General features: G+C 32.2%; 1 protein-coding gene across 3 annotated transcripts; it reads right to left on the reverse strand.

The window, feature by feature from the left end:
• Positions 1–18,148: 18,148 nt before the first annotated feature.
• Positions 18,149–33,722, reverse strand: LOC124352715 (CLIP domain-containing serine protease 14D-like). 3 transcript variants are annotated; one of them, XM_046802343.1, is made up of 8 exons: positions 33,608–33,722; positions 30,480–30,628; positions 25,471–25,566; positions 24,473–24,620; positions 23,967–24,130; positions 21,160–21,261; positions 20,200–20,345; positions 18,149–18,416 (listed from the first exon to the last, which is right to left on the reverse strand). In XM_046802343.1, exons 2-8 carry the CDS (start codon positions 30,547–30,549, stop codon positions 18,243–18,245), a joined length of 900 nt encoding a protein of 299 aa, XP_046658299.1. In that variant the 5' UTR covers positions 30,550–30,628; positions 33,608–33,722; the 3' UTR covers positions 18,149–18,242. The 3 variants fall into 3 exon arrangements, with proteins under 3 accessions (XP_046658299.1, XP_046658298.1, XP_046658300.1); XM_046802342.1 differs by having other exon boundaries at positions 33,569–33,664; XM_046802344.1 differs by having other exon boundaries at positions 33,498–33,611.
• Between the last annotated feature and the right edge of the window lie 19,208 nt (positions 33,723–52,930).

The following is a 52,930-nucleotide window of genomic DNA, read 5'->3' on the forward strand; positions in this document are numbered from 1 at the left end:
TTTTATCCTTCCTTACAAGTGGCCCGCATACCCAGCCACTGATGGTGGTTTGGAAGTCACCTTTAAGCCGTTGGTCCGTAGGTTAAATGTTAGAGGACATCATAACCGCAACTTCGCCTGGTAATATAAGATTTTCTTTACAATACTTTTCTTATGTACAACCAAGTTTAACATTAGATGGAATATCTCTTCGTAGACTAAAACATGATCAAATACAGCACTGGTATTACCTAGCCTGTCAACGACACCTTAATATTTAGTTGTAATCCTGAAAGTTCGATATAGTACACAACATGCATTTGAAATCAAAATTTGTACAACACCAATGTAACAGATAGTGGGATGTGACTCATTAAGAATAGCACAATAGCACTATGTGCTATATTTTTAGTTCATGAATCAGGTACTTGTCCATTCAGAGCTTGCATTTAAATCATGTAGGGTATTCGTAATTTCAAGGAAATTAGATCATCAGTGACAAGGATACAATTAGACCGTATACGAACCGCTGATACACCAATCCAGCAGGAATATCCATGCTGGAATCAGCCCTTTTGGCATTACTTAGTGTCTTTACAATTTCATAGTTTTAGTGGCCCAAGAATAGTGCTAGAACAGCACTAGTAATGCCATATGAACAAGTTGATAATAATTCAGAAAATGAAATACACCGATCTTGTGATTTAACGACTATTCTGTGACCTAACTCTAAAAACATTAATAAGGGTGAGGAGTTGGTAAACAATTTGTGAATTTCATATAACACACCCGTCTCTCCAATTCAGTGTAGCAAATAAAAACGTTATATATTGAGGAAATTATACAGAGCTACATCGGCATTAAATCGCACAGCGACACATTTACTTGAGTGTGTTATCTTACGGTGTGGTAACCTTTTAATTCATTACTCTACCTGACCAAAAATGATCTTCTAATTGTTATTTTATTATAAATGAGGAGTAGTTATAACCTGCACATTATTAATATTTATATGATCTTAAATACGTAAAATACAAATGATTGTTATATAATTCAATTGTTATAGGTGCTAGAACCGTGTTTAATACTTTTAATACTAATAGTACAAAAAATTCAAATAATCTTCTGGACAATAAATATTTGAAACAATTTTATTTCTTTTGGTACATCTAACATTCAGAAATTGCTCTAGATCATAATAAAAATATGATATTTTGTTGGTGGTCAGGAAATGAGCATAAGAGGATAGCTTTTGATTTTTTACTTTTATGTGATTTAAATTTAATTCAAAAGATACAAAATCCATAATCAACATTTACATCTGTCAGTTCTAAATGATCGTTGATACGGATTAGGATACCTTCTCCTTCTCATTAGACCAGAAATGCGCTGTCGAATATAAACCCTGTATCGAATAAAGGACACTTTTCTTACTAGCAATATTAAATGAAATTGACTATTAGATAAAGGTATGATTTCAGGTCAATACTATTACATCTATAAATTCTAGACTATTATTCAAACTCAATAGTAATGTATCTCTAACTTTTAACCAAGTTTTAGTCTTAAAAGTTTTGTTAGATTTTCAGTCGTAAAATTTTTAATCTTTATCCAATCTGAAACAATTTTAAATTTAGTGTAAATATGTATTTCAAGTTCTTCTAAATCTATTTTCTTATATGTAAGAAAAATTGTTTTTTGGGTAGGTTATCTGTAAGTGATTTGTCCTTGAGAAGGGCATGTTAGTGGGTATCCTTTTCATATACTTTTATGCTATCTTAATCAAGTATCCTCTCTTAACCGTCCTAATAGCTCGTGAATCTTAATCTCTCTTCATCATAATCTTGTTGCCATTGGAATATATGTACTTGTAAGAACGTAAACTTTGTCTTTCACTTCTTTAGCTTTAATCATATGGTCATAAAAGTATGGCGTAAGATAGTCATTGAAGTAAATGCCCTTTCTGGATTGTCTTCCTAACTTATTGGTGACTAAATGCACTCTATAACTTAAATTGTTAATTGTCTACTTTAGTTCGCTTACCAAAAGTGACCATGGTATTACTTCTTGACGAAATTTTCCGCTTCTCCTTTTTTAACATATTCTTAAGAAATTTCTTCAAGGCTTAACAAGTGGGCTCGTCGCCTTCTATTTCAACATCTTGTTCTAGGCTTCTCGCCCTTTTTTTAAAAGTGGAGGGTTTTCAGAGTAAATATTCTTAGTCGTACATTTTTTTAGAGTTTTAACTTTCCGGGCAGATTTTTGAAGACGAGCACATTGATAGTGTAACCCGGCCTTACACTGTCCACATTCTACAAAGTCTCCATCCCCTGGTATTGATTGGTTTTGAACAGATTCGGCAAACAAAGATCATTAGCTTAAAAGTATCCGAGTTTCGATATTACAACAATTCAACTAGTAAAACGCGTTTGACCAAAGAATATCTACATCCAGGATTACCAGGCTAGATTCTAGCCTCAAAGTGAGCTAAACTTTCCATTATCAATTTAAACTTGTGTTTGACTTGTTTTAATTTAATGTTGAGTTTAGCTCCATTTCACCTTCCGCTTAGTGTAACGTCTGAGATCTGATGCTCTCATAGACTAGACACCTGGAATCTGGAATCAACGTCCGTCTGACCAGATAAAAAAGTCGTTGGTGAAGGTCAAAAGGATCGCTTTGCATCGTTGCGACATCAGGAAAATCTAGACAACCAAAAATTATTCTAGATGAAGAGGATTTCTCATGGTCTCATCAGGTGGACAGTTAGGTGCACTGAAAGGTTTTAGACATGATCACAAAAACGGAAGAGTAACAGTTTTATATAACGTAACATATCACGTAGCTATGGTGAGAAATTTGGATTCAATACGACTGTTGGGTTCAGCTTTATTATACCTTCTGCTTAGTGCAGAGCATGAAACCTTATTTTGTAGTCTCCGTGCATTGAAACAATATTGGTATTGAGTAAATACATTCACCATAGGCACGTTATGAGTAGCACTATAATATATTGAGGTTCTCTGAACAAGAAAAATTATTTTATCGGGATTCATAGACAGAATCCTCCATTCATGTGAACGAATATTCTGAAATAATTATTATCTAGACAATAATACCTTTAATTTTCACACACTAATATAACAGGAATATTAGCTGACCAATTTTCAGTTAAAAAAAACCGGAAATAAATATGCCTGAAACAAATCACCAGTATATTTTTCCTTGCACAATAAAAGTATATACCATAAAAACCAAAGGCAGAAAATAAAATAACATCGTTAAGGTTGCCACAGGTGACTTGTTGTCACAGGAGAGTCATTATTCAGAGTACTGTTAAACTGTTTTATTGCGGCCTAGTTTATAGTTTCTGTCTTCTCTTTATCACCTCTATCCTTTAGAATGAATAAATATTAAATTTATTAACCTTAAATAATAGAATAATACAGAAATTTCTTGCCAAATTTTGAACCTAAAATTCAAATTCTTGAGTACTTCCAGTAATGACGCATTGTTATATTGGAGGGTTACTTTCAACCTTCAATGTTAATTCACAGATCAAAAAGTTTAATTCAAATTTTTCAGCCCTTATCTCCATAAATTAATACCATTATCATAAACGTAAATGTAGAGCACTGTGTATCAAAACGTGGATATGTTATTTAAAAGTTTGTGTACTCTATTTCTGGTTCTTTAGTTATTTGCAATAAAGGGTTTTTATTGGAGAGTAAGATATAAACAGTGACAAAACTTGAATGACAAAAAGTCTAGCGAAGAAATCCTTATTCCCTTGCCAAGATGTTCTCGATTATCTCCAGTAAGAGAATCCTCATGAACAACAAATATCTCCTAAGTTTCCTTATATCTGTCAAAGTTGTTGGTTGAACTTTCTCTGAACTCCATTCTGTATCTCTGCTTCGAGCCAGATTACCATTGCAACTCTTTCTTTAAATTGTGACTCTCAAATAAGAACACGAACACAAGATTATCGAGATAATATAGACAATTAAAATTACAATTCAGAAAATTGTTTTATTTCGATGCTATGCGATGGAATAAAAAAATCGAATCAAATCAAAAAAAACATCTTTATTTCCATTATGGTACAAAAAATTTTGAAATCATAAGGAGCACAATTTTACATTTATAATATAAAATTACTTTAGTAATTAACACCAAAACATAAAACTGCAAACAAATAAAATAATTTTATATAAAAGCCAGGAGAGCAAGATAACCTAGAATTCTAGCATCAGTTGTAAAACCTCCCCTACTACACTGCAAAGGCATGGCTGTTATGATCGGCTTTCAGGGAACTCGATACCCCATAAATACTGCCACTAAGATGTGTGTTATCTGAAGTGCTGAAATTTATTATGAAAAAAATCCATTACAAAACAAAGTGCCACTTGGAATTTATTTTATCTAATAGCTTCAAATGTACTCCAAGGCTCTGCAACAACAAAGCATCAATAGATTTTATGACTCTTTTAGCAATTCTGCAATTCTAAAATGTAATGTATCAGCAAAATTGTACTTCAAAGTGAATACTATACAACTTTGAATTAAATTAGATCCAGACATAAAGTATATTAAGTTTTAAGAAAACTTCTTAATAAATATTTCTTTTTTAATATGAAATCTTTAATGTCGATTACAAATTTGTAAAAAATCATTATCAGCTTCTATATTTTATTGGAGTAATAAATAAATATATATATATATATATATATATATAAGAAAATTTATAATAAATTTTTTTCTTTTTATTAGTTTTCAAGAATAATTATTAAACTAGTTTTGTAAATAATTAAAATATATCTTTTGTTTCTAATTAAGTTGCCAAACGTGTTACTATTAACTTAATTTTGTCAAATATAACCTATTAAGATCGATGGTGTAAAATGTATTTAATGTCTTAAACTAATGCTACATAGATGGCCCCTGTAAATGTAAATGCCCTTATAACCGACAAAGGCTGAGATAACTCTCAACTGACCACAAGAGCTGTTTACCGCTCCCCTAGACACATTAGCGGCCCTAAACCACCGCCTGTTGGCACATTAGTGGTCGTTATGCAAATGGAGAGGCCGCTCCTTAGATAAACAGTCAATATCTTATCATTAAACTGTCTAGTGTAAAGCGTTATAATTTTGTACGTTTTGACGTTTTGAAATGCTTTGGATAACATTTTAAAATTTTGAGAAAGCTATATAGAATTATGTAAAATTCATAGACAATGTATGAGGGTTCATAGAAGTAGATGTAATATTTATTATTTCAAAATGTATAGTAATATAATAATTTGCATAGCAAGATAGTATTGATGTAATCTATTTAAGTTCTAGTTTATGAATCAAATATAGTTATGGCAAAACCAATTTATTGTTTTATTGATTAACATTTGTTACTGTTAACAACATGGCATATTTAAATAAAACCGCACTCTCAGGACAGAATGTTTCCCAAATAAAATTTCAATACTGTTTTCTCTGTAAAAATATAATAAAATTAGTGGACCAGTTGTAAAACTACACAAATCTAACAACACAATGGTTATGGAATGAATATAGCTCTTTTAATATTTTAAAATTTATACGAGAAGTGCATATTACTTAATGTTCTTAATACAGCCAAAGTGCTAATAGTTATAAGAATCCCTTAAAAGTAGTTTTTTATATATATGTTTGTTGTGTATGAGTTCATACAGTGTATGTAGAACTACATCTTCTTTCTTCTGACAGTGAATAAGAAATTGTTCTTTTATAAGATGTTTTTGAAGTTAAATATTGGTTAAGGAATAGCGCACAATCTCGATATGTGTTATCTGTAAAAGCTATAAGGGTAGAGACTAACGAACCTTTGAAGGTTTCTCTTAACAAAGGCGCTAGAGTGTGTTCCATGTTAGAAACCATTCAATTACCCACAGTTCTGAGAAATAACTCTTACAAACGACTCTTCTGTTGTCATTTGCATTCAGGCTTTTGAGATTATTCACTACATTTGCATTTAATCTGTATTACTTTTCTGAAATAATAAGACATTTAAACACCCTTATTAATGCTAGTTTCTAGTGAATAAACAAATAACAAAGAAATCGGTTTCTTAGAATGAGTCTCGCACCATCTGATTAGTTCCAAAAAACAAGTTAGAAATACCAGATATAACTTTTTTTATTTCGTGTATCAGGATTAAAGTTATTTAAAGTAAATAATATTAAAAAAATTAATTTTGTCACAAATGTTTAGTGTAATAAGTACGTTGTTTTCTATACGAGTAGATAAATTGTTTATACTCATATATTAGTTTTTATTTATTTATATTTATGAAACCAACTAATTGTATGATATCGATCCGATCAATCTATTAGTGGGTATTTTCTTTCATTCCCGATACATACAGCGTATATTATAAAAGATTTGTTTTAATGGGTCCATCGGTTCTATTATAGAAATCGTTTACTTAGGATGAGTCTCTCACCACCTGACCTGTTCCAAAAAACAACTTAGAAATACCAGATATATTTTTTTTATTTCGTGTATCAGAATTAAAGTTATTTGAAGTCAATAATATATAAAAAAATAATTTTGTCACAGATGTTCAGTGTAAGAAGTACGTTGTTTTCTATACGAGTAGATAAATGGTTTATACTCATGTGTTACTTTTTGTTTATTTATATTTATACAACCCAAATATCACTAATTGTATGATATCGATAAATCCATTGCTTGATTTTTTTTTGTTTTATTCACGATTTATAAAGAGTATATTATAAAAGATTTGTTTTTCAGAGTAATTGTAAATTTTTCACATTTTGTCTGTTTTTTATAAATAATTGTAATACTGATTTAAACCATTTGGTATAAACAATTGTGTGGACATAAAATGTATTAACTATCTATCTCTATTAAAATATAACCTTAGTTATTCTTTTTATTTATAATATTCAATTCAAAATAATCGCAATTAACCCCTAGAGTGCAAACGTCCGGAGGGAGCGTAGCGACTGCTAATCATCCCTTCTATTAGCAGATGTGACAGTGAAAGGATTATTAATGTTGTTTAGTCACTATTTAAATTAAAATTTGATTATTTTTCGAAAATGAGCAAATGAAAGAAATGAAAATGAAATGAAATGAGCAAGTAAAGAATTTAAAAGAAATTTAAAATTATATTAATATTTAGCGACATTTCTCCATATCTAGGGAGAAATGGAGAATACTACGTTATTTTGCAGTATTAAAATGGCCTAAAATAATTTATAAAAATCACATAGTTCTACAGATATTCAAAAAACCTGTTAAGAGGTATAAAAATAGAACAGTGAAAAGTATAACAAAATTTTAAAACGTTAGAAATGTTTTTAAATTTTAAGTATGAATTTTATTGTTAGTACATTAATATAAATTAAACTGAAACTTTCACAAAGGTGTATGCTATCCAATATCCACTATATAATATACACTACAATATGATTACCTGTTGTACCACTACAATGGACCTAATGTGATGTTGCGGTCACTGATGATCGGTTCAGGTGACCATTGTTAACATGAGATAATCACATTAGTGCAATTTACATTCCCGTTATCATACACCGGTACACATCTAACCTAAGTATTTAGTCCAGTCATCGAATGTTGAAATGAGGGGTGTATAAGGAAAGTCAATAAGTGTAAGCAACCAACTGTAGGAACTTGTTTCGGGTACCTGGTAGTTACCCTTACTAAAAGTCCTCAATCCTAGGAGTGGCTGAAGATAATGGAGGGAAATTCAAATATCTAATTTTTTTATTTATCGCCTTTATCTCAGTAGAAGTTGGTTAAGCAATACCTTTGCACGTATTACAACTGATAAAAAGCAGGATAAAATGTCCAAAATTTCTCGTTCGTAAAGAGAATTTTATGTTATCGTTAATAACAAGTAAGCACTCTTAAATTGGTAATATTTTTTAAACCAATTATGGCAACACATTTTTTGCCTAAATTCTGTCTCCAGTGACTTAAGGCAGCATCCACAATTAAATTTTTAATTTGGGTTTTGAAGAAAATAGAAAAATTGTATCTCCTGAGCTATATTTTTACAATGTTATATGAATGTAATCGTAAATTAGAGAGATTTAAAGATTTTTACTGGAATGAAGGATTTATGTAGGAGCCTGCACTAAATAAAACATTATTTTCTGTAAACTTTTAAGTGCAGTAACATCACTTTGGTTCATTCTCACCAGTTTTCCATCATTCCTCGTTCGTGGAATATGTGTTGTGTAATATTTCTTGCTTCCGTGCAACGACATTGCTTGGATATATTCTCATCAGTCTTCCATCAATCCAAGTACATAGGACTTGTATTGTGTTATGCTATTGCACAGAAACAAATAGTTCTCTGTTGTATAACTACAAACGTGTTCAAAGGTTTATTCTTGTTAAAAGTGGATTTTTCACGAGTTACCGTTATATTCTAGTTGATTAATTAAGTGAATTCTTATTAATGTGCCAAATTACACAAATTTATCACAGAGTTAACTATAAAGATTAAATTATTCCGTCGTTCAATCAGGAAAAAAATAAGTATTCTACATAAAATTGTCTTTCATCTATTAGCCTTCCTTTTTACTGTATTACTTTAATAAATCTGCAATCTAGTCTAGTGTAACAATGTGAAATTCCTTATAACAATAAAAAATCCAAATAAGGTATAGGCTAGGAAAACTATTTAACATAATTCGGAAAGAAACTGTGTACTCACTCGTGGAAATATTTACACCCACGCAACTGACTGACTTAGATTCGCACAGAAACAGAAAAATTGGACGGACGAAAATCGTGAAGTGCTGGTTTAAAAACCCCCTTCTCCCACCATAATAATGATGGCATTTTTGATCAAGCTAATTCGTCCAGCATTATCCAAAAAAAAATAGCCAGCTTTCCTAATCTGAACCAACCAAAACCCAGTAATAGTAGTTGGACAAAAGAAACGGTACAACAAAGGCTCAACCAATGTACCCCTAAACGCTACAATTTTTTTCCATTAGGAAATTTTTCAAAATAATAGAAGCTAATTTTTAAAATTTTCATATACTACCTACCTTGTTATGAACGTTTAATATTATTATAAAATTACAATAAAGAGAAATGCACTTTTATTGTTTGACAAAAGTGTAGACGGTGAAAAACTTAACCATCCTTAACAGGTTTTTAGTTTATATGTTAAACTTAATTATACAAATTAATTATAGGGCTAAGTGTAATTAAAAAGTAAAGAATGTCTTATTTTACCAGGCGAAGTTAGGGCTAAGAAGCCCTCTCTAACACTTAACCTGGGGACCAACGGCTTAAAGGTGACTTCCGAACCACCACCAATGGCCGGGCAGGCGGGCCGCTTGCAAGGACAGGATCGCTCAGTGGTCACCTGTCCAAGCAGCAGCCACGCTCGGCGTTGCTTGATCTGGTTATCTTGCGATAACCGCCGTACCCACTACACTGCGCAAAAAAAAAAAAATTAGAAGAAATTGAAATTAGAGATTATTTCAAGTTCTATTCCTCAATACAAGTACAAAGCACCAATAAATCAGAGACATTTTCACGTGATAACCTAGACATAATCTATTAATATATTTTTTAGGAGAATAGTATATACATCTTATTTATATTACCCTGCAATATAAAATTTAATGAATTAATAATCCTATTTACAATAGAGAAGGATTTGAATTTAGTGTAGAGATTGAGCTTGCCACATCAAATGTTTCACCTACGGAAGTGAAGTCAGGGAATATTACTTCAGAAATACATTTTTTTCTAGTGTAGCCTAAACTAAACGTGAACCAAAGTATTTAATTTGGTTTTATTTGTATTCACCAAATTTTACGTATTTCACGAGTATACCCTAAATAAAAGCATGTAAGTATATAAGTTATAAGGAGTATATATCCACAAATTAAGCTAATATGAACATGTCAAGCAGGTTTATCTGACATTAAGTTATGTACGGTTTCCCAGAGGGCCTCTAGGTTAATTATAGCTAATATAGGCCTAATCATAGTCTATTTCAGATAATTGTGACTATCTTAGTCTTGGTAAATGTAACACTCAATATATTTAATTAATTACAATTGTCGATTAGTTTAATAAACTTTTATATGATATGACCTTCCTTTCGATCCACACTATCAAAATTTAGCGTTTTCCTTGAATGATAAATTGCGTTATCTCCATGATTAAGGTATTAGAAAATGAACGTTGTATAATTATCAATAATTTACATACTTTGAGAGAACAAAAATTTAAATCTTTCTTAGTAGAGCTGAAATAAATGAAGCTTTTGAAGAGTAGTTAATACAGCGAATATCGGCTACAGATAGCCTCTTGAAATGATTATGGTAACAAGCTGTTCTTGCCCAGGAAATGTCCGTCACGAATAAATACGACTTCTTTAAGATATGGAGGAGAAAACACTACAGGGTGCTTTCTTCTTAACGCATGAAACATTAAGACATTTAAAATGCAATAATTTAACCTCAAGTATAAAATTTGGTTAAACTCAATTTATGCGTTCTATAAAATATAAAAATAAATTGTAAAAAATATATTAACTTAAACGTAAACATCCTACAAAAAGTAATATTTAAACAGGATTAATCATTATTTACTACCTCTATTAGTGGTGGCTTAAGATAGCTATGCATAATTCATCACTAAACGTTAAATACTTAAAAAAATTAAAGTAAAAGTATATTTTAATTTAAATAACAGTATTCTAACTACTTGTTTTAGTAAACTATTTCAGTCTTCTGCATAGTACATAAATATAAAATTTGAAGTGTGAAAGTTTATATGTTGTATATACAGTTTTATGTATGCAATTCTACAACATGAACTAAAACATCGCTCATTCCATAATAATATACACTCCTTCAACGACCACACATTATATATTTTCAATTATTTTATATGGTGTTTAAGACCCTGGAGGCTGTAGTAGTATAACATAATATATAATGATTTCTTAAGAATTTTAAAATCAATTTATTATATTATTGGCTATGTTTATAATTACTTCAATAACTTTTTCAATTTAATTTACTACTCACAAATTCTACAGTGAGTATTCATATGAAAGTTTCAGGTATCAGGTATTGCGTTTTTTGAGCTGCACTGGGAATAGTTTAATGCATAGTTACACGGGAAACATATTTTATACTACCCGTTAGTTATCTGCATACAGGTAGAATATGGTTGCATGGAATACTGGAAACTCTTTGACACAGAATACATTGAGTTCTTTCGGGAACTACATCTTGTTTATAAAATTCATAACTTAAACTCCAAATGGAATGGATGCGAAAACCGTTTAATGAAATTAGGTTATTAGTAGCGCATTTTATGAATGGAATGTAATAGCTACTACAAAATAGAAATCAAGTATTTTCTTGTTATTAGAATCTCAGCACTAATATTCACTCTACATGATAAGAATGACTATTAGATATATTTAAAGTGTTACTTTCATCTCAAAGAGTCGTAGATAAAAATAAATGATAAGATTTTAAGTTTGAAGTACACAGTATAACCTGTAACAGGATGTATTTGCCCTTCTAAGCCTTCAAAGACTTATAACCCTGGTGACCTTGTGAACAGGTTATTACATAGAAATTATTACATAATTCTTTCAACCTTGTACCGAACCCATCTGCATGACACGTTATAAGGTGTCTATACGAGTCTAGTTATAATCAATTGCAAATTATTGTATATCTTTTTATTCCCTCGTTTTATTAAACCGGTAATCGGATGGAAAATCTTAAGTAGTTATAAAAGGATTTAATGTGTTTTCGTCATTTAATACGAGAAACATCACAAAACTCGACATGTGCATGTTTGATCAAAAATCGGATGCTATAATACTAAAATTCTTGCAGTTAATATAATAATATGCAATATCTACATTATGATAGCTACCATCCTATAAGAGCTAAGAATCCATGGTTACAATAGGGGTAGAATAATTGACAATGAATTTCTGTTGCATTGTGATTTGATAGTCGGAGACCAATCAAGGTGACGATATAGTATTATTTTAGTGGTGAATCCGTTCTTTTTTCAAAAATCGTTCTGCGTAGGATTTTGTGTAAGTAGATATTTTATATTTGAGTTAAGATTTTCTTATGGAACATTTATTGTCAACTAATGATAACTTCATTTTACAGGGAATATTGTATTATAATGATACAAATTAATTAAGAAGGAATTTGAGCGTACTGCTTTTGGAAGGAACTCAAAATTGCAAGATAGTACAAGTTATAGTAAGATTTGTACAAATAAACTGTTCAACTTAAATGTTTCAATTAACATTTTTTCTATAGAAATGTAATATTCAGAAGTCATAATAAATTTAATATATCGAGACTTTAAATTTGTTGGCAATAATTTTTGGAGGAAAATGGTTTCATTATTTTTTTTCACTTTTAATCTGTGCCAGCTTAACAGGATTTGATTCAAGATTTAATTCAGTTTTATTGAGCTTCGCCTGTAATTGAAAATAGGTACATTTTATTTTAAATTAAATTAGAACAGCATTTTGTTTGAATTTTACGAGAATAATTCGTTTTAGATAGATTTTATTACGAGTCAAGAAGTTTAACTTTAATTTAACTTATTTTATTTAAACGAAAAACGTTTCTTTACAAAATTGTTACAAGACAAGAGATCCTGTAAGTGATTGGTGATTAAATCTAAATATTTGAGATATTATAAAGATTATCTTATTGAACGTTTTTATTGTGAAGTTTTAATGAACGGTCGTTTTATAAACTTTTTTTAAGTAATTGGAGAATGTATTGTGCTGTTTATCTTCACTAATGACGATTACGGAATCACTTTTAAACTGAAAACAAAAGTGAAAATAAACTAATCAAAAACATCATTTAAAGATATTTGTGGGTTCTATGAATTGAACCGAGCTTGAACTGCTTGTTTATATTGCAACTGTATTATCTGGTGAACAAAGAATTTTAAATTTTGAAAGTAAGGTGTACTGGAGAATGTAATATTTTACATTGTGAGTGTTTATTTCTGGTAGTAGAATCCAGATGTTGTTTGATATACTTTCACTTATTTTAAAACGAAGTAAAAATATTTTGAAGAAAGTTTCAAATTGAATTCCTGATATAATTTATATAATTAAACAAAAATTGCATTAAAAGTAGAACTGCTGCAGAATGGGAATGTTGCGTGAATTATTGCTAAGAAGTGTTGAAAAATCAAATGAGAACAAAATTTTGATTAAAAAAAAAACCTTTGGTACAAGTGTTGAGTCCTAAGGTAAATGCAAATGTAGTCAATTTTAGGAGTAAAATTTGACTGTAAGAATGAATTAATTAGTAGCCTGTTGAAAACTGTTAGTTGTTATTTGATGGTTAATATTGATAAAATTTTTAAAGAATATTATTTTAAATTTATTTAAGATAAAAACATGCTATTTACAACAAGGAATGGGTTTGAAATAATTTTTAGACTTTATCGTGAAAAAAGTTTTGTATGCAATTTTAGTACATATATAAACAAGGGCAAACAAGGAATATAACGAAGTTTAAAAAAAAAAAACTGAATTAGTGAAAAAAACCACACACACACACACACACACACACACACACACACACGCGCGCGCGCGCGCGCGTGTGTGTGTGTGTGTGTGTGTGTGTGTGTGTGTGTGTGTGTGTGTGTGTGTGTGTGAACGAGTGTGAACGAAGTATTTAAAGTAAAGTAACGCATTTCCATGTCTAGGATTTCAAAGATGTTACAAAATACAATATACAAATTTATTTATTGTTTGTTAGATAAGTTTTAAAATAATTTAAAATTAAAACTAAATTATTTTTAAATTGTTTAGCCTTATTCAGCCAATAAATGTAAAGGAAGTCTATTGTCGAATTTTGATTTCACCTGGGGACATGGTTCATGCAAAACTAATGCTGGAGATAAATACTCAGCACTCTGCGTTTACAGACCACTGCAACACTACCATGCGTTGATATCAATGGCGCTAAAGAATTACTGATATAATTCCTTTTTTGGCAGATCAACTTTCATTCATAAATTCTAAGACTTCTCAAAAAATATACATTTAATCGGCTTTGCTTTTAAATCAAGCTCTTTCATTCTTTACAACACTTCTCTAAAATTCCTGATATATTATTTCGGTCGTTTCCTGTCACTATGATGTCATCTTGTAGAACTTGTACCTGGGATAAACCGTTTAACAGCTTTTCCATTACCCCTGGGAAATAACTGGACTTGATGAAGTGCAGAAACGTAACCGTGTGTACCTGTATTATCCGTTGTGGGTGACCGTTACTAGATATTTCCTATGTTCTTCGCAACTTTCATCTGGAGGTAAGCAACTCGTAAATCTACGATGCAAAATTCTATACCCCTAAAATTTTATTTGTGAGTTCTTCAAAGGTTGGAATAAGAGAACTCACTGATACTAAATTTAGATTCAATATAACGCGGAAATCTCCACATACCCTCACAGAACACTCATTAATCTGTTAAGCGTTGTTGGAATGTCGCAGGGTACAGGCGTTTCCGTGGGGTTCACTTCTTCTATGGCTTCTTCCTTAACAAGACGTGATAGTTCATTTTCAATTATAATTTTCATAGGGAAAGGAACTCTGCGGGCTGGGAAATGCTTAGGTATTGCATCACCCTTTACATTGATTTTTGCTTGGTATCCTTTAATTCTTCCTAAGCTATCTTAAAATACATCATTGAATTCCTTAACAATCTCTTGAACTCTAGGTTTATTATTTTCTTGTCTTGCAGTTCCCGGAAATTCTGCGTTACTAACTAATAACCACATCTGGGGGCGGTTCCATATTGAAAGCTAACATCCACAGTAACCCAAATAGAGTTTTGTCATTTCCCTTAACTACAACTACTTTTAATCTGCGAGTCTTATTACCTACGGTGACTGTAAAATTACATTCATCCAGTATATCTAATACATTGTTTCATATGCTACGTACATAGAACTAGATTTATCTACGGCACGTTACCCAATTTTCTCCCATCGAAGCTAGTGCACCAGAGTCGAGTTCCATGTTTACCGCTACACGATTTAGCTTCAAATGAATATGAGCTTTAGGGATTTGACCTTTTTTCTGTAACCTTATTTATCATCAGGTGTCGAACTTCTACTTCGCTGTCATCTCCTTCCTAGTTCTCATTTATTCGAATTACTTTTTAAACTTGCAAACCTGAGGAAAATGTCACATTTTATAACAGTTGAAACATTTTTTGTTTGGCAAAACATTTCCCATATTCATATTGCATTCCACATCTGTTACATACACTGTTCTTGTTTTATCGTTTTTTGAACAGTAAGTTCTTATTAACTTTACATACCTCCATCACTTTACTTGCCATTTCACGATGTGCTAATTCCATTGTATTTGCTAATTCTAGTCTTCAGATTTCAATGGCTTACCATCTTTTTTTATCTCCTGAGGCCAGCGCTGTCGTATTTCCATTTAAAATTTAGGAAAGTTTATTCCTCCTTCATATCTGTCTCTGATTCTTTCATCAGGTTTACTCCCATATTTGCAATATTGTGAGAGTTCTTTTAATCATACAAAAAAATGTAAAAAGCTTTCCCCATTTTCCCTAATACCCTTTTCAAATTATAACTTTGCTGAAAAAATGGTTTTTAGGGTTATGTACTGACATAAACCCACCAGTACACTCATCTCAGGAAGCGTGATATATTTTCAACGGAAGTAGAAAATTTGAGACTTTTCTCAACGGTCCAGGTCGCACATAAACTAGTAAGAACTGCCTTATAACTTCTTCTGCTCTGTGACAATCCTCCCTACACCTTTTATCTTACACAGCAACAGAAAGTGGGCTTCATAATATTCTTAGTTTGTTGATTCATAAAGCCTTCACATGTAGACTTTTCTTCCACTTTTGTTTGAAATTAGTCATATGTCTCACTGTCATCTCTGTATTTATCATGCTTTATACTTATCGTCGCCACTAAAGAATTACTAAAATAACTTCATTTTTAACAACAAACATTTTATTCGTCAACTTGGACAACAAACAAACAAACTCAAAATGTACAAATTCGCTATTATGAGAACCTGGACAACTAGAACTCTTAAAACAAGATATTGAATAGCATAGGATGTAGTGGTCGGGGTTTTGTTAAAATTATCAAAATTATATCAATGTGGGTATTCATTGCAAGATCTTACTCAAAAATTTCATCGTTGGGGATTAGATATTTTATAGCGTAACATTTTAAGGACTTACACATTATATTTGAGAAGGGTTTCAAAAGCATAGTTATAATAAGATCCCATTGAAGGATTCTTATAAGCAGGTAGCCCATGAAACAAAGTGAACAGAAAGCCATCTTGAAATGAGTATCTGTACTTTATATCGTGGACAATGCTCGAAATAATTATTTATCGATATTATGTAGATTTTGACATGACCAGATCTGTAGATTGCACAAAAAACACGAACAAATCTCTTATTTGCCAGCAAGTATGTATTGTATATAAATACATACCACCATGTTCCCCCGGCATGAGGAAGATCCGGATTCGAGTCCAGGAGGAAACTTAACTATCACAAAATTTGGATCTAGCCACTTATAAAGATTTAGTGAAACTCAAAAGTTCCTTTAAAGGTATTTGCTTTTGTGGTCACATCTTAGTTAGATCATTTAAACATAAGAGTGAATAAACAACTGAATAAAATTTAATTGTGAAGTTAAAGTAATAGCTCTATTATGCAAGGGTAGAGCGATTATCTTTTATTCATAAACTAGTATGTGTTATTAAAAACCTTAACAAGTTTTAACTAAATCAATTGTTTTCCCATAAAACCGTAATTGAATAAATATGTGCAGGTAATTTAATTGCAATAATTAAAAAATAAAAAGCAGCAATAAGTAACGAACCCCTAGTTGGTTGTCTAGCACATCTAATGAACATAAAGAAGTTAGTTCATCTTTAAAGACTAACCGCTACAGGTCAGGTCTAAAAACATTCCTATCCGCTTGGTTATTTTGATTCATGTTAGAGTATAATATAATGCCACTGATGTTCGTTTTACCTTTCAGATGAACTATATGAACTATGTAACCTATTATTATTATTATATTAAATGGATAAAATCGAAAAGTAAAGTAGTATTATTTTTATAAACGTTACAACACTTTTATGTAGCCTCCAAAATTGTAAATACACTGTTGTTATTGAAAATAGAGCTATTTTTAGACACACTTGTGCAGTAAATAAGTTACATATATAATACTATAAGGCTTGCAATATAAATAACCAACTTTAAATAAAGAATTTGTAATAATATTAAAACGCGATCTATAAGATTTTGTTAGGTTAAATAACACAGTATCATTATGAGTCCATTACATGTGTGGATTTTAAATTTAGCTCCACTTCATCTTCCTCTTAGATCTTCTCTTAGTTCACCTTCCTAAAATCAGCATTCATGTTGAATCAACTCTTGCCATCATAGCTACGTTATCCATTACATGTATATTACTTTTTGGAGACGTGCGAGTAATTAATTTAAAACGTAAATGGATTTTGAAATGAAAGCTTAAAATGATGTAATATGATGGTTCTCTATCATAATACGCCTCTCTTCCTTTTTTATCCCTACAATTAATTAGGAAGCCCTTACAATATTTGTTAGGTGTATGGAATTCCTCCCATGACATGTGTAAGTGAATTCGAGTTTTGAAAATATCTAAGAGGCATATCTGTGTTTCAAATTTTAAAGTATAGTACACAAAACAAATCTAATGGAGATTTGTATATTTGGGAAGAACAAATACAAATTTAGAAGGTTTTACGAACAAATTGATAATAATAAATAAAATTTACAACCGTTATTTTTATTTTGAACTTCAGGTTTTTTCAACCAAATACTTTTGGTTTTGAAAAATATGAAATAGCATACATCGATATATATAGTCTACTTAGTATTTTTTAGTTATGAAGGTGATGTATCGAGTTATACATTTTATAAAAAATTAGGAAAAACTATTAAATTTTATTTTTTTGAAAAATTAAACCCGGGTCTCCGTTTATAAATCTTGTTTCAACAGGTTGAGATACAATTACACGGTTGTAAAGTTACGATCCAAACTGTTATTTTATTTTAGAGGTTACAATTACAATATTATCTAATTATTACAATGAACAGATATCACTTGGAACTTAATAACTAAACTTCAATGTTATCTAAGATCCAAGGTATGTACTCCGACACTCTTGTATATACCCCAGGGAAACCCTCCGCTGCACACCTAGAAGCCCCGTATGATACCAGTCCCAACAAATAATTCCTCATACTGTTATTAATCGTTCTCGTAATCATCAGAGGACCACCACCATCCCCCTGCAAATATAACATTCAAGTAAATTACCAAAATTAACTAACAACAAATTAGGTGTAAGATATTGTAAAGTTATTGTTGATATCAATTATGTTAATTTTTTGAATAACAAATGTATAGCTATAATGCATGCCTTCCAATTAAAATTACAAAATTTATCAATTTAAAATTGCTTGAATGATATACATACAGAAAATGGATTATCAATATTTATAAATACTGTTTTAACACATAATTTATTAAGTTTTAGTTTCTTTTATTGCAATGTTCGGGTTAATGGAAATACGATTTACAAAATTTGTGTCTTTATTTAAAGTTAAATATTTATAAAAAGAACTCTTAGAAATACTTAGTGTTATGTAGTTATTGGTGGAGGTAGTTGTTGGTTTTGTTGTACTTTTAACTAGCAATAAAGAACCTGGAGGCAAGTTTATAAGTCATACATGGTGTTAATAAACTGTTATAATGATTTAGTCTTTAATGTTTACGAACACTATGACATTGTTAATTACCCGAATAGAGAAGTTGGTGTATGTAAAGAGTTTTATGTGGAGTCTGCTGACCACTCACAATACCAATGTGATATGTATTCAATGACTCGCATCGTGCAACAGTATTTAGAGCAGTTATATAATTAGGTTTTAATAGTATACTCTAAATACTGAGTAAAATATATTTTTCTCAATTTTCACACAACTTTGTGATTGTCTTAGAAAGTTCAAGAACACAGTTCTGGTTAGTTCTCAGTAATTGGTAGTAAAGTGCAAACTTATTCACACCTGTGTTCTTTAGATCTGTTTTAATAATTATGGTTTTGTTTTTATTTATTGGAAGTTTGAGAAATAGTGTGCATGTAGTAGACACACATTTTTACTGTGATTCGTAATGTATACTGCAACTACGGTATGTTATGATTTGTTTATTTAATTTTTATTTTAAAATAGAATATTCTTCCAGCTGAGGAAGAGATCAGACAGATTTCAAATTTCAACACGTAGTGTTACTGATTTCTTGTAGTATTATTAGATAATTATATTTTTACAGAATTCTGTTTATTTCGAAGGTAAAGTATTATTCTGAATGAAAAAGTGTTTTACTTTCGAGCTCCGCATTGTTTAAAATGTTCAGTTTTTGGGACAGAGTGTGAATATTTGTATGTACGATTAAGTCAATAAATTATATTTATAACATAACACATTGCTGGGTTGGATCCTTTACCTTAACACCCACTTCCGTATGTTATCAACATAGTCTCAACATTACATTTTGAACATATTCAGTGAGCTTTCATGCAATGTAACCCCCAAGAACATATCAAAAATATAGTCGTTTATTTATTTGTTTATACTGGAATTCGGGGAAGATCATCCGTTTGTAATTTTGACCCTTCTCGGTTTCTGTTAAGGAAACAATATTAATTAATTTCGAATGCTTATTTATCACATTGAAATAATTGTTTTCCTTTAACTAGTAAAACTTAATGATTAAATAGGGCTGTTATTTTACACATGATTTGAAAAATATATGCAGGGGAGCTCTGACATTATCTTATTGTAATGTTAGCTACTGGTAATCGAAAGCAAGACAAAACAGGATTATCAAAATATATTATTATATAGAGGAAAGAAGCGGTATGCTCTAAGTTCAGAAATAAGAACATGTAGAATATGTTGATAATAAAATATTGAAGAAGATTTGATAATAAAGTAATCAGAATAAAAATACAAATTAAGAGGAGTGTTAAATTTACAGGATGAAACATTTTCAGCGTATATAAAAACTTACTTTACATGCGTCCTTTCCAGGCGCGTAGGCACAGATGACCCTCTTGTCTATTACCGCTGTCGTCTTTATGGAGGTAATGTTTGTACGGCATTCTGCTAAGTCTGTTACTGAGAGTTCAGCTTTCTTTAGGTGACTTTTTACATCATCTGTATAGATAAAATAACATATATTCAGAAAACGGTCACATAATCTCGACTGCTATAGATACTGTCAGATACTGAAAACAACTATTATATGTATGGGTTGTCATCATTATGTACAAGGGGGTGGAGTGGAGGTTATAGCATCTGGACAGAATGGAAGTTCGTTCAAAATCAATACACAAAAAGAATAGTAGCCTAGGACAGGAAATATCTAAGTACTCTTAGTTGTAGTTAAAAAGTGTAACCTGGATTTGTGACCTCCATCTGCGAGAATTTTAGCAATATTAGATGATATTAGGATCTAGGAACATTGGAGCCGTTTAGCATAACTTATTTGATATCATCATAAATTATTATCGATTAACCAAGGTATGCGCATATTATAAGTCGAGCGTGTAGGTTATTTTATTATAATGGAAGATCTTTACTGCATTATAAACATTGGAGCTGTCTAACATATCTCATTCACTATGATCAGATATTATAGCGTAACACAGGTATGCGAGTATTATAAATTGAGCTAATCAGAGATCTCTCGTGATACCCCATCCACAATTTCATCAGTAGAATTAACGAAATCGTTGTTCTGGAAGTCCTCAGAAGAGTGTAGGCAGATTAGACCTATTATTTACTGAGACTCCCCTTCCTGCAATTTTACCGTAGAATTGACGAAATTGTTGTTCTGGAAGTCCTCAGGAGAGTGTAGGCAGATTAGACTTATTATTTGCTGTTACTTCCCTTCCCTCAATTTATAGATTAGAATTAACGAAATTATTTATGTATGTACTGATGCATACTGGGGTTATATTAAACTTACCGTTTCCTATGACTCCCCATCCCGCAATCTCTACAGTAGAATTAACGAAATCGTTATTCTGGAATTCCTCAGCATAAGGCAAGCAGATTGGTCTTACTAGATCTGAAAAAGGACTTCATTAATATTTTCAATTAACAATTAATAATACCACGTAATATTTGATATTTCATACTGATTAAGTATTATATCATTAATCGTGATTGCTCTTGAGACATATCCAATCGGCATAGGATGAAGTCACCACCTGAAGTATCGCAAAGACTATCAAGGTACGGTGATTACAGTACATTGAGTAATAATATTGCTTATACGCGCAGTGTCTCAATATATAAAAGGCAATGACTCACTCAATTATCACTGATTCCCTACCTTCCCGATATCGCAGAAAGTTTAAATTTTTTATATTATATAAAAATATTTGTATATGTTGAACATCCATATCGATTGAAAAGGGAGTGCAACCTCTTGAAGAACTATATTTTGATTTGCACCTTCCCGTTTTCTTAGTAAAATTAAATTTGTCACACACAAGTATTATGCTCTAAAAAGACAATATAGCGATTTATAATGAAGATCCACTCTCCATGTGGGCAGAGATAGAGTTGCAATCTATAGAAAAACTTACTGTATTTTGTTTTGAACATTCATTTTGTTACAGAAATATGAAATTTTATACACACACGTTATGAACTATACAGACTACGGATATCAGAAAAATACCTTAAAGTGGATGTAGATGACGGTAACCAGAAATTCCACCAAAGTCAATGTATTTATTATTTTGTTTATCGGGAGAGAATATATTTTAAAATAGAAGTAGATTGCAATGGTAGTAATTAGCCTTTTTTGCCAAAGAGGACTTTTTGACCTGTTTAAGTACATATTTTCTTGACAGGGTAAAAAATGATACCTCAGGCCGGAAGGGAGTGATTGTGACCTATAGTACACGCCTTTTCACGGAAAGAGTTTCCAGACATATGTGCTTGTATGTTTTATTCGGAAACTTGTTATTCAATAGGACATCGCGTGCAAATCCGCTGTCATTCGTAGTTACATGATGATAAGAAACCAACACTTTTCTTTTTATAAAAAATATATAAATAAAACTTGCACATTAGGTACGTTGTTAAATGAGATTTTATTTATAGAAAAACACTAAAAAAATCAATAACTGGCATATAGCATTAGAGTTATAAAAGGATAATCGTTATGCCATTCTGAAGTCTTGTATAAGGCTTATAGATAAAGAACCTTTTAGGAACACTTTGAAACCGCCCAATGGAGATCACTCTATAAACAATCTGAAGGATAAAATAATAAGAGCAAGAACAGTTTTCAACTTCTAAGACGATTATAGTTAAAACACATAAATACTCTGAGTAAAATATGATCTTCATGAACTAAACTATAACTTTATCAAGTTCTAGCATTCAAGAAAAACATATCAGATATAATGTGGTACCAGAGATAACAATTTCGTTTTCTGGAGATTACATTTAGTTGAATTTAAGCAACATCTTTCATAAATCCTTTATGAAGATAGTGTCAGTAGACAAACTGAAGTGGAAATTACCAAAAGACAAGTTTTCTAACGTAGTCTCAGCTTAAAAAAGTACTTTTACTCGAATAAACTAAGATCAGAACTTTAAGTTTCAGGCCTAAACCCATGACAGGCACTCAAGACATGAGACGTAGCAACTGCTTTTGATGCTCCGTAACTGGCACTGCTACGTAACCACTTGAAGGAAAAAGTAACAATTTCCCATGAAAATATCACAACAACGCAACCATTGCAAAAAATGTATGCCGTTACAATGGATTATGCCTCTGTTACTGGAAAAAGAACTGGTATTATTAGATAACCAAGACGCTACACGAATATTTGGATTTGGAGAGGCTATTTATGGCAGTTTTCCCCTTCCCACCCGTCTTGACTGCTATTGCTGAATACTTTATTTGAACTCAGCAACTTTTTCATCTGTAACAATAAATTCATAGCTGTGCATTAACATATCTGTAAGATAAATATGCATAGCTTTTATAAATATTAGCTAAGATTTGTATATATAGATAAAATATGATTAAGAATTTTATTGTTTAACGTTATTATTAACAATATTAGTTTTCGTGTTATTCCAATATTTAATTCATATTTTAATGCGATATATTTTATGTATTTCTCAGTATAGAATGCTAAAGAGCTTAAATAAATACTCCAGTAGATGACTAAATTCACGTGTTACTAAAAATAGTTTCAATCACAGATTCTTAACTTTTTTAACTTAATTACGTTGGAACTAGACGTGTCTTATCTAACAATTTGACGAGATAACGAAAAGAATATGGCTTTTTGTTGTAACGTAACCATTTGGTTGGACAGCTCGATTGCTGTCACGAAACCGTTGCTAGGTAACCTGGGACAACTAAACGGTTGTCGCGAACTAATTGGAACTTTCGACGATTGGAAATGCTTAGCACACATTTATATTAAACAATGACACTTAACTTGCATATGCGCAACATTTACTTTCTATTGATTTAAACATCCCGGCACTGAGTGTAAAGTTACTTCGTGGCCAAGAGTGACAGAAATACCAACATAGGCTGAAACACGCCACGTTAAATGAACTAAAAGTATCTTATATAAATTCAAATATTATATACAATAATAAAAACCGTAATAGCATGCTGTGACGTTAATTGGTAGTCTAACAAAACGGGGTTTAAAAATTATAATTTGCACATACATTGAACATAATTATCAAACTTCAACGCATTATCAATACCGTATTCAAATTCTATAGTACCGTTAAATTCAACTTTCCTCTTGAGCTTGATTAGACCAATCACATTTGTATTTATAGACTCGTTGTATCCCGGGTGAAGTATGACCTTCTCCACCTCCACGTCTATGGTAGTGGCGCCGTCTGTCGAACTATCAAGGTCCAACTCTCCCAGGCGCACTTTTGCCCTGCAACATCCAACCAGTTATGCCTGTTACAATTGGATGGCTTTTAGAGATCAGGAGCAGTACATGCATAAAACCATAAAATATTCCTTGATCATATAAGATGGATATGAAGTAAGTGGCAAACCTTATTAAGTCAAAATTATAGCTTGGTTGTCCAAATTACTCGTATCAGGTACTAATTACATGCGCACAACTGCAAAAATGTTATTAGAATATATTTAAAAAAACCATTCACTCTGAAATCAAATTTTAAATTAGTCGGTTTATCAATATGCTCACATGAATTAAATATAAAACATTAACTTTTATTAGCTTTGTCTAAATGGCGGAAGTTGTACTTACGGTTTATTTATAGGTAACTTGGTAGAGTCTACGCAATAGGCGGCTGTTAGTACATACTGATCCGTGATTAGGCTTCCAGTACAACGAAAATCAGTAGAATTCGAAGAAAATCTTGGGTAAAATAGAGCAGCGATCCATGGGTACTCTCCTAGAACCAAATGTTAGTCTCGCAAATTTCTTTATTTCCATCTCTGAAGCTTTTAGAACGTACAATGATCATTTAATATATTTAATACTGTCCACCAAAAATATAGAAAGTTCAACACTCTGCTATAAATTGTATTGAATTAACACTTCTAGTACAATTATTGAAAGTAACAAATTCCATGTATAATTAAATAAGAAAGTTTAAATAAGGATAAGTGTAGAAACTGGAAAATATATTATAGTTTCATTTAACTTGTAAATCTTTGCAAAGGACATATAATTTTATCAATATAATATGAATTAAATTGTTGAAATTAGGCATTTACAACGATCTGAGGAAAACGTATAGTTTAATAATGCAAATTGACTCTTATATCTTTAAATAATTTGTTTAATAACAAATATGTAATAAATGAATACTGTCTTTATTCCCTAAACAATTTTTTATAATTTAGTCAGGTCTTTTACTTAAAAAGCAACTACTCAAATTCAACAGAGCATTCAACAGAACATTCAACAGAGCTTTCAACAGAACTCAAATCAAATGTAGTTCTTCTTTTTAACCAGTCATCTGATTTAAGTGCAGTTAAAGATGACTTTGATTCTTTGCATCCAGCGTACACATCTGAATAGAACTATCAATCGTTTAAGGATCCTTCCGAGTTCTTTGTTCCTAGTGATTGCTCCCTAAACACCAATTTATTGTTGCCAATATGAATTTTGCTGGTGAAAATAATCTTCTGGACTCGGTGTATTACAACAAAACTGTTATATCTCTATAGCTACTGTATCAATGCTTCACATTCAAATCGGCTAATGGCTTAGCTTTTGCGTCATTCTGAAGTACTCACCTAACTGTACGCGACTTCCGGCTAATGTTGTAGAGTCCAAAATGCGTGGTCGTGTTCCACAAATGTCCCCAGGCAACTTATTCAGGATCACATCGCCTAAGCAAAAAATATGATCTAAATAAATACATACATACATTTATTCTCCTCATTAAGTCGTACTTTACAAAACAAACACGATTCGTATTTAAAATTTTTAATTATTAAAACAAAGAAATAATAAAATTATACCTATTCTAAGATCGAGACTGACCCCAAAAGGAAGTTAATAGGGCCCCTAAAGCTACTAATTAGCCCACCTAGGAGTTCCATAATAATTATTATAACTATTAAAAATAAAATGAGTTCAGCAGCATTAGTTTATAATTAACAACATAATTCTGATATAACAAACAAAAAATAAACAACAAAAGATGTGCTTTTATGCCAAACCTTATACATGTCAATGTACTAATCTACAAACTGAACTAGTTAAATAGCGCAATAACAAACCAAAACAAAATACTAGACATTTTTGTATTTACTAAACATAGAACTATTAACAATAATCACGTATAACATACAAAACATAATACTTTCTGTTCATAACAAAATGCCTAAATCGATCATATTTTACACGTACTCACGCACATAAACAATCAGACACACATACATACATACCGCATACATACATACATACATATATACACATGATACTTGTATGGATGCGTACAGTTGTTTACCCAATCTCAACAATGTCTCCTTGAAACAAAAACATACTTTGTCAATTTATTTATGTAGTGTCAACATACAATACATAATAACGTCTCAGGATTATCTTGAGTTAGCAACCACGCCTTGACTAATTTAACTAATAATCTATAGTCTGTTTGCATTTTAATATCATCACTCAGTTTATTGAATAGCCATGGTGCTAAGAAGTCAAACAATTTATTATAAAAAGTTAAATTAGGTTTCGAAACAAAAATATTACAAGCGCTTCTTATATTCATTGTATGCAAAAGGCCATTATTTTTATATTTAATATCATTAAAACGAATTTAAACGTTTTAAATATCAAAAGAGATCTCAATGGATAATATTCTTAGCTGGATAAAACATGGAAAAAAAGAATCAAGTCTGCTTTTCTTCTGAATTGTTCTTACAAACACTTTCTGCAAAGTAACAAGCGGATTCAAATTTTTTATGTAGATTCCTCCCCAACATTTAATACCATACTCTAATCTACTATTAATTACAGCAAAGTAAAGAGTTCTTAGAATACTTTGAGGACACATGTCGCGGAGAAAATAGAAGAGACGTATATTTGTTAAAATTTTATTTTTTAATTTTGTAATATGTAACTTTCTATTTTGTACTGGTACGTTTTTGAACATTAGCACAGTTACTTGATATCGAATACAATTTCACTTTATAAACAGATTTGATATTTATAAACTAAGTCATTTTGCACATGAAGATTTTGTCTCAAAGAAACATTAATATACGTAGTTTTTTTAGCACTCAAGATCAATTTATTCTTTCTAAACCATCAGTTAAGAGCATTTAAATCCATTATCATATTTCATGTTATAAGTTCCCTTGTCTTTTCCTTATAGCAGAGAGCAGTATCATCTGAAAAAGCTGTTAATTCCCTCTTGAATTTTCCATTAAACAAATCATTAATACAAATTATAAACAACATGGCACCCAGTATAGAACCTTGCGGCACTCCACAAATAACTTCCTCCCTTTCGCTAAAATTATTCTCCACTTTGACAAACTGTTGTCTGTTACTTAAATAACTACTGAACCACTTTTGAGCTGTACCTCTAAATCCACAGTGGCCCAATTTATTTAGCAAAATCTCATGATCTACGGTGTCAAATGCCTTCTTACAATCAATAAACAGGCCAGTTACAAATTCCCCATCGTTTACCCCTGCATTAATCTTCTCCATAAAGCTGCACAGGGCTAACTCTGTTACTTAGTCCTGCCCTAAGCCCATACTGGTTCTTTAAAAAATAATTTTTATTTTAAAGATATGGGTCTAAAATTAGAACAAACATTACACGGAGCCGCTTTGTAAAGAGTTATGACTAATGCGTGTTTCAACTTTTGCGGGAATACCACTGTTTCGAAACTTAAATTCACAATGAAAGTTAAAATGTCCAAAACTGTTGGAAATATTGTTTTTAGTATGTTAGAATGGACACCATCTAAGCCTGGTGATTTACCGTTCTTTAAGGTTTTAATAGCCTTCTCTACATCTGAACTTAAAACTAGTTCCATAAAAAAAACGAGTTCACTTCTTAATGTGCTGGAAAAAAATATGTCATATTTTCAAAATTTGCACTTATTTTATAGCTTTCCACAACTTCTTGAACAACGCTAAGAAAATACGTATTAAGCTCTTCAGCTATATCCTTACAATTATCATTAATTTTTAATATTTAAAGATATCTTATTACTAGATTTACACAGACAAGTTATTCTGTTGACAGTGTTCCATACGGTCTTAGGATTACATACATTTTTTCAAACTCATTTGCATAATATGACAGATTTGCAAGTATTATATCTTTCCTTAGCTTCTTTCTATAATTTAAATAATATTTCCTAAATTTATACTCTAAAGGTCTATATTTAATTTTATTATATAAACAATTTCTTTTCTCAATTCTTCTGCATATGTTTACTAATATAATAAACACGTGATCAATACATGTCTGTGATATATTGGTTACTCTGGTCGGCTCATTTATCAGTAATTCAAAGCCAAAACTGGCCATTAGTATTTTATAATTGTCAATATCGTTACTCTCTGAAGAAAGCAAATCCAAATTAATGTATCCCAAAAATATCAAATTCTTAAATTGTTTGTCAAATTTATTTTTAATTAAATACATACGTACATTATCCAAAAAATAAAGTGCTGTAATTTGCAGCAATCTATAGATATCCAAAATATGAAATTCCCTACCTTAATAAATAATACTGATTTTAATCATGTCAGCTGATAATAATTTTGGTATTTCCTGTTCTAATACATTAATATAACTTTTACGTAAATAGATACTCCACCAGAGCTATAATTATTGTTGGCATTTATTATCTAATCATAATAAGGAATGTTATAATAATTTGTCTCGTAAGAGTTAATCCATTTTTCAGTAAAAATTATAATATCTGGGTACCTCTCCCAGGTGGCAATTTCGGCTAGAAAAACATCAAAATTTGATCTAATACTGCGGATATTTTGCTGTAGAATATTTAAAGTAATATTGGATTTTTAAGAATTCGACATTAAATTAGATTAAATTGACGTTACATTAGATTTAAATGATTGGTAATTAAATTGAACAATACAGCAAAATATGTGTTCTTTCTACTTACATTATTTAAGCTACAGCCCATTGAGGTCAGCCTGGGTTCTTATCTCTAGTACTGGTGCTTTTTCTTTCTTCCTCAGTAAGATGTTGGCGTTCCGCAGCCAGATTTACTTGTATCCCCGTTCCTTCCTCAGCTGCCGTGCCTGGGCCAGCAGCCTCCTCCGCTCTGGTGACAGGGAATCATTCAGGTAGATGGGGATGTCCGTGGTCAGGCCTAGGTGTCGTGTGGATAAGTCCATTTTCTTTTCTCGCCTCTTCTTCATCAGGGCTTCCTTGTCAGTCCGCCGCATGAATTTCACAATAATCCCTCTAGTCTGGTTTCTCTCCGAGGTTTTCTTGCCGATACGATTACAGGCGTCAATCATGCTGTCAGTGATGTTCACGTCCAAGGCTTTTCCTACCTTCTTAAAAAGTTTTGAAACATGTTCTTCTCTTTCTTCCGATATTCCGACAGTTCCTTCTAGAATAATTTCCCAAGTCTTCAATTCTTTACTGAAGTAAAACAACATGTTTTCTCAGAGCTACATTTTCACTTTTAAGCTGTTCAATTTCTCTTAAGTTGTCTTCAATTTTCCCACACGCCATCTCCTAACTTTATAGTATTTTCTTCTACCTTGCTGTACAAAATTTCATAAGACCTATTGAAGTCGACCGAGTTGGTTTTCTGCTCTTCTCGCATCTCTTTCAGGGTGTTCATGATGGTCTCTATGGCCAAACCTTCTGCCACGTACTCCAACCTCATGCTCTTTCTCCTCGTTTTGTTGCAGGGATCACACCTCCATCCCGTACCTTGCTCGGTCAGGTAGTCTACATCCGGTTGTCCTATATTTACACATTTGCCGAGATACTCTTGAGAACAATCAATGCACTGCACTTTGAACTGATTTTTTTTATTACTACTAAACATATTTTGCAATTAGGCATTACTAAAATTTATTAAAAATTATAATCGAAATATTAATCACTTATATACAGGCAAAAGCACGCATGCCACTATTATAGCACAGCTCCGCGGATGAGATAAGCTCAGCTCTGATAAACGTCTGCTCCGCTTGAACTCTGTCTGACTCATGAACTTTGATAAAATCACTTATTAAGTATGTATGCTTTCTATAGCTATGTTAAGGTAAAAAAAGATTGTACAATAAAAGTTTAAGTTTAACCTAAAAGTACGTTTCCAAAAAAATTATTAACTTAATTATTTTTGCGTACAAACATTTTATGGTGTTATTTTCTATAGACTACTACTTTATTTTCATTTATTGAATATAAATTGCAAACCAATACTATTAGCCAATTATCGTTCATTTAACAGTTCATTACTATTGAGACAGTAAAATTTAGTTTACAAAGTGAAAATGTTTGGAATATCTATTCAAATCAATAGAAGGGTAGTGATCTTCAGATTGATGTTTCACACACTGATCTCAAATATATTTAGTAATCTTAAATGAAAGAAGTTAAAACTATCATTATTTAACGAAGACATATTATAATATACAAGATTATTATAATAATAAATTTTACGTGAGATTTTCTTTGTGTATTTTTTAAGAAAAGCTGTACCAAATATAAACTTACTAGCTTTGATTTATTTCTCCGTTTAAATATATATAAAGTTAAAATGCCCTGTTTACTTACGGTCACTCTCTCCAGCGGCTACTAGTACCAGAAACATCATTGTTGACACAATAATCAGCCAATCTCTCATCTTGTCTTTGGAAAATTACTTGTTCAACGTATTCCAGCTTCTGGGAGTTCAGTATAAACTTTGATAACAGCAACTGTGTCTGAAAGTGATACAGTAATTGTATCTACAGGGATATATAGGATAAACTTCTGAATATATATATATATACATTCTATTACATTCTAAACACTCCTGAAATAAACTGATAGTCACTCAAAGCTATTCCAATCTCCTGATCCATTTCAGATTTAGGTTTAAAGAACAGTGTTTTGGGACCCTGAAGTCGTATAGTGAAACAGTTTTTATAAGATACAAATTTCCCTTCAACGTTCCATGAAAATTGTTTGAATTGCTCCGACGATTTCAGTAACAATTGATCTATCAGGTCAGTGTGGGGGAGTGCTTAAGCCTAAGACAATAGCAGTTAATATTGTAACGTATAGTAGATTTCTGGGCAGGTTAGAAATGGAAGTAAGCTTATGTTAGATGTATATTATGTTAGTGCCCATTACGATTATGTTACTTAGACCAGAAATGATCCGAAGAAGCAGGAAAATGCGTTCTTCTCCTTGCCTTTTTTCAGGACCATTATTAGGTTCTCTTATCAAAGTGGCGTATATTTATAGTATGATATGTCTATTTCCCTTTATGTATCGCTGTAGTTTTTGCTTAGATTAGCCCTGTGAAATGCAGATAAAATATTTTAACGTTAATGCACGTTGATTTTACACGAAGAAAACAACTTATTAGCACCTCTTGAACATTATTTGTGTATATTTCAAACTTTGTATGTTATTTTGTACATTTAATATTTGCGTTTTACGTAGCTTTAAAAAGAATTATCGCTATGAAATATTACTTTAATATAGTAGTTAAAGTTACCTGCTTTTGGTAACTTTAAGTACTGCACTTTCTAACAGATTAAAAATACATTTCTCAAGGACTTATAACCTGCCTTGCATAATATAATTATCCTCTATCAACCAACAAAAAGTTTCCAAATGGTGGCCGTTTGCTCTTTGAAATTATCCGCTACTTCAAAAACTAATAAAAATAAAATGCTCTCAGAAACAACGAATTTAAACCAATTTTATATATTTCTATATTCTATATATCCTTAAATTTCCAGATCGTATTCATTCAATTTCGTAATAAATTTTAAAATAGCTAATACGCAACATTAGAACACATAGAACACAACAATAACTGGCTTTTCATTAAACCTGCTATTTACTGCTAATTTTGTTACTAAACGTTTTGGGTAATGAAGTCTTCATAATGATGTAAAATTATTATAATTTTATAATAACGTCAAAACAATGAAAGTAAAACATTTTTACATGTAATATCTGATTGATTACAATCACACCAAGTCCACATTTTCAGCACTCACTGATTGATGTGTTTGTGACACTTTAATATGTATGGGTTTTAGACGTTGAATTTCAAAGTTTTTGGAAGTCTTTAACATCACGTCAACTAACAAAGCGGTGTAGTACTTCACTTTATAAATACAATTTCTAAAACAATAAAGCACTTTCGATTTTGTACTTCGAGATAATAGCTATACATGAAACCGATCTTTCCTTAGATTGGCCGGAAGATATCTAAGGTTTTTCTTTCCAGAATAATTGACGTGCAATGTATATTTTGAATATTTGAAAGTACTTCAATGGATTTAGTGAGAAGTTAATATGTAAACGCTGAAACTAAATTAAATTAATATTTTTATGCTTGTTATGTGCCTTTGGAGGGAAACGTGCGTACAAGTCTACAAGATGGAAATCAATGACACCTTACATTATTAGCTTGTGTTCAGATTTCACTAAGGACTTTCAAGCGTTTAAACATTGGGCTTGCTAAACTACTGCACGTTTCTTGTATTTACCATTAACAGATTATAAAATCTAAATCTGGCTTAGTGAAATTCTTTACAAAATTGTACTTATAAAATTAAAAATATAAACGAACAAATACTGTTGTGCTTACATAGTAGTTATTTATTTTGGAACTGAGTAATATGTGTATGAGTATTGATTACTCCATTATATTCTAGACAACAAATGTATTTTATAAGATGAAAATAAAAATTATATATAGGTAAAATGCAACTAAAAAAGGTCTGTATATTACAAATTACTTAGGGTTACCATTGCAGCGTACTACGAAATGTTCTTCCTAAGATCAGCTGGTAATAAGGACAGCGAAATATGAAACGTCCTTTTTATCTGGATCCGATAAGGGCTGCCGTTATCTATATTTAAGATATAGTTATTATCGATTTCTTGTATTTCTATAACTATGACAGTAGTTATTGTTTGTAGGTTGATGAGCAATAGGTATAAAGGTAAGAAAATACCTAAACATTTTAAAAATGATATTGAGAAAAGTGGGACAATAAAGAGTTTTGAAACTATTTGTCCACATGGCCCAAAAATTTTGTAGTTACTATAACTTCCGTTAATTTTTTAAATTACTTTTATATCTGTACGAAGATTCTCTTGAAAAAAATAAAAGAAGAAGAAATCGAGGGCGATCCATATACATGGCTAGTCAGATAAAGACTCATAAAAGTGACATTATTGAAATCTGTAAGAAAGAATCCATATAAAAAACCCTTAATCCAGATAAAATATCATTTCAAAAATCGGTTTAAAATCATCTTTTTAGGTTCACTACTTAAATATAGACATTTTTACTTTCTAACTTAGTACATATTATTAGATTTGTAATAAACAGAAAAACCGCACGAGAACTGAGAAATTATGTAAACATTTCAAATTAGCGAACTAATGAAGTTTGTTTTTTACAACAATCCTTTACTTTTGTATGCTATTATGTATGAAGTAATAAAGCTTGCATATCCTGAATATTTATTTAATTTATTTTAATATAAAAAGCCATTTATACCTGTTTAACAAAGTCTGTCCATGCAAAAAAACCAATAAACAGGAAAAGTTATTATTTACCTTAAGTAACAAAATATAAATGAATAGTAATATAGTTGTCTCAGTTTAAAAATCTACAAGAAGTAACTCACTTGTTACAAACTGTACAGTGGTAAAGCAATAACGGATACCTTGAGTGATGTATTGTACGGAGCACAGCAGTGTAGTGATGTGCACTGTGGACGGACCACTTAGATAACTCTTGGCCTTAGATGACCGCCAGTGACCGTTATCAAACTGGTTCCCAAACCTCAATGAGGAAAACCCCAGAACATAATGAAACTGTTGTTACTAAATTGATAAATGGTGATATATTCAGTCACGTTGAAATTTTGATTGCATATTAATGTGTATTATTATACTAGCTTATCCAGTAACGCTTCACTTTGGGTTGGTTATGATATATACTATAAGGATTTAGGTATATTATATACCTTCTAAGGCCAGAGGCATCAAGAAATAAGTAGCACATGTGATATAAATATGCACTTTTATTTTCATACAACAATGTTATAAATACAAGGCATATTGACATCATACTTATTAAGGTTTGATGTAATCACCAATAAGCCACTCTCAGGCGGTCCAAACGGTGTTCTAAACCTGCGCCACGTTTTTGTGTACATTTCTGGCGTTCCTCTTAAGTGCAGCTAAACTCAAAGCCTTTGTTCCGTAAACTTTGATACGGCCTGTGTGGCTCCAGTAACAATATTATTTTAACTGAGTGCAGAAACTTAGTTAACCATATATCCGCTATACGACGACGGTGACTATTAGTAAAAATACGCAATGATTTTAATTTGGGTTGAGTAAGAGTAACCTGCTCGGAGCCAGCACATTGCACATTTACTGCTTTAGAATTAACTGATTCACTTGCAAATACATTGAGTTAATATGTGAACCAGATCCTCGAAGTACTAGAGTCTGGGGTATCTTATAGTCTACAGAGAACTTTCTATTATCGGCGACAACATGTCTACTGTCAACAAGTTGGTCAGTGGTTTTTAATTTATTCTTCTGTGTGCGCTTGTTTTTACGTGTTATAACGTTTTTGTCATTACTAATATTGCTATTATACTTAGCAAAATCTGGTTTCCTGTAATTGTTTTTAACTACTCTTAATTTTGCAGTAATAGTTTGCTAGTACTAAGAAACTCAAACTTATTTGAGTTACTTATAAATTGTACGTGCAATTACACCGCATGCACTAGTGCATGTGAAGCGGGCATTACCAAACGGACGCTCAATCGCTTGAGGAGTTACATCTAAATGTAATTTGTCACCTAGTTTCTCTACACTTAGATTGACATTAGGTGTTTCATAACTGAAAATTGTCGGTATAATTTAAAAAAATCGTAATCAAAGCATTTTTATAAAGAGATGCTATCATTTCGAATTCGAAAATTTAAAAAATGAGAATGTGTTTAGTATTAACCAGAAAGTTTATTCCACATTCGTAGGTGTTTATTTTTTGAAAGCACTCCACTTCCACCAGATATTTACCACCGGTATTTTGAGATGTTCTACAACTTGTGTTTAGAACTGTTATTTGAGCCTTTATTAAGTGGATCAGAGGGATAACCGTGATTATTTGTTCGGTCATTACAACGTAAATTCCAGTGCGATCCCCTATCCTCCCTGGTGAGATGGGCACTGTCATTCACATACAATAGAACATAGTGACTATTTCAAAATGAGGAAACATTTGTGATCTCACTCGCAGTAACTGGAATGTATCTGATTAATCGTGTTGAAGAAGGGCCTCACAAAAAACCTTTTTGGCCTTCAAGACATTCAGACTTATAGTGGAAATAATTTCCAGTACCTCGTCATTCATCCACTTGTTTTTACTCCAATTATTAATTTTTAGCTTATCTCTAGATACATTTTCGTAAAATAAGGTTAATTTGTATTATAAATCTTTAATTTGGGTTTGGTATACGCCATTATCATCGCTGAGTGAGTTATTCAGCTTTTTTACATTATTTAAATCCTGAACTATAGCATTATTCAACACTAACAGAATTTTGGTTTCAGATTTTGTAGCTTTAAGGTTAGTTTGTAAGTCAGTTGTAGTCTAACTTTTGTCTCTTCAGCGACGTCTTGATCGGTGAGGAGTTGCTCAAGTTCCAGTAAACGCCTTTATAAAAGATAACACAGTACGAGTATATGCAACACGTTGAAGGTCTAATATTGCCGTTGCTCAGCAGTAGGCCCACACCAAGCCACATACTGCAGCCATCTAACCGTAGAGCAGCTAACGATGGCCCACGTCTATTAATGGCAGCCATTGGCGTACAGAGCAAAAAATAACAAACTTTCAATAGATTGTCAAACATTTTCAATGCTGTTACAGGAATCAATCTCGGGTCACAGAAAAATGATAAGCGTCAGTCCAGCACTCAACCGACAGTTGAATGTGTCGGGTAGTTTGCTGTATATAAGTCGCTCAGCTCAGACAACTAATGACAGAAACTGGATAATAGCTTTATAATTTATAATAATACTGAGATTATGTTACAGGGCACATTTGAGTAACTAAAAATTGTCATTGTTTGCTTAGAGTTGCAATTAAATATTAATTAACACTAAATGAAATTCCTGTTATCAGCTGCACAAAACTTACTCTGTTCAATCCAGTCAATGAAATTCACGCACACCACTGTGAGTGAATACGCACGATTCCTCCTTCCAAGTGCATATTCTCAATTTCTTTAAAAATGTAGTATTTTGAAAAAAAAAATGGTTATCACACTGAACAATGTGTTGCATGTCGCTAGCCCGGAGATAACCAACGCCAGTTCTAAGGATTTTATTACTGTTACGGCTGGGACTAACGTTATACGAAGATCGGATTGTGAAGATGTTATCCAACCAATTGATTCTGTTTCTAGTAGTGCACTTAATACCAATATTATTGCTATCGTCATCCTTCTCCGTTTTGATAATAGTCGATAATAAAATATGTTAATTAATCAGAGCATAATTAATGTATGTTCAAATTACAGTAGTGTAATATTTATGCCCTATGATGTACTAAACAGATCTTTACATACCCGCCACAGCCTTCGTTTGAACCTGGACGGCAAGAGTGCTGTGTGCAAATTAATCTTTGGTGGGTTATGCAAGCAATTTTCCTTTCAACACTTGTCGCTCAATTCATTTTCTCAAACATCGAAAAACCTTAATGGCATAACCATTCCTGAATTTACCGATTATTATTGTCAGAATATTCCAATTATGATTACAGCCCTATGGTGCCCCGTAAAAGGGTTCTTAAGGGCATTGTCTAATCCTGATTTTAGCTCGGCTACTGAAACCAATATCGTGACAGGAATTTCCTCTTCAACAATCCGAATTGTTTCGGGATGAGCTGGAGTTACGGCAAAGGACCGTAAAAGATTGCCTTATTATAAATAACTCTTTCTCCCAGTCAGCTTTAAACCATCGTCCCCAATGCGCCAAATGCATCACAATATACAGGAAATCTTTTCAAAGTTTGAGCAATATTAGGAAATCCTAATTGATTTGACTACTCCAGACATTTTATGTTTATATGAACATTTTTTTAAACAAGAGGAATTGACTTTCTTCTGTCTTCCTGGTTTTTCCGTTTTTCTGGGTTCTGTCAGTCGAGCCTAAAAAGAAGAGGTGTTCGCATGTTAACGTGAGACTCAGCCATGTGAAGTTTGGTCTTTTTGTAATGAGACAGTTCTGAGTTCTAGCTGTAAAAGTCACTATTTATGAGTCAAACTAAATCATTGTTGCTGTTTATAGACCAACTGTAAATACTCAAACGAAACTTAATAAATGTTTTGACTCAATGTCGAGTTATTTTTATAAGATATTAAAATGTAATAGCATTGCTATTGTCGCTGGCGCTTTCAATATTGACAACAAGATCTCTATAAAGTTCATTAACTTGATGTCTTCTTTTGGACTCCGTCAAACTATCAAATGGTACACAATGGGATTTTGGAGGATCGATATCGAACATTGACTACACATTTACAAACATATAGTTTCTGCTCAATTCGACACTGAAGTCCTAGTGACAGGTCTTAGCGATTATCACGCTGAAATAATTATTAGTGTACTGGCCTTATTTTTTATATGAAGGGGGTTGCGTACCTCTCTATCCTACCTATGTTAAATTACACTAATTTGATGTACATTTTCTCGGGAACCAATAAAGATAGAGAGTTATATTTACGGTTTTATTTTACCTTGAAGCCTCATCTACCCACTGACTTTTTATTATTACCAAGAAAATGTTTTTCCTATTTTAAAAAGATATATTTCTAAAACGTTTTAAATATTTTTAATTTATATATATATATATGTATATTTTAAAAACACCTAAACCTTAACCAATTGTCATAAGAAAAACTTAGTAGGCTACTACTATTATACTAAATAATTGGTAAAAATTTGAAATCCCTAGCTATAAAACTTTTTGAGATAAGGTACATTATGTATTTGAAAAGTTAACTTTCGGAAAACGAGAATTTTGTAAGGCGATCACCTTTTTTAGTAGAGCCCTGCTCCATAGGAAGGTCCAGCATCATTGTCCTTTGTTTCTAATTCCTCCTCAAACTTCCTCTTAGCTATTTTAGACTTCTGATTGGCCTTTTTAAATAATTCTTGTGCTCCACGATCATCTTTTTGAATACGGGACACATCTAATATCTTCATCGCTTTCACGGACGGATCCAAAGAGCCTTCAGAATGTTACATCTCATTACATTGCCATCATTGTATGTTGCTACAGCTTCATGAACCCCTAGTGATAGAGTCTCGAACTGGACAAAAGTGTTTTTTTGATATTCTATTCCATATTACATTATTCAACGATTCATTTTGATTTTGGGTTTTGCCATGCAAACATTTGCTCAAAAGTTCTTTTTTTTGCGAGATCATGAAAAATAGGTTTTATTTTTATTATCACATCTTCAGGAAGGTGGAAGTGCTTTGAATGATTAATAAAGAATTTCGAAATGCTTATGTTTGGTTATAATACTCATACACTCATACAAACCGATGCTATGGCTACTAGTCACATTGAGTTTTAATTGGTCCAACGTTCAGGAGTTTCTTTGAAACGTACAAAAACACTACAGCTGCTAAATTCGTAATACTACGGAGTGCAAGAATTCAATGAAATAAATCAGTTAACAGATGTTAGCATAACTTTAGGCATCGGAATTACAAGAGATACGAGTCATAATACTCGTATTTACAATATAACTTTTGTTGTTCCTTTTCGGTTTGGCTATATTTTGTATGATATTTGAATTTTGTAATTTTTAATGAATCATTTTATGAATTTGGTCATCAATGTTATTAAAAAAATATAATCTGAATTTTGGCATAGGTAAACATAATAAAAAAAACATTATTAAAAATAAATAATATTGTTCATTTACGTCTTAAATAGTTGTGTTTAATAGTGTTCCAATAATTTTTGTCTAAAAGAGATAATAAGATACAAAATGTTCTAAAAATATATAAAAATGTTGCCTCAAGCATATCAATAATTTTACTCCATTTTAATAATTATTAAATATTCACTTAAACTATGAAGGTTTACAGTAAGGATGATTAAAATTAATCCAATATCAGATGGGACAAAATAAGCTTATCCCGTGAATTTGTTGTAAGAATGAAAGCTCTGCGAGAGTGAAATCTCTTAATTAGTTCTTATATTCCAAGAAAATCATATTATTCAACAGGCCTTATTTATAATCAGGCAATAAACAAATCACCTCAGTTAAGAATAAGCTCTTAACATCACCTGCAATACAAAGTAAGGATAATTCTCAAATGCTCCCAGACTGACAAGTATTTTTATTGGTTAATTATTGATACACCTACCAGTGCAAACATATTTTATAGACTGAGAAGTGTCCACTTAATAAATTCGGTGCCCGTGAGTTGAAGAACTAATATTTAAAATAAACTGAATATGTCGTGATCTGTTGCGGACGGCTTGTCAGAAAGCAATTCTTTGACAATATTATGGAATTGAAGAAAGAATATGTAATACCAGTATAAAGTGTAACTTTTTTTATAACGATTTAGTATTTTTACAAGATACGGTGAATAAATTAATAACACTAGGTCAATTAAATTACGTATGTAATGTCGTTCGCCTATATTCATATAGCATGTAAAGACATACAGCGTTTAGATGGCAACAAACCACTTCTTTGTATAATGATGTGAAGTTTTACAAAATTTTAAGCATTATAAAAGTGTTTAATACAATAATAATTAATATTTTTAATAAATATTAATTTGTTGGAAAGCATTACAGCAATTTATATTAAATAAAAATATGTTATGTATTTCAAGGACTCATACCAAGCAAAATAATATAGGAAATAGTTATTTTAACCAACAACAAGTTCTAATGTTAGTTTCATCAAAATATTACAGTAATGGAAGTTCCAGACTCAAATGAAGGAAATCGTCCATAATAAATGATGGATTTCAATTCTAAAATACTGAAACAGAAATGGAGGGAGGAACTTTTGTATTGTGGGTTTAATAGTAAAAACTTAAAACGTTAATAAATAGTTGCTATTATTAATTAAAATACAATAGCTAAATTAATATTTTAGCGGAACAGATTAAATTTGTTATTTTATAAAAGAAATATACGTAACATGTTTTGCTTTAGGGGTACCTATCATTATAGTGAAAGTCAACAATAACTGAGGATCCCCCTGGCGTGCGAGTGTGTGGATACAATACATTGCCTCGCTGTTACAACGCGTTATTGAACTGCAACTTTATATAAACTAAACTTTCCACATGACAGAACATATTTAACGAATATATCTCTTTGCTAAATGCTACATTAGAACACACCGTGACCTTTATATTTTCAGCGTTATTTATATTATTTCAGCCAAATTCAAAAAGTAGGAGTTTATAAATTTGACATATTTTATGTCCCCATTTTATGTATGTCTACCGATTGTTATGTATTGCACAAGTATCTGACTGGGAAAAACTTATAAACTTGGAGGCCTTATACATAAAACTATATGGAAAAGCCAGACAAAGAAAAGCGGAGATGCGGTTTTCTTAGAATTAGTATGACATGCCTCAGAATTGCTAGGGAATGTTCGTGTTTGGCTTCGGAGTGTTTTGTATATTCCTATTGAAGGCAATAAATAAAAACCATACTGAAGTAATGGAACGGAGTTTATTGAATCATTATTTAAATTTACAAATCACTTTAAGGTACTGTACCATAGTTCTAATTCTTTATGCTGAATCGCGGTAGGAAGTAGGCTCTTATTAACTAGACGCGGTGCGGGGATATTGTTTGTTCAGTTGGACCGGTAATCAGCTGATCGGTCAGTGACGTATCGGGTGATGCGTTCCTCCCGGCTCGCTGGAGGAGCGGTCAGTCTAGTCTTGGCGATTGAGGAGTACGTATAGCGGTCGAGTTAGTAGCTGAAGTTCTTTCTCTAACCCAATAGTTGGGATTTAGAGTAATTTATTTTTCGTGGGTAAAGTCAATTTGAAGTATTTAAAATTTTTAGTGCGTTTTAAGATCCGATCTGCCTCCGTAATCTTCAAAGTAGTAAGTCCCGTACCAGCGTATAGTTAATATCTTTTATTTTATAATACTGTATTAAAAATTTCTAAAGTTTCCCATCTTTCAGAGTCTGAAAATTTAATTCAAATTTTTGAAGTTTTGTGAATTAAATTTTGGTGATAAAGTAAATATAAAGTTTTGTGTTATATTAATTTTGAGTATTTTGAGAAGAGAACTTTTATTTTGTTTTGTTAATTTAAACCATTTTTGGAGAAGTATACATTTTTAGTTTAATTTTAATTTCAGTACCTTTTGATCAGACTCTTAATTAGATTTGATTGATTGAGTGATTTTTGAATAAAATTGAATCAAAAGTTTGTAAACTTTGTAAACTTTTGGGTGAACTTGAATTTCGGAATAAACCAAGTATTTCCGAAAAGTTGTTTAATTTATAAAGTATTAGCTCCATATAAATTACAAAATATGTGCTGTAATAACGGTACATAATTTGCGCCAATCTGATATTTCCTTTTGAGCATAAACTTGTACAACAGGTTATTTACAGGAAAGAACTTGTAAACTTGCATAAACTTGTCTGATACCTGTAAGTGTGTGTAACTTGTATAAGACTTGTATGAACTTGAACATTGTGTATAAACCTGCATAATTTTGTGTAGTGTGTAAGACTGAGGACTTAGAATAATATTGTCAGTTTGGAATATTTGATTTATTTTAAGAAAATTATTTTAAAATAAAAATGGAGCTAGCGCATGTAGATCTGTTGCTCAAAAAGGAATTAATATTTGAAATAAATTTTAGGGGCGGAAATGCTTCTGAAAGCGACACCGTTCAGGATCTTAGAAAAATGTTGAGGTCTCTTTTGAAATTAAATATCAGGGGCAACGCTGGTAATCTGAAGGGGCGTATAGAACCTAGCACTGCATTAAAGGAGATAAAAGTTGATTTGGAGGCATTATCTGTCAAGATAGGAAACTTGTCCGAGGAAAAATCGACAGGCGAGTATTTGAGACTAGTGTGTAGGCACAAACATCTCACTATGAGAGTTGATGTATTATGTGAGTTGTATAAGTTGGAAGGAGCGTCTGAAACCTTAATTTCAAAACTTAAGGATGGTTTGATTGAAATTAAGGCAAAATTAGGAAAACTTGGTGTAAGCGAGGAGGAAATTGTTAATTTTGAAAACTAGTCTTCTAAATACAAGCCTGGAGGAGGAGGAAGTCGAAGAGATGTGCAAGCCCGTGTCTCAAACTATAAATAAGGATATTATGGGTTTGAGTCTTCACCAGGAGAAACATGTAGAAGGGAATTTTGCAAAATTACCAAATCCCCTAGAGCGATTTTTAAAAATGTTTAAACCCACAGATGGACTAAATGTTTCAGAATTGTTGAATTATATCGAAATAATGTTAAAAATTAAGGGTGAAACTAGCTTAAGTGATAGTGAGATCATAAATATGAGTGTAGGTTATGCCACTGGTCCACTTTACAATAAAATGCTTCAATTTAAGGTGAATGCTAGTAATTTTAGTGAAGTACACAAAGGACTATTAGATTATTTTGTTCCATTTGGTCATAGAGAAGCCTTGAAGAGGGACTTAGTAACTAGATCACAAAAACCTGATGAAAAACTGAGCAGTTATATTTTAAACGTTAAGCAAAATGCAAAATTGCTATTGTGTGATTATTCTGAGACCGAACTGACAGAATTGATAAAATTAGGTATCTCATCTCAAGTAAGGGCCCGACTGGTATTTTGTACAAATCCGAAAAATTTTGCCGACCTTGACAATTTGTGTATATATGAGCAGAACGTAGCCTATGAAGAAGTGAAGGTGTGCGAGGAACGTAAAGTTTGTAAATCGGACTTTGTTCTGAAAAGTCATGTAAACTCAACTGCAAACTCGTATGTAAACAATCCCATGATGGTAAAGAAAGCAATAATAAAATGTTTTATTTGTAATAAACCGGGACATATCGCTAGGGATTGTTTTACAAATATTCAGAGAGGACAGATACCGAGATTCGAAAAATCTGCGGTCCCAAAAAACTTGTAAATAGGGGAGAATTCCAAGAAGGTAGTGCGAGAGTGGAATCTCCCCGGTCACGTCCCACTGAAATTAAAAATAATTATAATTACGGAAGAGGTCGAGAACAAATGAGGGCAAGGGGTAAGAATAATGTGAGAAATTGCATTATGAATGTAAAAAGGGCCGGACGTAGCCAAGGTTCGATGACCCTGCCCGTTGTGAAAGTGTTTGTTGGTAAGGGTACATACCATAATGTATTATTGGACACGGGAAGCGGAGTGAACCTGATAAGCGAAAGCATTTACGACTCATTATTAAAGAAAGGACTGGCCAGTATTCTTGAACATACTGACATTAAATGTTTGTCGGCAGATAACAATGAATTATCGATCCTGGGTAAATGTATTGTAAAAATAAAGATAGAATGTTTTTCTTGGAAGGTTCAGTTTTTAGTTTCAAAAAATTTGTCTTAGCCAATAATTCTGGGTTCAAATTTTATAAAAGAAACTGGCATGGTGGTGGATTTAAAACAGGATATCTGTTGGTTTAAGTTTAAACCAGAAATTACAATCGAGTTATTTCAGAATAGTACAATCCTTATAAATAATGTGAACCAGAGTATTGTGGTAGGGTGCAATAAGGCAAAGGAAGATATTTTAAAAATTATTAACGAATTCCCTCAAGTTTTTACCGATAAAATAGGGCAAGCTATTGACTTCGAAATTGACCTAGAAGTCAGCGACCCTGAGCCAGTGAGATTGAAGCCGTATCCGCTATCCCCCCCCAAGCTGCAAGAATTAAGAAAAATTTTAGATGAACTGTTGGCACAGAATATAATTAGACCCAGTGTGTCAAATTATGCTAGCCCCGCATTTTTAGTAACCAAACCGGGAAGTGATAAATCTAGAATGGTGATTAATTACTCAAAATTAAATAGTAAGTTGAAGAGAGTGGAACATCCAATTGGAGACGTATACGAATCATACCACTACCTACAAGGATGTACTTATTTTTCAAACTTGGATTTGAGTAATTCGTTTTACCAATTAAAACTCACAGAAAAAAGCAAACATTTAACCGGTTTTGTTACGCCGTTTGAATCATATGAATTCAATCGTGTACCATATGGGTTACACTTGGGAAGCGGAACAATGAGCCGCTTATTAAACAAAGTGTTGCAAGGTGTAAAGTTCCAGTATGCTTTAAATTATGTAGATGACATAATAATATTTAGCAAAAGTTTACCAGAGCATATAGAACATGTCAGAGATGTTGTGGAGAGGCTGGCCAAACATGGACTTACGGTTAACCCGAATAAGGTGAGCTTTGCATGTAAAGAGATCAAGTTTTTAGGTCACCTAATCTCTAAGGACCAGATAAGAGTCGACCCGGATAGAACTTCTGCCATTAGAGATGCGAGAGAGCCAAAGGACGCAAAAGGCGTAAGTAGATTTATCGGAGCAGTGAGCTATTTTGCAAAGTTCATCCCAAACTATGCAGACAAGGCAGCATGTCTAAATGAATTGAGAAAAAAGAATAGGAAATTTGAGTGGACTCAGGAGTGCCAGGAGAGCTTCAACAGCTTAAAGGAAAGTGTAAGTACACCACCGGTATTAATAATACCAGATTATAATAAGCCATTTATCCTATGTACGGATGCGAGTGACAAGGCAGCAGGAAGTTGTTTAATGCAGGAAATAGAAGGTGAGAATAAACCAGTGGCTTATTATTCCAAAAAATTTAATGAATCCGAACAAAGAAATTTGACTGTGTACCAAAAGGAAGCACTTGCAGTGGTATGCGCGATAAACAAATTTCGCAGCTACTTAGAAGTAAGGCCTTTTACCCTAATAACGGACAATAGTGCACTAGCGTGGGTACTAGGCAATTTTAGGAAATTAGGAAAAATATGTAGGTGGGCAGCTACAATTTTGAGCCTACCATTTAAAATTAAACACGTAAAATCAAAAGACAATGCAGTGGCAGACTATTTATCTAGACTATTTGAACGTAGAGATAAGATGGAAAGTGTGGAGGAAATTGAAGAATACCAGTACGGTATAGAAAATGATAGTGTAACGGACAATAGCATAAGAGTAGCAATTAAGGAAGAAAATGTAAATAGTGTATTTGTAAATAGTGTAGGTAATTTTCCACTAGCTTATACGGACTTTAAGGTTCACCAAACCCAGGACAATATAATACGAAAAATATATAATAGTATAAAAGGTGGTACTAACTCTGAAAAATATTTCTTGTGTAAGGGAGTTGTGATGTATAGAAGTAAGCCTACTAGTAAGCCAAAGATATGTCTACCAGAACATTTAGTAGATATGGTGTTTAAGTATTACCATGAGTCGGAAATCGGGGGCCACTATGGAATATTAAAAACTACCAGAAAGATATGCGATTTATTTTACCATGCGGATCTTGCCGGGCTGATAAAAGACAAGGTAAAAATGTGCGAAGCTTGTGCGTTAGCGAAAACCGGTAAGGTCTTTCATGGCAAACTGATTTCTGGTGTATCAGATAGGCCCATGGACAAATTGTACATAGACATTTTTGGCCCTTTAACCAGGTCCAGTAGTGGAAATAATAATATCCTGATTGTACTTGACGACCATTCAAAAATGGTATTTTTAAGCGCGATAAAAGACGCGAAAAGTAAATCAATAATAAAAGTATTAGAAAGTGAAATTTTTAAAAATTTTGCATATTGCAAAAATATAGTGTCGGACAATGCACAGTGTTTTAGAAGTGTCGAACTAAAGAACTATTTATTCGCCCGGGGAATCAATCATCAATTTGTAACTCCATTTGTACCACAGGGAAACAAAAGTGAACGTCAGTTGAGGACAGTAAAACAGATGTTAAAAATTTACTTTAATTCGGATCAAACTAAGTGGGACACCAAATTAACTGAATTACAATTAGCGATAAATTGTGCGACCTCGGAAGCTACCAAAAATTCACCATACGAAATTATGTTCGGAAATAGGCCTAACTTGGAATTGACCAACAGATGGAACATTAATGATTTATTGGACTGTGATGTGTCAAAACCGGATAATTTGGATAGGTTTCAAAGAACTGTGTTAAATTTAAAAAAGTCCATTTCGGCTAACAGGAAGAGGGCAGGCTATAGCGATAAGGAATGTGAACACCCATTCAAAGTTGGAAGCCTTGTATACGTGAAGACACACTGGCTGAGTAACAAAGCGGAAAAATTTCAGGCAAAAATGGCAAACCGGTTTTGTGGACCCTACAGGATTATATATAAATTAACAGAAGTGACCTTTATAGTGCAGGATATAAAGGATGAAAGATCCGTGAAGAAAGTGCATGTTTCACAATTAAAGTTAAAGTACTAAAAGTGAAAGTTGAGAACTCAATAAACATTAGCCCGGGGCAAAGGTCAGTATGTTTTATTTTCAGGAAAATTATATTGTTGAAAAGGAATTGAAGATGGGTGTAAAAACAATAAAATGACAATATAATTTTTTTTTTTCAAATTAACTTCAAGAATTGATTATATAATTATGTATTAATTTGGCCCAAAACACAAAACAAGTTAAGTATGAGAGTCCAGTAGTTTATTATTATTATACAAATAAATATTGGAATATAAAAGGGTGATGTGACGACGTTTTTATTTCAGCAGTTGTATGGCTAAGATGAGAAGTCATAATATAAAATGCCAGTGTAAGTGTGTGATAGGAGTGTGGTTGTAAACCATGTAATTTTCAGGGACAATGAATGGCATTAATGGTGTATAAAGTAAATAAATACACAGATGTATTCTGATGTATTGTGATATATCATGAGATATATTTCTTCCCTGTTCCTTCAAATGTAGAAGGACAGGGTGATTTTGGTAATGTTGTGGTGTTGTTGTTCCCTGTTCCTTCCAATAGAGTAGGACAGGGTAATAATAATATATTTTTTTTTTTTTTTGGTATACAATGAGTTGTATTGATAGTGATATTTCTTCCCTGTTCCTTCAAATGTAGAAGGACAGGGTAATATTGTTTTTTATCACTATATGAGGTTTATTGTGTGTAAACAGTTGATTATTGTGCCATTGTAATCCCTGTAAATTGATTGTCTTGTAATTAATAACATTTGGTAATGGTTTACATTCGCGACACTGGCGCAGGCGTACAATAAGAACACCAAAGACTGACAGCCATACAATCATACGGAGGGAATATTTTGTAAAATGGAATGTCCTCCAAGAGCTCAATGCCTCGCGGGCTGAAATTGTTATTAGATTGGAGGAGCAGGTAGCAGTGCTAGTAGCGAACCAGAGCCAGCCAACCACGAGATCCACGAGGCCGCCGCACTGCACCGGCCGCACAATCATTGGAGATGCTACCTGCCTCGACTCCTCACCTACCACATCCCTCTGCGATGGCTATCTGGGGACCCACACTGGACGTCGGACACCTTCTACCACATCACCCCTCGGACTACACATCACAGCCTCCACGTAGTGATAAGTACAAAAGAATTGTTATTTAAAAGTGTGCATGTGGAGGGATATTATTGTACTTAGTCCGGGATGAGTGTTTAAAGGTTTAGGTTCCTACCGTGATTGCAGCTTCGGGCTAGGGAAAATATGTACCATAGTTCTAATTCTTTATGCTGAATCGCGGTAGGAAGTAGGCTCTTATTAACTAGACGCGGTGCGGGGATATTGTTTGTTCAGTTGGACCGGCAATCAGCTGATCGGTCAGTGACGTATCGGGTGATGCGTTCCTCCCGGCTCGCTGGAGGAGCGGTCAGTCTAGTCTTGGCGATTGAGGAGTACGTGTAGCGGTCGAGTTAGTAGCTGAAGTTCTTTCTCTAACCCAATAGTTGGGATTTAGAGTAATTTATTTTTCGTGGGTAAAGTCAATTTGAAGTATTTAAAATTTTTAGTGCGTTTTAAGATCCGATCTGCCTCCGTAATCTTCAAAGTAGTAAGTCCCGTACCAGCGTATAGTTAATATCTTTTATTTTATAATACTGTATTAAAAATTTCTAAAGTTTCCCATCTTTCAGAGTCTGAAAATTTAATTCAAATTTTTGAAGTTTTGTGAATTAAATTTTGGTGATAAAGTAAATATCAAGTTTTGTGTTATATTAATTTTGAGTATTTTGAGAAGAGAACTTTTATTTTGTTTTGTTAATTTAAACCATTTTTGGAGAAGTATACATTTTTAGTTTAATTTTAATTTCAGTACCTTTTGATCAGACTCTTAATTAGATTTGATTGATTGAGTGATTTTTGAATAAAATTGAATCAAAAGTTTGTAAACTTTGTAAACTTTTGGGTGAACTTGAATTTCGGAATAAACCAAGTATTTCCGAAAATTTGTTTAATTTATAAAGTATTAGCTCCATATAAATTACAAAATATGTGCTGTAATAACGGTACAGTACTGTGGGAAGTTCCTAACCTGGATCAGAGTTCCATAAAATGCTTCTATATAACTGCTTTGAAACTCTGTATGCAGCTACAAGACGGAATAATGGCGAGACGTTCCTTTGAATTACGAGAACATATCTCTCAGATGGTAAGGATCATATTGTTGCTCACATTAATCGTCGAGTGGTGTTACTACTGGATTTAATATGTAATACTAAATCCTGTTAACGAGACGGGATTTATTGTGAAGATTGGGATTTTCTAAATCAGTATAGATTACCTTAGAATTGTAGTGATAAGTTTCCTAGTCTATATCACGGATGAAATAAAACGCACGTTGGAATCCTCTGAATCACGACGTGGAGCGAATATACGGAATGAGACACCGAGATGTAGTTTTGTTCAAGTGGTCATAACTTAGATCTTTCTTGGAATATTAAAATAGGAAAGAATCCAGAAAATAAGGGTTTTCAAAAAAATATACCGTACCCCAAAGACACTTGTGAGATATTTATACTTGTATCAGAATTCATCCAAAGAATCTTTAAAACGTAACAGAAAGGAAGTATATGTTGCTGAGGTTTATATTTCTAGCAATTACTATAGTTGATGCTAAAAATATTTCAGTAAAACAGTACGGAATAATTTCGTCTTCTTAACCTAAGATAAAATTACTTATCCACTAGGAATCGACACGTCCTCCTCCTAAATAACGCACCGACTAAATGGAGTTACCGAGTATTACGTTATAGTCTCAGAACATCTGACTAGCCGGCACAGTCTTTTTTCACGACCTTGATTAGCTTCAATGTCAACACATTTATAAAATAATAAATAAAGATTTAAAATAACCTGTGATCTGCTTAACTACTAACCTAATCTCGAACACAGCTTTTAACAGTGAACTATTCTGAAAGTAGAATAAAATAAAACAATAGATACAATAAGATTAAAAATTAAAAGAGTCATATGAAATTAACAATACACGTAAGGATTGATGCCACTCATCAATGTAATTTTTCCTTCTCCAACAGATGCTGCAGGGTCTGGTGACATCATACCCTCCGAAGGACTTCTATTGGGTAGACTCGGTGTCTATAGATAGATGCGCAGTTAGCAACACAGATAAAACTTCACAAAAGCATCCATTTGATGACATTTGATAGGAACTTATCAGTCTTGGGCAAAACGAAACTTCACAAATCTAACGGGGTTTTCAAGGGGGGTTTACGAGATACCCTCACCTTGTTACTTTACTCGCGTAACCACATTAATACGTATAACGAAAGGGAAATAGATTATTGTCCGTGGGACGTAATTGGACGACTGCGTCGAGCCAGAGAAGGACACGTTTTTTACAATTTGGTAGACCCGCCCCCTGTACCTGGTCGACCAATGTGACTTGACCTCAACTGATGTTAATTTAAATTGTTTCCACTGCTAGGTCCATTATGCAACTTTTACCATGTTATTCATTAGTTTAACAGAGGATACCCATACAAACAAAATAGTTCTAGATCATGAAATTAGTGTCAGATGCTTGTAAAATATAATTTATTGTAATAGATTAGATAAGTATCAATGTTCTCAATAGCTTCATTAACAGGTTCATGGTAACATATATGTAGAAGTTTATTTTTGTACATTTATGTAGAGCTTACCACTGCAAGCGTATGAAGCGTAAATGAACATTTTAACGATATTATATTAAGTGGGTGTCCTGAGGGACTCTGGACTGTCTTTAAAACGACAAAGTCCAAAATAACATGATATGTTTAAGCCACACCACGATTCGCATAACATGCTTCAGTTAAAAAAATTTAAATTAATTTGTTCTTGAGATGAATCAAATTTACAAAGAGCCTGTATACATTGATATGACATTTCGACATGTGATATTGGAGGTAAGACTTTTGTTATATTCTATTAGTCTTTTAATACCTCATTGTATGCGTTTATTTGTATATAGGCAATATAATTCGATGATAATGCATCTGGTTTTATAGGACTTGGCTGACCGTTATAAAAACCTATAGCTCAGATAGCTACCTTGAGAGTGAGTTGACCTATAGACTTAAATTTCGTATATGACGTCATTTCTACTTAGGCTATGTCGTATTTCGATATGGGTATGTTCCTTTATGGGTTGATACTTATCCTATATCCGCGGGGTATCTCAAGAATAACCTCATCTGTAGAGTTTGAAATTTTCACGAAACTTATTTTTTACACAGACAAGATGAGTTTGTTGAAGGTGCATGTCTACCTTGGGATTTGACTGAGTCAACCGCTCAAAGGTTGGGTACAAATATATAGCCGAATAAGAAAATGAGCGATATAATTGAACATACATTTAGTTTTAAGGGCAGGGTAAAATTTACAGAATATTGTAAAGTGAAGACGAATCCCACTTAATTTAGAGAACTGTCATAAATTGGCCATATAGGTTTTGTATGAAATCGTCTAATGGATACCGTTACCAGCTACGTAGTTTACTAAAATTCATTTAATTCCAATTCCATAACTTAATTTTTCATTCGATTTTTAATTTTAGACTAAAGAAAACGCATTTTTTTCTTTTATACTGGTACACCAGTATTATTGGGGTAGGTTAAAAAATAAACAGTTTAAAGGTTTCACCTGATTTTATTTCTAACTATTTATTCGCTATGGCATATATGATTGCACAACAAAACTATTGACTTTGAGAGGCTAACAATCGAACTCATACCTACTATACTATTTCCTATTGTGTTCCCTGACCAGGTAACCAAACGGTGTTTGTTGCTATATTAGCCACATCTCTCCTTGTAGTTGAAGTGTAATTAGTTGGTGGTTCATTATTGCCCCTAGAGGCGTTATTACTCTTGAAACCTCGTTGGATATTTGCCACTATCCAGTAGATGGCTTTACATCTTATTCAATGTTTTGGAAGGAGTATTAAATTAAAGATCAATTGGAATCGTAAACTCGAGTTGCATTAATTTATACTTTGATATATTTAATTTGTATATAACAATTTAGTGAAAGCTGTAACCGGCTAATAGCAATGTTCTTTTAGTTTACTTTTAATATTTTTTGTAAAAGAAAAGTGATATAAAACAGTATGGTTGACCGAGCATTCTTAAAATCTAGCGGTTTACTGTACGTCTGTCAGTGTCTCCGTCCGTATGACAGAAGGATCCTAAAACGTACAATGGAGAACTTATATATCTCCTAGTTTATTCCATCCCTAATTTCATGTCGGACAATCTTCATGACACCAGGAATAAAGCCAGACATTATTATAATAATGACCTAAAGCATAATAAAATGGACACATTCCTACACGGCAAAGCTCCCTCAGAACAAAGCGAAACTCTTTGACATGCTAAACCCATGTAAGACTCTCTGGAATGGAAATACCCATCAATTACTGTATTGCAATTCCACCAAAGTGGTATTACCAAGACTATTCGTGGTAGTCAAAGCTCTGTATTATTTCGGACACTAATTTATTAGTGCCAGCAGAAATTTTCGGGAGTACCTAAACTTGTTAGTTTGTATGGAAGCATTTGTGGAGATTTAAATAACCACAGAGGGAATCTTTAGATTATTGTTCCTTTGTATGAACAGGGTTAATTTTGAAAAAGTACCTTAGGTAATAATTTTAAAAGCAACCATCACGAGCCAGCATGCTGAATTAGCCGTATAGTTTTCTTGTGAATTAAATCCACTTGACCAGATTTAAATAAGGGATCTTTTATTTAAAATACACCGAGAACTTAAATAAAACTGTAAAAAACAATTATATTTTAATTAAAATGCATATTTAAGCTTTATAACAACTACCACAAAATTTTATAAGTATGCAAGTACCATACTTCAATTTCATTTTTACTAGAAGTTTTTAAGAATTGTCGACATTCCAAGAATGATAAATATTTTTTAAACAAGGATACCTTCATGAGGTAGGTTTTCTTGTACCGAAAAGATATACAATTTATTTTGTCCACATCTAACAGGTTTATTGGAAGGAAGGAAAGTACAATTTATCATGATAATTTTCAGTAATATGTAATAGTGTCTTGAACTATCTAAATAGTTATACCAATGAATGCAGTAACAAAACTATACTTACATTGAAACAACAGATTTCAGCTCAGTACCTATGAAGCTATGGTATTAAAGATATAACCAATTTCTTGAGAATCATGGAATAACTTAGAAATATGTTATTAAAGATATAACACGTATTGTGGTGCCAATGGATTTGAGCGCTATTAGAGTACCGTCTCGTTTCCGCCCTCATAACGGGAACATTACCACCGCTTTCCTCATTATTACGTCACAGCATTCCAAAGCATTTTTCATTTCATGTGTATTAAATAATGAACTTTCCATGTTTAAGCTGTATGAACTAGAACACCATTGATATATCATAAGTAGACTAAACATCCATATG

Source organism: Homalodisca vitripennis, chromosome 1 (genome assembly GCF_021130785.1).
Source record: "Homalodisca vitripennis isolate AUS2020 chromosome 1, UT_GWSS_2.1, whole genome shotgun sequence".
Taxonomy (NCBI): domain Eukaryota; kingdom Metazoa; phylum Arthropoda; class Insecta; order Hemiptera; family Cicadellidae; genus Homalodisca; species Homalodisca vitripennis.

Bases quoted from the DNA above. Each gene is read 5' to 3' on its own strand.
- LOC124352715 (XM_046802343.1), bottom strand. From the start codon at position 30,549: ATGAGAGATTGGCTGATTATTGTGTCAACAATGATGTTTCTGGTACTA. The intron at 25,567-30,479 runs GTAAGTAAACAG...TTTTTTGCTTAG, and splicing joins AGCCGCTGGAGAGAGTGACC to GCGATGTGATCCTGAATAAG. The intron at 24,131-24,472 runs GTAAGTACAACT...TGGATGTTGCAG, and splicing joins AAGTTACCTATAAATAAACC to GGCAAAAGTGCGCCTGGGAG.